General features: G+C 49.3%; 1 pseudogene; it reads left to right on the top strand.

Moving 5' to 3' along the window:
* Positions 1-49,253: 49,253 nt before the first annotated feature.
* LOC134433901 (serine/threonine-protein kinase pim-1-like) lies at positions 49,254-68,191 on the top strand (annotated as a pseudogene).
* Positions 68,192-72,089: the final 3,898 nt, after the last annotated feature.

The raw sequence follows: 72,089 nt of genomic DNA, 5'->3' as shown, positions 1-72,089 counted from the left end.
GCTGGCTTGCTCCTACCCCCACCATCCGACCCGCCTGAAGCTGGTGGCGGAGGCAAAGCTGGCTTGCTCCTACCCCCACCATCCGACTCGCCCTCCCCCTCTGACAGGAAAGGTGCAGACGGTTCCACTGTGCCTATAGAAAAATCCTCCACACCACTTTGCTGGGGACTCTTAGGCATAAGTACCTTAGTTACAGAAGGTGCCAGGGGATCATCTTCACGACCATACCCTATATTCCTCTTATGAGCTTCTGTCGCCCTTTCTGCTGCCTTTCTCTCAGAGACCTGCTGAAGTAACGTGTTATACACCACCCGCCATAACTTCCCGAATTTCTTTGCTGACTTATCATCGTCTAGTACTGTATCCCACAATATTTCCCCAAACTTTCTCCACTCTGATAACTCATGAACTGTATGAGGATTAGAAAAGATACCCTTAGCATGGCCATAAGCTAATAACCCTGGTAACTCCTTTTTAAATCTATCCCTTTTATCCCACGCCGCTCTAAATAGGCGGTAAATAAATCATATGCCGCTTGCCTATCCATACCTATTAATCAGCGCGCGCTGTTGCAGCTCTCCAGGCTCCTGCGACACGTATTGGCTTAAGTCAGGGTTGTGAACCTTAAGGGTGCTTCAAATTCCGGCACCGTCCCAGCTGCAAGGACCCAAACCCAACTTCCTCGGCCGTGGTGTAATCCCTGTTTCTTTTAATCCGAGAAAAAGGGCAGAGATTCGGTTATGCCCGCATTCTCCACCATTTGTCGGCGGAAGGGAACCAGGACATCAGTTTGATCATCACAGGCTCAATTTTATTGATCAGTACGGCGGGTTAAATACAGTTAATAATGAGCTTCATACATATTGCAAAAGTTGAGCTCAGGATTGGTCAGCTTACATATCAGCACCTACGCCTACTTCTACATTCCTATGGTTCTACTTTTGATACTTTCTACATATTCTTAGGATATATTCAGGACTAATCTCTACTCCCTATCCTCATGTTGCAGCAAGGTCGCTGCTGACTCTTCCTTTTAGCTTGCTGACTGCTGACTTTTCTCCTTCAGCTTAACCAGTGGCATTATATCAGTGTGGCCTTTCTCAGCTAACCAATTATTAATAATACTCTCCACAAGAGTGTCTGAGGGAGCTGGGGTTGTTTATCCTGGAGAAGGGGAGGCTCTAGAGAGACAAGGTGGTGTCAGGGCACAGGTTAGACTTGATGATTTCCAAGGTCTTTTCCAACCTTTCTGATTCTGTGACTCTCTGGAACTACCCTTGGAGCAGTTGCAGGAGGAGGCCTGGGCCTCCTCTTCAGAAGCTCCAGCAGCCCAGGTCCCTCGGCTTCTCCTGCCAGCCCCAAAGCCCATCCTGTCAGTCCTGCAGAGCCTCTGCAGCTCCTCCTCACTGCCCAGAACAGGGAGCCCCAGAGCCAGACACAGCAGCCCAGATGTGCCCTCCTGGCCTGGGGTGCCTCTGGCAAGGGAGCAGCACCAGGCACTGCAGGAGCCTGCAGACAATACCTGCAGCACTTGCAGGATGATCCTGCTCCCCAAGGGACGTTCCCATGGTGCAAAGTCAGGAACTGCAATGGGGAGTGGGGCCAGAGAAGAAAGGGCCAACAGGGATGGGCTGTTTGCAGGGGAGGGAGCAAGGTTGGGCAATAGGAAGAAATCCGGATCAGGAAAGAGGAAAGAAAGCAAAGGTGAAGCCAAGGAAATGCTCAGGGCTGTTTGGGGGTGGCTGCCAGGCAGCCTTGGCTCTGAACAACAGCATCTACAGTGGGACAGGAAACTCCCAGCTGATAGGAACAAACTTTCTGGCTGTCTGCAGAGGCCAGGACAAAGCTGAGTGGTTTCCCTGGTGTCCCCCAGCCCTTGCTGGCCCCAGGGGCTGATGGCATTTGTGCTCCCTCAGGTTCATGTCCCCACAGCAACAGCATGGGGGTGCTCCCCCTGCTCTATGCAATGCAAACAGGGGCTGCTGAGCCAGTGCTGCCGTGTCTGTGCCTGCAAGGATGGAGCACCTGTGTGAGCTGGGGGAGAGGCCAGGGCTGCAGAGGAGGGATGTTGTTGGCAGCTCCATCAGGACGCTCTGGGACGCTGCCCTGGGCTGTGCAGCACACTGGGGATGGATCAGCCCCTGCTCTGCTGCTCCTTCCCATCTCCCCCAGGGCCCTTGCAGAGCCCCAGCCATGCTGGTTGCCCCCAGCTTCCCACGGCCAGCCTGGGGCTGCTTACGGGGCTTTTCTGTGCTGAGCATTGGCCTGGGTGTGTTCTTGGGAGAGTCTGGGCAAGGAGCCTGGAGCCGCCAGGCCCTGGCCTGAGGGGTCAGCGCTGCCCCAGCAGCGCCCATGGCCTGTCCCTGCTGCAGCCCAGTCACTGCCACCCCCAGGGCTGTGCCCAGCCCCGAGAGCACTCGGGCCCTACAGCAACACCAGGGCCACCAGGGCAGTGGAGCAGGGCCACGGCAGCAGCACTGGCAGCACCAAGTGCTGCTGCTGCTGGGCACAGCTGCTGGGCCAGCACTGATCTGCCCCCAGCTCTGCACACAGACATTGCTGCTGAACCTCCTAAGAGGGCAACAAGAGGGGGATCTTTGGTGAAAACTCTGCTGGGAGATCCTTTATTTTATTTAAAGCAACTGAGAGCACAGCTCCTCATTGACATAGTCTGTGAGCTACAGCAAATTTGGAGGTAAACAAAATGAAATGAAGCACAAATAATGTCTTTTCTTTGTGGACAGTATTAAAAAACTGAAACAAAGGAAAAAAAAGAAGAAAGAAATCACAAAATCAAGCAACAACTATCAAAGATATGTTTTATTACAAGTGATATGCAGAAACTAGCCAGCAGTTTAATTCTTCTGAAACCATCCAGTCGTTAGTCTCCACCCTGCAGCCTTGAGCTCCTGGTTTCTCAGACTGTAGATAAGGGGATTCAGGGCTGGAGGCACCACCGAGTACAAAACTGACACTGCCAGATCCAGGGATGGGGAGGAGATGGAGGGGGGCTTCAGGTTGGCAAAAATAGCAGTGCTGAGTGGAAAAGGCTTTGTGCCGTCCCTGCTCAGAGGGGATCCTCAGCACAGCCCTGAAGATCTGCACATAGGAAAAAACATTGAAAACAAAACATCCAGAAGCTAAACAGGCGATAATAGCAAGAAGCCCAAGCTCCCTGAGGTTTGAGTCTGAGCAGGAGAGCTTGAGGATGTGTGGGATTTCACAGAAGAACTGGCCCAGGGCATTGCCCTAGCACAGGGGCAGGGAAAATGTATTGGCCGTGTGTAGCAGAGCATTGAGAAAGGCACTGGCCCAGGCAGCTGCTGCCATGTGGGCACAAGCTCTGCTGCCCAGGAGGGTCCCATAGTGCAGGGGTTTGCAGATGGACACGTAGCGGTCGTAGCACATGACGGTCAGGAGAGAATATTCTGCTGACATAAAGAAGAGAAAGAAGAATACCTGAGTAGCACATCCGGAGTAGGAGATGATCCTGGTGTCCCAGAGGGAATTGTGCATGGCTTTGGGGACAGTGGTGCAGATGGAGCCCAGGTCGCTGAGGGCCAGGTTGAGCAGGAAGAAGAACATGGGTGTGTGCAGGTGGTGGCCGCAGGCTACGGCGCTGATGATGAGGCCGTTGCCCAGGAGGGCAGCCAGGGAGATGCCCAGCAAGAGGCAGAAGTGCAGGAGCTGCAGCTGCCGCGTGTCTGCCAATGCCAGCAGGAGGAAGTGCCTGATGGAGCTGCTGTTGGACATTTGCTGCCTCTGGACATTGGCACCTTTTGAAGAAGGAATGACAGTGATAATCGAGCGGAGATTTCTCATAGAAATGTCAAAGCCCTTTCTCATAGACCCTTTCCTACCACTAAACACCTCTCTCTTGTGTATGTCTAGGAGATCTTCCTTCACCTTTGTTGCTGGAGCCCTGGTTGCTGCTGTCCAATGTTGTGTGAGGAGATGGACCTTGACCTGCAGGACACCTGGGAGTGAGACCTGACCCCCAGTCAGTGCAGTGGCACAGTAAGGGCAGGGGCCAGTCCTGGTTTTGGGATTTGTATAAAGAATGTTGAGCCCAGGCAGAGGAGCTGCCTGGGTGAAGGGATGGGGATTGTAGGAGGCAGAACGAGAGATTCTGCTGCACAGACTGGAGAAGAGAGTGTCCAGAGAGGCAGGAGCATTGTCTGAGGCTTAGTGCAGACTGAGGGGAGCTGCTCTGTCCCTCTCTCCTGTTCCATCTGCCCTGGACTTGCACCTTTCGGAAATCCACTCCCGTGTTACCCTGGACAGCCAGGAGACACAGCTGAGAGCAGAGGGATCCCTGGCACACAAAGTGGCTCCTGCCTCTCCCAGAGTCAGGAGAGTGGGCTCTTTGCCAGCCTCCCAGGCTGCCCTACCCAGAGCTGCCCGGGCACAGGGAGCTGGGACACCCCATTGTTGTGCTCAGCCTGCACAGGAGGAGCCCAAGGGCTGGGCCTGGCCCTGCAGCTGGAACTGCCATGGCAGAGAGCCCCTCAGCAATGCCAGCAGCACCTGCGAAAGGCAAGGAGAGAGAGAGAGCCAGGCCTGAGGAAAAGCCTTTCCCTGGCCAGCCCTGCCTAGCCCCTGCCAGGCAGCAGCAGGGCACGACAGTGGCCCTCAGGCCCTGGTCAGCAGGGAATGGGCACATGGCCGCAGAGATACCCTTCATCTCTGGGGCTGCTCTGCCAGCCCAGGAGGGACTGAGGGCCCCGAGCCCTGGGCTGAGGGCTGTGCTGGCTGCGAGGGGACACAAGAGCTGTGCTGCTCAGGGCAGTGTGTGCCCTGCAGGGCAGGCCTGGCAGGTGCCACATCTGCCCTGCAGCAGGGCTTCCCTCAGCACTGCCTCCCTCCCTCCCTGCCCATGGCTCTGCTGCTGGAGCTGTCCCAACCCCAGCTGCTCCTGTGGTCCCGGGCTCCTTCCCTGCCAGAGCTGCCAGAGCCCAGCCCAGCCCCTAGGCCAACCCTGCCCTGCAGCTGCTGGGCCCTGTAGGAATTAAAGAACAGTTCCCCCAGTCTGGGCACCATGGAAAGGTGATGCTGCATGGATCTGGAGGCTGGGCAGGTGCAGGCACTTCCTGAGGTGCCCAGGAATCCTCGGGGTGATGGTTTAAGGGCCTCAGCCCCTGCTGTGCCCTGCACAGTTGAGTTTGCATTGCCACCAAGCTGAGCCCTTGGAAAAGTAGGAGCACAAATTCAGGAAAGCAGAGACCCAAGCAGGAAACCCCAGCCCTGAATGAGTTCATGACAAGTCCCCTCAGAAATGAGCTGGGTATGAACTGGAGCTCTGAGCAGCCCTGGCTGCAGCCCCAGATTCACCCCCTGCAGCCGTCACTGGCAGCAGGAGCCGTCCTGCCCTCTGACAGGGCAGGATGGCTCTGACAGTGCCCAGGGCATCCCCACTCTGCAGCACATCCTCCTCCTCCTCCTCCTCCTCCTCCTGTGCCACAGAGAAACTGGGAGAGTCCTCCTGGCACATCCCCCAGGCTGTGTGGTGTGCTGGCTTCAGGAGATCCCTCCAGGAGCACAGGGGACATTGCCCTGCATCCACACACTCACCATGCACAGGGCTGTGAAGATTTTTCCCCAAGTGAAGTCTCAGCTCAATGTCTTCCCAATCCTGATTGCCTTCAGCCTGTCTCTGCCTGGCTCCTGTTCCCTCAGTGCCTGCAGGCAGAGCCCTCAGCCCTGCTGGGCTGGGAGGGGAGCTGGTCCTGGGAAGAGCTGTTCCTTTAAAGCTCAGCAGCACAGACACAGCACAAGGAATTTAATGAGCCTCTTTGGGATTTGGTGTTGTTTACATCAGAATCAGTGCCTAAGAGGGTGTTCAAAAAACTTCTCAAGAACTCAAAATTAAATTGAAACTCTGAAGTTTCCTGAAGTTTTAATGGGTCCCACTGAGGAACACAACTGAGAAAGTGTCTCTAGGTTGCAGTTAGAGCTGAACACTGGAGGCAGTGATGGCAGCTGGGGACAAGCAAGGCAAAGGTGTCTCTGATGCTGAGCACACCTGGATGTGTTTCAGGAATGCAAAGGGCCAAGGCCTGAGCCCCAGCCCCTGGCCAGGCAGATCCTGTCCCTCCCTCCTTGCTCAGGGCTCTTCTTGGGATGGGCACTGGCATGTGGGGCTGGGCAATGGCAAGGGCAGGAGCACGGGGCGGCCCCTGCCAGGCTGCTGAGCAGGGACAAGGAGGCAATGAGGCCCCAGGCCTGCAAGGGTCACTTGTCTCCTGCTCCTGCATCAGTGCTTTCCTTTTTATGGAAAGGAACCCTCCCTCCTTCCCAGGCACCCATTGTGGGAAAACAGGACTCCCATACAACTAACCAATATCATTAAGCAGAAGCTATTAATTGTTTTCATTATGCACTTATTTATACATTTATATATATATACATTTGTATAAATATACTTATTCATTCATTTTAACCCTTCTGCATACACCGATCACGCTCTTCTTCATTGGTGCCTCTGCGTTGTCCACGTGTCCTGCACTCACTTCTCAGAGTATGTGACTGGTTACAGTCCAGGTGGTTCACAGCCCTCTGTTATCAAGTTCTTGTGGTCTTGGTATTCTGTTTCTCAGCCTTTTCTTTCTTCATTTAGCACAGTTTATGTCTTAGTAACCTTGGTGATTTCTAGAGGGCTCTGATAAGAATAACTGATAAGTGGTATGGCTGGTGCACAGTGTGCCCCAAGTTGTTTAGATACATTGCTACAATTCCCTCTTCTTCATCTTGCACCAGCCAAATACTTTTCACTGTATTTTCTACCAAGCGGGTCACCAATTTCACTATGCGTGGAATAGCACAAAGCAATATAATAATAACTACTAGTAATAACAAAGCTCCCTTTAAGATATCTTTCAATCATCCAGTTATTCCCCATTCCTCAAACCATTCATCCAAGCCCAAATCATTCAGAGTCAATTTCTTCATGTTGTCTTGTAGTTATTTGAGTTTCCTGTGAATGGAAGAGAGGAGGTTCATAAAACACATTCCTTCAAAGTTCTCACACCTGTGCCCATGTGCTAATAGCAAAAAATCTATAGCAGCTCTATTTTGCAGTGTGCCGTGTCTAATACTATCTACATCAGTGAGCATTTGGTTCAAAATAGCTGAACTTGTGTTCAGTGTGGGAATTCACAAAATCAGAGGGTTTTGGGAAAGCTTCAAAAGGCAGGCCTCAGAGACAGCAGAACTGTGGTTAGAGCTAAGCAGTAGCCATGAGATAGGTCAGCAGCAAAATTATTTGAAAAGTAGAAAAGCAAGGACAAATAGAACAATGGTCTGTGCATTAACACTTGTCTAGAATAACTTTCTAAGCTACAGAAAAGTTTATCTAGCAAGATATTGGGAAGTTTGAAGCTTAATAATGGAGCTCTGTGCATTGTGTTTTAAGGCTCACAAGCAGGTATTGTATTCGAAATAGGCAAGGATTGTTTTAACCAAAGGTGCTTGTGCTTATAGTGGTTGGATAGAACTGCTGTCAATGTGCTTTTGCTTTGTGTGATTGGTCAAAAAACTTATAAAGTAAGTTATAACATTAAGTTCTTGGTCTGCTTGGGATGTGAGCTGCTGGCATCTTCCCATTGTCATAACCATGTAATGAGACTGATGCTGAAAAATAAAACAGCTCAAGGCACGTTCCACAGCAGTCCCATCTCATCTGTGATTTCTACATAGCCCCCAGCTGGCGATATCATCCACATCATCAATAGAGATTTCTCTGACCTGGCCCCAATCCTGAGCCCTGGGGACACCCCTGGATGTGGCTCCATTCCTCAGCTGCTCTGAGTGCCAGGGGTTGGATGGGGGAAATGCTGGGGAGGGGTATGGACAAAGTGTGATTGATTGTCAGCCATGAAGGGTCTTGATTTTCATATCTGTTCAGACTGCATGAGGAGGTGCTGGAGATCAATATCAGCTGGAGATTGCTGGTATCTCTCTATAAACAGGAAAACTAAACAGAACAAAACAATTCTCTCTTCATTGTTTTCTATAAAGTAGGTTCACTTTGAAAACACTTCTGAAATCTGTCTAACCACCAAAGAACTGAAGATTTGAATTATTCTAATGAGCTTTTCTTGCTTGGGTGTTTTGAACAAACGTTAATCAGCTTTTCTCGCTGAATTTCTGAACTGAAGAGATCAAGAAAGAAGAGGCCTCTGGAAAAGTAAAATTCATCACCAACTGTTGGGAAGGATGAAAGTTTGACAAGAAAGTCTCACACGTGTGTATGTTTAGCAGAAAGATTTTTAAATGTAGAATTTGAAGAAGGAATAGAAATGAAAGCAAGTTTTGATATGGAAGAAAAGAATTTTTGAACCAGTCTTACTGGCTAACCAAGGAGGCAAAGGGTATGTTAGTTAGAAGTGGTTTTTATGGCTTAGAGCAAAGGATAAACCCACCTCAATATCCCTGGACACTGGAAATTTTGGAGGAGGAATCATGTTTTGGCCATGGATGCTTGAATGAGAAGAGCAGTTCTTTTCCATTTGAAGGAAAGCCCAGAGCCCCAGGGTTTCAGGGGTACATGAGAAGAGACCCTCGACATGCCAAGGGCAGTTGGACCAGTCAGGCCAAGCCAACCAGACCTGTTCCCTGTTCCCTTGTTTCCATGGGGCCCTGCAGTGTGACCGTAGTGGTGTCATATTGGATCCTTGGTTCCATCTGGCCCAGATGTGTCACACTGGCCTCTTGTTTCCATGGGGCTCCAGAGTGTCACAATGGTCCCTTGCTTCCATGAGGCCTGGCAGTGTCACAGGGGTCTCCTTGGTGCTGCAGTGTCACAATGGACCCTTGGTTCCATGGGGACTCACAATGTCAGAAGGGTCTCCTTGGTTCCATGAGGCCCTGCAGAGTCCCTTGATTCAACGAACCCTCCAAGTGTCATCATGGCTGCCAGGATTCCATGAGGCCCTGCAATGTCACAGTGGACCTTTGGTTCCATGGGGTCCTGCACTGTTCCATGAATTCTTAGTTCCATGGGGCCATGCAGTGTCACAACGGCCTCGTTGGTTCCATGGTGCCACACAGTGTGACAACTGCCCCTTGGCCTGTCAAGACCCCACAGTGTCACAATGGTCTCCATGATTCCATGTGGTCTTGCAGTGTCACTGGAGATTCAACATTGATTTCACGGAGCCCCACAGTGTCACTACGATTCCCTTGTGTGGTGGCAGCTCTCTGGTCAGAAATAGAGAAAGCTAGATAAACTTCCCCATGAATTAGTCAGGGAAACTTTAGGGAACTAGAGAGAAAGAAATCTAAACAATCTGCCCCTGGTGTTTTATAATAAGCTGTTTTGTCCATAAAGTTGTTTAGAAATGGGTGTCTTCTTAATTAACTCAAGATGACAGTGTTTTTATTAAGTTACCAATCAGGTCAACCTGTATAGGGACGAATATAAAAGATTAGGTTTCCAAAAAAAAGAGTGTCATTTTAGCCTTATGATAGCCTTGGGAGTCTATGTTGGTCATTACTCAGCAGCAACACCCTTGGCTCCACAAGGCTCTGAAGTGACAGAATGTCTCTTTGGTTCCACAAGGCCTCCAAGTGTAAAAATGGCCTCCAGGTTCCATGAGGCCCCGCTGTGTCACAATGGACCTTTGGTTCCATGATGTCCCAGAGTGTCACAATGGAGTTGTTGGTCCAACAGTGTCAGAATGGGCCCTTCATCCCATGGACACCCACAGTGTTCACTGCAGCCCCCTTGATTCCACCAGACCCTGTCATGGCCTAATGGCCCCTTGGTTCCAGTGGGTCCCAAAGTGTCAGAACAGTCTCCACTGTTCCATGAGGCCCCACAATGTCACTGTGTTCCCCTTGGTTCCACAGGGCCCCACATGGAACAATGGACTCTTGGTTCCATGCGGTTCCTCAGTCCCAATGGTCTCCTTGGATCCGCAGTGTCACAGTGGCCCCTTGGCTCCACGTGGCCACACTGTGTCACAGTGGCTCATGGTTCCATGAGGCCACACAGTTTAACAACAGACCCATGGTTCCATCGGACCTTGCTGTGTCACAGTGGACTTCTGATTCCATGAGCTCTCACACTGCCAGCAGCAGTCTCCTTGGTTCTGCAGTGTCACCATGGACCCTTTGTTCCATGAGGTTCCACAGTAGAACACGGTCACCTTGGTTCCGTGAGGTTCTGCACTGTCACCATGGACCCATGGATCCACCAGGCCTTGCTGTGTCACAATGGCCCCATGGTTCCAAGAGGTTTCTCAGGGTCACAATGGTCTCCTTGGATCTGCAGTGTCACAATGGACCATTGGTTCAATGTGGCCCCAATGTGCCAAAATGGATTCTGGTTCCATGGGGTTCTGCTGTGCCACAATGGACCCTTTGTTTCATGAGTTTGCACAGTATCACAGCTGACTCCTTGGTTCTGTGAGGCCCCACTGTCACCAAATCTCTGAAATATCAGAATAAGGCTCCTCAACATTCATTTGCTATTTCAGAGGGTGTCATTATTCAGGCCTGAGGTATGGTGAGGGATAACTCCTAATCTCACACAGACATGTAATTCTACCAGTGTGTTGCTTATACACAGTCCCTATATGTGAATTACAATTTACCCATTTCCATAAAACCCACACCAAGTTCCCAGATTCACACCTTGTTTTCTCTATCCCTGCACCCTTGCCCCAGATGTCTTCTTCTTTTCCACCCATCCTTGCTGGGAAAGCAGCCCCTGCATGCCTTTTCCTGTGCTGTAAGTTCACAGGCAGGGTACAAATGGAATGAACACTTTTGGTATCAGCCCCAGGCTCTGTGTGGGCAGGCAGAGGCAGGCAGGAGGCAGAGCTGTCAGCAAAGGAAGGGCCCAGCCAGGTGGGGCAGCCGGGGGATGCCGACAGCCTGCAGGGACAGAGGCGCAGGGCAGGGACACCGTGGGACAGCCTGGGCTGCACAGGGCACAGGGATGGGCAGCAGCTGCAAGACAGCCCTGCCAGAGCCAACTTGGGCAGCACTTCGGCCATGGCTGCTGGACCTGGGCCTGAGGCCACGATGGGACAAGTGACCCTTGCAGGCCTGGGGCCTCATTGCCTCCTCGTCCCTGCTCAGACGCCTGGCAGGGGCTGCCCCATGCTCCTGCCCTTGGCATTGTACATGCCCACATGCCAGTGCCCATCCCAAAAAGAGCCCTGAGCAAGGAGGGAGGGACAGGATCTGCCTGGCCAGGGGCTGGGGCCCAGGCCTCGGCCCTTTGCATTCCTGAAACACATCCAGGTGTGCTCAGCATCAGAGACACCTTTGCCTTGTTTGTCCCCAGCTGCCATCACTGCCTCCAGTGTTCAGCTCTAACTGCAGCCTGGGGATACTTTCTCAGTTGTGTTCCTCAGTGGGACCCATTAAAACTTCAGGAAACTTCAGAGTTTCAATTAAATTTTGAGTTCTTGAGAAGTTTTCTGAAGACACTTTCAGGGACTGAGTCTGATGTAAACAACACCAAAATTCTGAGAGGCTCATTAAACTCTTCCTAGTCCAGTTTTGGAGAAAGATTTCAAAGAACTTGTAAAAATACAGATTCCTATTTTAAATGAAGTATTTTATTTTATTTCTCTTTAGAGCAGAGGTGATTGCAGCATTCTGTGATTGATATTGACCCAGGGTCTCTCCTCAGCAGCTCTGGCCTGCTCAAAGAAGCCGTGCCTGGAGCTCTGACCCAGTGTGCACAACCTTGCTCCACATTGCCCAGCCCCATCCTGTCTGTCCTCACTGCCCTGGGCCCTGCTGTGCTTGCAGAGCTGGCTGCACCCAGCCTGAGAGGGGTTTTCCCTTTTTGTACTTTTTGCAGCAATCTGAAACTCCTGAGTTTCCCCACTGCAAACAGACACAGTGCTCAGGTGTGTGCCAGCCCCAGGTGCCACCAAAGGCACTGCAGAGCTGCCCTGGGCCAGCTGTGAGGGTGGATCATCAGCCCAAGCTGCACTGGGCCCCTGCAAGGGGCTGTGGCCATGGGCACTGCACTGACCCCACTGCTGGGTTTGGCTGCCACGGCCACCGTGAGAAATGAAACTGTCCTTGGAAACACTGGGGAGGACTGGGACATACTGGGGAACACTGGGAACACTGTGGGAGACACTGGGACATACTGGGAGTGACACTGGGGAGGACTGGGACATACTGGGGACAGTGGGAACGTTATGGGAGACACTGGGACATACTGGGAGTGACACTGGGGGGGACTGGGACATACTGGGGAACACTGGGAATGCTGTGGGAGACACTGGGACATACTGGGAGTGACACTGGGCGGGACTGGGACATACTGGGGAACACTGGGAATGCTGTGGGAGACACTGCGTGGACTGGGATGGACTGTAGGGTACACTGAGACAGACTGGGACATACCAGGACATACTGGGAGTGATACTGGGACAAACTGGTGACAGGGAGGACATTGCAGGGAAGAATGGAGACACAGGGACATACTGTAGATGACATTGGGATGAACTGGGCTGTACTGGAAAAGAACTCAGGTGTATTGGGAGGGACAGGGCTGTACTGGGAGGGATTGGAGGAGCACTGGGGTTGTACTGGTCTGTACTGGAAATAAAGTGGTCTGTATTGGCAGGGACTACAAAGGTTGAATGGGCTTTTCCCGCCTCCCATTTGCTGATGCTCCCGCCCATCACGGCCTGCAGCCAATCAGCGTAGGGACCGGAGACTTCGAGGCTGTGCCTAGGGTGGGCGCCATCTTTTCTTTTTGCCTACAACTCCCGTCATGCCCCGCGGCCCGATTGAGCTCAATTGCAACCAGGATTATAACACCCGTCATGCCCCGCGCTCCACAGAATCCCAGGATCGGCCCCCATCTGTTCCATAAGTGTTCCCCAGACCCTCCAGGATCCCTCAGTGTCCCCTCAGCGCCCATTTGGGACCCCTCAAAGCATCCCCGGACCCCCTGGGTGCTCCCAACCCCACAGATGCCCGGTACAGCCGCTTCTGGGAATTCATCTCCTCTCATGCCCCGCGGCCCCAGAGCCCCTCAGAACACAGTCCCACGTCTAAAACTCCTGCCGTGACCCGCGCCCTAAGGAGCCCGGTTGGAGCTCCCCGAGGTCCCCCCAAGGGCTCCCGAGCTGTTTAAGTTCCCCCGAGGACCTCAAGTCGCGGCTCGGATGCAAAAGTATCCCCCAAGTGCCTCCCCGAACCTCCAAACATCTCGTTCAAACCACTTCCGGGACTACAGCTCCCATCATGCTATGCGGCGCACGTCCAGTGCTATTCCAGCCGGTACTTCATCTCCCGTCATGCCCCGCGCCCCATCAGAGCCATTGCAGCTGCCGCCCGAACTCCCGTGATGGTCTGCGGCCCCGTTAAACAGTATGATACCTGCGCCTACAACTCCCATCACCCCCCGCACCCCGTTCAAGCCCCCCCCAAGGGCCCGCCCGGACCCCGAAGGGCCCCAAATTCCCCTCCCTGACCTCAAAGGGCCCCCTGGACCCCCAAGTGCTGCCCCGGACCCCGAATTGTCCCTCAGAATCCCTGAGTGCCCCTCCAAGTGCCCACCCGGCTCCCCCAAGTGTCCTCTAGACCCTCAAGTTCTCTCTGAATTCCCTCCCCAGACCCCAAACTGCCCCAAATGTGCCCCAGAAATGTCTCAATGGACCCCAGAGTGCCGTCCCTTGACCCTATTAGAGAAAAAGATTATAAAAATGGTGCCAAAAGGACTACAAATATTAGTAGTTACCATAAGGAGGAAGAAATAAATAGCCAATAAAGCTTAATTAATTAATGAACGGTATTGTGTTTTCTTTGAGCTAATGAGAAATAATTTTTTTGGTTGCTAAAATTGTATTGATTTTTAAATATAAATATAAAAATTAGGTAGTAAAATATTGAATAATACTATCATAATTAGAATAATATAAATATGATTTTGTTACTTAATTAAATTTTATTTAGAAGCAAAATGCTTAAATTTTTTTCATGTTTTGTGATGTGAGATATGGTGAGGTTTGGGATGAGGAGCAGCTTCTCCAAACAGGCTCAACCTGCAAGGGGCTTTTTCTTCTCCCTGCCCAGACCTCCTAAGGAGACATTCAGCATCAAGATCACCTGGGAAATGCGTCTATCCACTCTTCTCTGAAATAAAAATAAAAAAATATTTCCCTGACTAAAACCAAAAATCCTGATGTGCACTTTGGAATCTCCCTCCTGAAGAGAACTCCAAACTGACTCCAAGCACTGCACAAGCCCCGGAGACTCAAAGACAATGGAAGGGAGACCAAGAGCTCCTGAGGGCTTTCTGTATTTTAATCAGCCCCACGCTGGATTTGGGGCTGGGTCCAGGAGCCTCAGGCACGCAGAGAAGGATGGAGAAGCTGCTCAAGGAGTCAGCAGCAAAACTCCAAGTGCCTTGGAGCATGGCTGGGCCCCAGTGAGGGCAGGGAGTGCCCAAGGCTGCCCAGGGCCTGGTGAGAGCAGATCCTTGAGGCCAGGATTGCAGGGAGCCACAGGCTCTGAGCAGGGAACTGCAATGCTGAGTAAGGCCTGGCAGAGCTGGGTTTTCTCTCCTTTCAAGAGTCTCTGGGTAGACACTGTTGGTTTCAGGTCCATGGTCCCTGTGCTGCTCTTGGCCTGTTCTGGTTAGGGTGACAAAGGCAGAAAGCTCTGACCATTGCCCTGATGTTGTCTTATGTTTTCTCTGGTTTGAGGTGTTATTTTAATTCTTCATTTGCATGGTGGCTTGTTGTTCTAGGGGTTTGTGTTTGGTCATTCTTTTCTGCTAGGTCTTATGGCATTTTCATATTTGGTTATTATGACATAATCCTCTTCTTTATGGTGTTGGGTGGTTCGCCATCTTAGATGAGAGAGGGAGTGATAGTAAAAGGTTTTAAAACCATGAAATTCGGGGAATTAGAAAGAAGCTAGACTTAGTGGGGCCCTGGAAAAATGTTAAAAATAGACTCTGAAAATGTCAGGCTTTGTGTTTGCCAGATCATGTGAAATTGCACCTGCATAAGGAGTATATCATAAAGGATATAATTGTTCAATGTGATGATTGTTTAGTCATTAAGTATAATTAATATACAACCATAAGAAGAATCATGAGAAACTATGTTAGAAGCTTGAGAGGAGGGGGAGGTCACGAGTAGCCCATGCTTCGATGAAACCTATGTATACAATAGAACAATATAAGTTTAATAATTAACATGAAAGTTATATAACTATAGAATATAAAAACATGTTCATCCCGAATGCATGTCAGAGACAGATTTGGGTTTGTACCCCTGACACCCAGAGCTCTTCAATAAAAGCACCTGCATAGAATTATTCTTGTGATTATGTGCTTCTGAACACTAACAGGAGCAGTGGGGGGAACACCTGACAGTGAGGGGATTTACATAATTATAAATCCTTTAACTAGCATTGGAACTTGACATAACTATAAAACATTCAACAAACAATCTATGACTAACATTGGAACTTTATATTAACTCCTTTAACAATGAACTTTATATCAACTCCTTTAACAATGTATTCTCTACAATTTCCCCCTCTAATTCTTCGTTAGGATTAAGCCTGCATAAATTAGCAATTACTTCTTCTTGAAAGTACAATTTTCTTACAATTTTTAATATTGGTTTTAAATTTGCTTGGCATCTGGATGTTCTTGATCATTCATTATCATGATTACTTTTACTTCTTTTTTATTAAGCTCTTTTGGTATCATTAAACTTGCTTGTACAGCAGTTGTTACTAGTCGGATTATACAGGGGAGCATGCAAGGTAGGAGGATCAAACCAGCAATTTCACATATGATGAAAAAGGCTGGTTTTTTTCCACCAGTTTCCTTTTAATGACCAGAAATTGTCCCACCAGCTGGCATCAAATGTCGGGATTCACTCTTGTGTTCCAACACAGACTAACTTCTGGATTTCCCTTGAGATATTTCTAATGACTTCACTGTGGTCATCTATTTCTAAGCACCACTCAGAGGAGTTAAATTTTTCACATGTGCTTCCTTCATGGGCTAGTAAATAATCTACTGCTAGTCTGATTTGATACACCACAGTTCTAGTCTGGGATAGTTGGTCATTTATGTGGTCTAAAGCTAGAGAGGCTCGGTTCAATACCATCTCAAGTGCTTCTTGTAATCTCAGAATCCGATTTAACCCCGTATAAATTGGGGTCCGGTGTCCCCAGGACCCATCTTGAGCCCAGGTCGCCGGTCCCTAAGTGCAAACTATTTCCTGGGGGTCTGTACTGTGTTTTTCCATGTCTGTGTTCCTCCAATTTCAATTAAGTTTCTTTTTGGTCAGCTAGATCTGTTCAAATCATCATATACTGGGACCCCTAAGTTCGATCCAGACTCTTTTGGGAGTAAGAAAAATGCTGGTTTAATAATTCCCATAGTGCAAGTGCTGCTCCACTCCCCGGGTAATTTAGTGTAAGCCATATTCCCACATATCCAAACCAGGTTTTCTGGAGCTTTCCAGGAAGAATAACTGATAGTGATTGGAAATTCCCGTTACTTGGATATTGCTCTCACTCCCCAGAATGGGTTTATTCCTTTTCCAGTACACTCATGGAATTTAGATCCTTCTTGGTAGATACACCCCGTTTCTTTCTTTCCAATGGACCAGTATGTATTGGGCTTTCTAGGGATCTGTCTAGCTAATGGATGTTTCACTTTTAAATATCTTTTTCAGAACATTTCTCCTACTGGGGTTTTATATATTTTCACTTTCCTAGATATACACTACTCTTCTCCAAATATGTTAGACTTAAATCCCCACCATTCTTTTCCCCTTTGTCCAATAGTTGGTACTTTTTGTCTTGTTTGTGTCCATTTTAAGATTTCTATTGGTCTTAAGCTGATCCCTTCCCAAGGCCAGACTTTGGCCATTTGTGTATTTCCACAGATCCAGCAATTAGTTAAATGTAACTCTTTACTGATCTTTTCCACTAAATCTATGAACAAGTTTTTCCCACGAGATGTTTCTAGGTCTTCTTTCTCATTTACTGATGTTGTTACTTCTTTCTCTTTTATTAAGTCTGCTCTGCCTTTTTGATTGGACTTATGCTCAAAGCAAAGCCAAGCATCTCCTATAGGACACTCCCCAGGCAGTCCTTGCTGGTAAGTGGCTATATTTTGTGAAATCCAATAAGTCTTCCCATGCCCTTGGCAGGTTGCTAACAGAGAGAGGTAGGCACAGTTTAAGTTTAAATTTGTATGTACTTGTATTAAAGATCCGGCTTCTTCCCCTCTGTAAAGGGGGGTAGTAACATTTAGCACATGGGCTCTTCTAAACTTCCCAGTGTGTTGTTAACAAGTTAGATCAGTAAGAACATTCCCAGGAGTCTGGTATGAGGCATTCCCCTAAACTCTACAACTACCGAGCTGCACCCAGTGATTGGAGTCGCTGTTTTTAGGCGGACTGTAGACTCACCCAGCCTTGCCTCCTGGTTACGCTTTTCTGCTACAGAGGAGCTCATTGGTTTTAGTACAGAGTTTTTTACTCTCTCAGTGTCAACACATTTGACTTTTCTTTACTAATTTATTTTTGCCCTGAGGGATGTTTTATAGGAGATTGCTTTGTACACTAAGATTGGAGTTAACTGGGGTATTTAAACTTTTTAACACCAAAACATGCACCTAAAAACCTTGAATTCAATGGTCAGATCACTTTAAGAATTTTTGGTATCCAAAATGAGAGATAAAATACTCCAAATAAATAATGAGGTATTTACTCTTATGCCTAATCCTACAAAATCACAATATACACCGAAACAAACAAAGGCCCCAACACAAACTAAAAACTATGCATTCATTAATAAACACTAGGTAATAATAAATGCAACAGGAAAGTATCTACTTTTAAAAATCAGAAGTAAAATATAAATAACATTAACTGCAATTTTTAACAGTTCTTAACAAGTTTTGATTATTTAAACAGTTCTTAACAAGTTTTTGACTATAGACAGTCTCCAATAGTCTTTAGGTCTCCTCTGGAGGGTTAGCTTTAGATTGTCTGAGTGATTAGTCACAATCCATTCATTAGAAGACTTAGTAGGAGATGTGTTTGGTTTTGACTCTTCAGTGGGAGGTGGAACAGGTCCTTTAATCTGGGTTATATGTGTTCACCCCTTCTCTTGGGTCTGTATGGCTGTATTGGTGGTGAGTAGGACCTGAAAAGGGCCTTCAAACTCAGAGGTTAAGGGTGCAGAGTTCCATGATTTAACTAGCACCCAGTCTCCTGGATTGATGTTATATCCCTTAGTGTCTAAGGGAGAGGTTTGAGGGAGATAGCCCTTTCTCCTATGATCTAATATACTTCCTATAGCCTTTAGATATTTTTGGGTGGCTGTCTCTCCTTCTGGATAAGTTCTCGTGCTATACGGGGCTGTCAAGAAGGGGAGTCCAAACATCATTTCATAAGGTGAAAGTCTTATACTTGATCAAGGCCTTGTTCTAATTTATAACAGTGCTAAGGGTAGTAATTTAAGCCAACTCATCTGGGTTTCCGTAACTAATTTAGTTAACACGTTTTGGATGGTTTTATTCATTCTTTCTACTCCTCTGGAGCTCCAGGGATGCCAATGGGTTGTGCAACCTCCATTTCATTCCCAGGGCTTCAATAACTTGTTGTAAGACATGGGCCGTAAAATGTGGACCTCGGTCAGAATCGACATTATTTATCAACCCATGTCGGGGAATGATTTTTTCTAGGGTTGCTTTTGTGGCTGCTTGGGCTGTCTCTGTTTTGGTCGGGAACACCTCTACCCAATGGGTGAGGTGATCCACGGTCACTAATAAGTGTCTGTATCCCTGTACAGGGGGCATTTCTGTGATGTCTACCTGCACACTTTGGAACGGCTGCAAGGCCAACTCTCTTCCCCCAGATCAGACAGTACTCTTGTCATTACTTTCTGATTAATTTGTTGGCAAGTTAAACATCCCTTAGTAACTGCCTTTGCTATGGTACGTACTCCGATCCCCTGGAAAGGGGTCACATAATCCTTGTATTCCCCAATGGGTCAACTCATGTAACTCTGCCATCACCTTTCGTGCTGGAGCTTTATTTAAAATTTGTTGTCCATCAGGGGTCCACCATTCTCTATTTTCTTTTTGCTGTCCTCTCATCTTTTCTAACTCTCTTAATTCTTTCTTGTCAAAGTTTGATTTTCCCTCTTTTCTTTCCCTACTAGGTGTTCCCTCTATCTTAAGAATTTTAACTGGACTTTCTTGTTCCAAAGCTACTTCTTTCACTACTTGATCAGCTAATCGATTTCCTTTTATTTCCAGGGTGTCCCCTTTTTGATGTCCTTCTATGTAAACTATGGCTATCTCTATTGGTTTCCTCAGGGACTCTAGTACTAATTTTATTAACTTTTCATGTATTAAATTTTTGCCTTTAGAATTTAGGTACCCCCATTCTTCCCATATTTTTCCGAAGGTATGGACAATTCCGAATGCGTACTGGGAGTCAGTATAGATTGTTCCTTTATCTTTTTCTAGTAAATCTAGCTCTCTCTTCAGGGCACAGATTTCACAGCACTGGGCAGACCAATTTGTGGGTAGCTTTCCCATTTCCTGAACTTGCATGTTCTGCCCATCTATGGTTGCATACCCTGAGACCTGTTTACTGGCTACCATTCATGATTATCCATCTGTAAATAAAATTCTCCCATATGGGAGGGGCCCATCTTCTAAATCTTTCTCACTTTAGTCTGCATTTCAATAATTTCTAAACAATCGTGCTCCAGGTCTGTTAACAGCTCTCCCATGAGGAACTGGGCTGGATTTAAACATTTTGAAGTGACTAATTCGAGGTCCTTGGTACTTATTAGAATGACTTCATACTTTAGTATTTGGGCGTCGGTTAGCCACTGAGGGGCCTTGTGACTTAAAACAGCTTTTACATTGTGTGGGGTATGAACCCGGATTTCCACTTTCAGGTTAAATTCTGTGTGTCTTCTATTGGGATGGCTGTTGCTGCTATCACTTGCTCACAAGCTGGCCACCATCTGGCTACTGGACCTGGTAGCTTAGAGAGAGATGCGACCGGCTTCCTACATCCTCCCCTATCCTGTGTAAGGACTCCGCAAGCTATCCCCTCTTCCACGTTTACAAATAGGTCAAAGTTCTTTATTAGGTCTGGTAGGCTCAGTATAGGGGCAGAGGACAATTTCGTTTTCAGATTCCGAAGCTGTTCCTCATCATTTGAGGTCCAGGTTACAGGCTCTGAGTCTATCAGTTTGTCATATGGAAATTTAACGCTTTTAGTGATTTAATACTGATCAAGCCATAATCTGCAATACTCAAACAAACCTAATAATTTTCTACAATCCCTTTGGTCTTTGGGGCAGGGATGGACAGAATTCCCAAAATTCAGGAGGCCATGAAAGGCTTAGACAAAATGAAAATGATTCACTATTGTATGGAAGTCTGGCCTAAGTTAAACCTGCAGGGGGAGTGGCCATAGTATGGGACAAGAGATCCATGGATGTGTTCCCAATTAAACCAACACCTGAAAACCTGAGAAAGTCCCAATCTTGAGCAGTTAACATATGCTGCATGTTGGCAGAGGGATACCACCGGCAATGTTATAAAAGTCTGTAAACTACAAAAACAGGAGGAAAAGAATGAGGGGAGAGGAGAGGTTAGTGTTTAGTGCGACCCCCTTGATTACTTACCTCCTTCTCCATTCCCTCCTATTTACCTGGCAATGCCCCAGGCTCCTCTCCCAGATCCCCCCCTTTTACCTCTGGCGTCTCCATCCCCAGAATCAGCAGCTGCTCTGATCCCATTACCACCTCCAATTAACCCTCCTATGGTCAATATTCCTACCCTAACCTCAACTCCCTTACCTGCTCCAAACACTACTGTCCCGCCTCCCTCTAATCCAGTTATTTCTCTGGTCTCCCCCTCAGCCTCTTCAACTGTCTCTCTGGCCCCACCCCCAGTGTCTCTTTCTACGGGTTCAGTTTCCTCCCCCTTACCTACTGCTATACCATTACCCCTCCTAACTGGGAGGCTATGGTTATTACTCCTACCTTAACCCCAAGTCCCTCATCTGCTCCAAATACTACTGTCCCACCTCCCTCTAATTCAGGTATTTCTCCAGTCTCCCCCTCAACCTCTTCAACTGTCTCTCCAGCCTCACCCCCAGTGTCCTTTCCTACAGCTTCAGTTCCTACCCCCTTACCCACTGCTGTACCATTACCTCCCTCCTAACTGGGAGGTGAGCACCTGCATCTCTAACCCAGTTAGTATAAGTCAACTAGCTCCACTCCTCCTGTTTCTTCCCAGAAGGGTAACCTCACGGAGGGACCTTACTGTAATACACAATCTAAAACATCTAAAGTGGCAAAGCTTTTTCCTCTTAGAGAAGTCCCCATGGGTGGGATACGTGGGGGACTTGGGTTTGTGAAGGCCCCATTAACAGCCACTGAAATTCGAGGCTTTGAAAAGGAGTTAGGGAAGTTAGTGGAGGATCCAGTAGGAATATCGAACCAAGAAGACTAATTTCTAGGCCCCAACATTTACACCTGGGGAGAGCTGAATTCTATTTTTAAAATTTGGTTCAGCGCTGAAGAAGTGAGGATGATCAGGGACACAGGAATGCAGATCTGGGAGTGAGAAAATCATTCAGGAGATCCCAGTGACCAGAAATTAACCTTACATGGCCCTGAGTGGGACCCTAATGAAGAGAAAGATAGAATGAACATGGAAGAATATACGTCCCTGATGGTTAGAGGAATAAAGAAATCAGTTCCCTGAAGTATTAACACAAAACTAGCTTTTGATAACATGCAAGAAAAGGATGAAACCCCAGCTACTAGGCTTAAGAGATTAAAGAGGAACTTCCAATCATATTCCAATATAGATCCTGATAGCTCTTAAGGCCAAGTACTTCTAAAAGTGCAATTTGTTACAAAATCGTGGCTGGACATATGGAGAAAGTTAGAGAAAATGGATGACTGGCAGGAGAAGGGAATAAATGAACTGTTAAAGGAAGCTTTAAGGATATATTTAAGGAGAGAAGAAGAGAAAACTAAAGCTAAAGCTAGAATCATGGTAGCTGTAGCCAGGGAAAGTCTAGGGGTAAAGAGATCAGCAGGGACAACCATCGAGAATCAATGAAAGTGGACGAAAGTCCTCCTTTGAAACACCCAAAGATAAACCTATACTACCTCCATGGGTGGATACAAACAAGAGACCAGGGGCACCACTGAGCAACAGGAAATGTTATTCTTGTGGAGAGATAGGACACATAAGAAGGGATTGCAATAAACTCTCTTTGGATGAGGCAATGGTAAAAGAACAAGAGGCTCTTGAGAGTCCCCTGAGGGTTGACAACAAGGGGTGTCAGGGGCTTTACATGCTAGGGGACCCAATATACCATCAAGAAGAGCCTCTGGTAAACTTTGAGGTGGGTCCCCAAAGTGAGGAATTTGAATTTTTAGTTGATACCGGAGCAGATAGATCAAGTATAAAGGAATTACCCCCAGGAGTGACAACTGGGAGAAAGGTCTGTGAGGTGATGGGAGCAGAGGGAAAACCATTTAGAGCCTCCATAGCTGAAAACGTAGAAATTAAAGGAAACGGAAGGCAGTGTGTGGCTGACTTTATCTATTTACCTAATCTAGAAAGTAATTTACTACGAAGGGACCTACAAGTCTCATTAGGAGTGGGGATTATCCCAAAGGATGTGAGAATGATAGTCCAGATCATGAAATTGACATCAGGAGACACAGAACAGATAAACCCAGAGGTTTGGGCAGGAGAAGGAAAGGGGAGCTATCTAGACATCCCACCAATAAGAATTGAAATGCAAAAAGGAATTCCTCCCGTTCGGGTAAAGCAATACCCAATGTCTATTGAGGGAAAAAAGGGACTGACCCCTGTGATTGAGCAGCTATTAGAGGAAGGTATCCTGGAGCCATGTATGTCTCCCCACAACACCCCTATTTTAGCAATCAAGAAGGCAGATGGAAAAATACCAATTGGTCCAAGACTTAAGGAAGAAAAATAAGAGAACTATAACCAGGCATCCAGTGGTCCCAAATCCCTACACCCTCTTAAGTCAGATCCAAAGGGAGCATGCCTGGTTTACTATTATAGATTTAAAAGATGCATTTTGGGCATGTCCTCTTGCTGAGGAATGTAGGGATTGTTTCGTGTTTGAGTGGGAACATCCAGAGAAGAGGAGGAAACAACAATTAAGGTGGACGTGCCTACCCCAAGGATTTACCGAGTCCCCAGATCTCTTCAAGCAAGCCTTAGAAGGGCTTTTAGAACAATTCAACCCTGAGAGCGAAGTACAAATTCTACAATATGTAAATGACTTATTAATATCTGGAGAGGAACAGAATAATGTCAAGCCAACGTATACGCCTTTTAAATTTCCTAAGAGCAAAGGGTTTAAAAGTATCTCAGAATAAATTACAATTTGTGGAAGCGGAAGTTACTTATCTGGGACACATAATTGGGAAAGGATATAAGAAATTAAGTCCTGAAAGAATTTCAGGCATACTATCCATACCAGCACCAAAAACTAAGACAGATGTCAGAAAACTATTAGGCTTGTTTGGGTACTGTAAGTTACGGTTAGACCAATATACCCAAAATGTAAAATTTTTATATGACAAATTAGTAAACGCTGACCCAATAGAATGGAGAAATGAGGATGACAAAAAACTAAATAATTTGAAAGATATACAATCCTCAGCACCTGTCCTAAGTTTGCCCAATCTGGAAAAAGAATTTGACCTATTTGTAAATACCAAAAAAGGAATTGCATATGGGGTGGTAGCCCAAGAGTGGGGAGGGTGTAAGAAACCAATTGCTTACATCTCCAAACTGCTAGACCCGGTAGCTAGGAGGTGGCCCACCTGTATTCAAGCAGTTGCTGCAGCAACCACCTTAATTGAAGAGACTCAAAAACTCACCCTGAGATGTAGAATAAGAATCCATACACCACATGACCTAAAAACAATTTTAAGGCCAAAGGCCCCAGAAGTGGCTTACTGACTCCAGAGTATTAAAGTATGAAATAATCTTAATAGATGCTAATAACCTAGAGCTGGTAACCTCTAAAACTCTAAATCCAGTGCAGTTTCTCTCTGGAGAGCCATTATTAGAACTAGAGCATAACTGCTTGGAACTAGTGGACTTTCAGACAAAAGTTAGGGAAGATCTAGAAAAGATACCTCTACCTTATGGAATAAAATTATTTACTAATGGGTCTTGGAGAGTAGTGGAGGGAAAAAGGATGTCTGGATATGCAATAATTGAAACTACAGAAAAGGAAGACATGAGATTTACTGAGAAGGGCAAACTGCCTTCTAATTGGTCAGCTCAGTGTTGTGAAATCTATGCCTTAAAGAGGGGACTTGACTTATTGGAAGGGGGCCAAGGGACAATTTACACTGACTCACGGTATGCCTTTGGAATCATTCATACATTTGGAAACATTTGGGAGGAACGTGGGTATCTGAACTCCAAAGGAAAAAACTTGGTGCACACAGAACTGATAAGATCAATATTAGAATCTCTACCTAAACCTGCAGAGATTACAGTGGTACATGTTAAGGGATATCAGAAAGGGGATACCATCGAGGAAAAAGGGAATCAGTTAGCTGACCAAGTGGCTAAGGAGGCAGCGTTAAACCCAGGGGAGCCAGTGAAATTACTCAGGTTAAACAAAGTGTTAGGTGAAGAAAGGAAAGGAAAACTAGTATTCAGTGAGAAAGAACTAAAAGCAATAAAAAAATTAAAAATGCATCAGGGGAACCAAGGGGAGTGGTTGACACCAGATGGGCATAAATTTTTAAATAAAGCCCTAGCCCAGAAAATGTTAACAGAGATACAGGAATTAACCCATTGGGGGAGTCCAAGGGTTATGTGATCACTATTTAAGAGAAAACTTATGTATCGGAATACATGAGGTAGCAAAAGCAGTAACTGAGAGGTGCTTAATTTGCCAAAAACTAAATCAAAAAGTGATGAGGCAGACCATGTGAGGGGGAAAAGAATTAGCCCAAAGACTATTCCAAAACATTCAAATAGACTTTACTGAAATGCCCCCTGTACAGAGTTGCAAACACTTATTGGTAATAGTTGACCACCTTTCTCATTGGGTAGAAGCCTTTCCAACAAGAAAAGAGACCGGAAAAGTGGAAATAGTAGCCAAGATTATCTTAGAATTCTAACATCAATCCCCGATACGGGTTGGTGAACAATATTGATTCAGATAGGGGACCACACTTTATCGCACAAGTATTACATAAAATAATTGAGGCTTTAGGAATAAAACGGAGATTACATACCCCATGGCATCCCCAGAGCTCTGGGAGGGTAGAAAGAATGAATAAAGCCCTCACAAATATATTACCAAAATTAATTGCAGAAATGTAGATGAACTGGCTCAAATGTCTACCCCTTTCCCTTTTAAGGATCAGGACAAGACCCTGATCAGATATAGGGGTTCCGCCCTATGAAATGATGTTTGCACTCCCATTTTTAATGACTCCATATAGTAGTGGGGACTATTTTGAAGGGGAAACAGCTACCTGAAAGTAAATAGAAACCATTGGAAAGACCCTAGAGAGTCTGAGAAAAAGAGGATATCTTCCCCAAACTTCCCCCCTTGATACAGATGTGCACCAAATAAGTCTGGGAAATTGGGTACTAATGAAGTCACGGAGCAATACCCCATTAACTCCAAAATCTGAAGGATCCTTCCAGGTATTACTCATGACACACACTGCAGGAAGGACACGAGAAAGAGGCTGGACTCACATCACTCCAGTCAAAGGACCGGTACCACCCCCACCAAACAGCAGACTGGATCCAACAGCACCAGCTACAGACGCTTCCACGTGGGTTGCAATCCTGAACTCGGACAATCTCAAAGTTACCTTTAGAAAGAGACCAAAGGTTGCTTAGAAAGACTGATAAAAGTAAAAGAGACTAATATATTAAAATTGTTATACTTTTTATTCAAGTCATTATTATTTATTGTTTTTGTTGTTGACTTATGAATGTAGAATTTTTAGTTTGTGTTGGAGCCTTCATTTGTTTTGGAGTATATTATGATATTATTGGATTAGAGATTAGAGTGAACATTTTGTTAACTGTTTGGTGTAAAGATTTCATATATTATCATGAATATAGAGAATGGGTTCCTCCATCTCTTTTAAACTGTTCAAGGTTACAAGTTGAAGAGTTATAAGAATTAAATGTTAGTATGATAGTTAAGTTCAAAAGGTTATATCACCAATAGAGTTCTAATAATCTATTTTTCTCCAAGGAAAACCCTGGGGGTTTCAAACATACTCTCCTACAGAACATTCCTCGGGAGCTATTAAATTGATAGAAAGTGGGAGGAAAGAGAAGGGAGAAAGTTCCCCAGTCCTAAGAGGCAAGGCTGGATGAGATCATGGCAATGGTTCATACTGGACTCTTGGGAGGACTGGTGTTATTCCTGTTTATGGAAAGTATAGGAAGTAAGGAAAATCCATGTACTATCACTCCCTACACGATCGGGAGAACTTTGGGTCACTGATAAGGGTTCACACCAATGTAAATCCTTATTTTTTAACTACTCCCAGTTATTTACCTGTCAAGAGGACGGGAAAGTCTATTGGATTGCGAGAAGCACTGCCTCGTTTAGGCAACGCTTACTTGGAGAATGCCCTGTAGGAAAAACTTGGTTTTGTTTTGAGCATGAAAGTAATCAGGAAGGACTGAAAGATCTAATAAAGGAAAGACAATTAACAGTAACCACCAAAAAGGATGAAATAGAAATGCCCTTAAGGAAGAACCTATTCCTAGACCTAGTTGAAAGAATTAGTAAGGAACTAAATCTAACCAACTGCTGGGTCTGTAGGAGTACTAAAATGACAGAAATTTGGCCATGGGAGGGAATTAGTTTAGGACCATTAGAAGTTCTAAGGTGGGAACAATCAGGACAGAAACCTCACATTTTAGGACAAAGAAGGAAAGAACAATGGGACTTAAAATCTAAAGTAATTGGGGAAGAATGCATAATAAGGGCAGGGAAGAGATATAATACCCCAGTGGGAAAGGTGGCATGCAAGAGGTATCTAAAGATTGAAGACTTAAATGCTAGATGGATTCCCCAAGAGCCAAATCAATAATGGTCCACTGGGAAAAAGGAAAAGGGGTGCATTTATCCTGAAGGTTATAGGCTGCACAAATGAGCAGAAAAAGGGGTAAATCCCTATTGGGGAATAAGACAAATATGTAAATATTGAGAATACCCTTGGGAAGTCTGAGACATCTTTTGGAAAGCCCCCGATCATCTATTTTGGATTTGTGGCAACACAGCCCATACTACTCTTCCAGGAGACTGGATGGGAAGCTGCACTATAGGTGTCATCAAACCTGCTTTCTTTCTATTGCCAAAGGAATCAGGGTCAAGTTTAGGGGTTCCATTGTATAACAATTTGAGAAAGACTAACTGGAAAAAGAGGAATATAATTGACCTGGGGGGAAAACAAACCTGGAAGGGAACAATCTGGACACCAGAAGAGATAATTAACACATATGGACCTGCAACTTTGGCCCAGGATGGGTCCTGGGGACATCGTACTCCAACTTACATGCTCAGTAGGATCATTTGACTCCAGGCAGTACTAGAAGTAGTGCCCAACAGAACATCACTTGTCCTTGACCATATTAATTACCAATTGGCCCAAACTAGAACTGTCATCTACCAAATTTTACTTGCAGTTGATTACTTAGTAACCGATGAAAGAGGGATATGTGGAAAATTTAATTCATCAGAGTGCTGCATGAAAATCGTTGATAGAAGTGAGGTAATAAGAAACATCTCAACAGAAATACGAAAAATAGCATATGTGGGAAATCAGGAGTGGACTCCCCTAATAGGCACCAGTTGGTGGGAAATGGTGGAAGAAAGTAATCTTTATAGTAGTGGCAGCATTAAAAAGTTTAATAGTCTTACCTTGCCTACTCCCATGTTTAATTAAGATTATATCATCTACAATTCAAGCTAGTACAGAGGTTTCAGAAACAACTGCTCAAGTGAAAACCAAAATAATGATGATTGAAAGTCAAGAAGGAGAACATAAAACAGCTAAAAGAGTTTATGATCAGTATCAGAAGTTACAGAAGTTTTATATCCACAAAACAGAAATTACAAGTTGATGCGGGCTTAAACTCTATCAAAAAGAAAGAGGGGATATATTGTGAGGAATGAAAATCCTGGAGATGAGAGCTCTTTTCCAGAGTAGTAATTGGTAGTTGATGTTAATGAAGTTGATAAGGTCTTAATTTGAAATGTTGGTCTGTTGTTAAACATTGAATGTTAGAGTTCTAGGACTTGACTTTAGTTGCCGTTGTTAAATGTTGCTATATTACCCTCTATTTGTATCCCTCCTCGTCATGCTCTCTATTTGTACCCCATATTAGTCTGCTGCTAAACATTGAATGTTAGAATTCTAAGACTTGCCTTTAGTTGCCGCTGTTAGATGTTGCTATTTTACCTTGTATTTGTATCTCTCCCCGTCACACTCTGTATTTGTACCCCTTTCCCTCTCACCCAGGATTTGTATCCATTCCCATCGGGAACCACTTCCCTGCTCCCCTGCTCCGAGGAGGCCTTGTGCCCGGACTGAATTCAAATGAGGGGCTGTGGGAACTATATGAACCCTCTCAAAACAACAAACCAGCACATAAACTTTGACTTTAACCCACCAGAACCACACTAAGTCACCCACTCTTGACCAGAGCTGGATTCCGTCCTGTCACCATAATTTTGATAGTACCCAGCTTGAAAGATACCCCTGGATTACGAGCCAACATCACCTTCCTAAGGATGAAGCCCCAGCTGCGCTAAAAGACAAAGCTGCACTCCTCCTCCTCAGCGTCGTCCAGTGGGAGCAGTGGCGGTGTGCGCAACCCCTCGGGTTCCCCACCCAGAGCTGTCTTTAATAAAGGCCTTTTAAAGGAGCTGCTCTCCTGGCCCTATTTATCACAGCTGGCAGGGGTTGCAGGTTGATGCCATTTGTCTTTGCTGCCCCTCACATCCCCCTGGCCCACCAAGAGCCAATATCAATCACAGAATGCTGCAATCACCTCTGATCTAAAGAAAAATGAAATAAAATACTGAATTTGGAACAGGAATATGTATTTCTTACGAGCTCTTTGAAATCTTTCTCCATAACTGGACTAGTAAAACTTTAATGACGCTCTCACGGCTTTGGTATTGTTTACATCAGACTCAGTCCCTGAGAGTGTCTTCAAAAAACTTCTCAACAACTCAAAGTGAAAATGAAACTACGAAGTTTCTTAAAGTACTAATGGGTCCCACTGTGGGACATGACTGAGAAAGTGTCCCCAGGTTCCAGTCTGAGCAGAACACTGGAGGCAGTGAGGACAGCTGGGGACAAACAAGGCAAAGGTGTCTGTGGTGCTGAGCAAAGCTGGATGTGTTTCAGGAATGCCAAGGGCCAAGGTCTGAGCCCCAGCCCCTGGCCAGGCAGATCCTGTCCCTCCCACCATGCTCAGGGCTCTTCCTGGGATGGGCACTGGCATGTGGGGATGTGCAATGGCAAGGGCAGGAGCATGGGGCGGCCCCTGCCAGGCTGCTGAGCAGGGACAAGGAGGCAATGAGGCCCCAGCCCTGTAAGGGTCACTTGTCTCCTGCTCCTGCCTCAGGCCCAGGCCCAGCAGCCATGGCCAAAGTGCTGCCCAAGTTGGCTCTGGCAGGGCTGTCTTGCAGCTGCTGCCCATCCCTGTGCCCTGTGCAGCCCAGGCTGTCCCACGGTGTCCCTGCCCTGCGCCTCTGTCCCTGCAGGCTGTCGGCATCCCCCGGCTGCCCCACCTGGCTGGGCCCTTCCTTTGCTGACAGCTCTGCCTCCTGCCTGCCTCTGCCTGCCCACACAAAGCCTGGGGCTGATACCAAAAGGGTTCATTCCATTTTTACCCTGACTGTGAACTTTCAGCACAGGAACAAGGCATGCAGGGGCTGCTTTCCCAGCAAGGATGGTTGGAAGTGAAGACATCGGGCTCAAGGGTGCAGGGATAGAGAAAACAAGGAGTGAATCTGGGAACTTGGGGTGGGTTTTATGGAAATGGGTAAATTGTAATTCACATTTAGTGACTGTGTATAAGCAACACACTGGTAGAATTACATGTCCATGTAGGGTTGGGAGTTATCCCTCACCTGACCTCGGACCTGAATAAATTACTCCCTCTGAAATAGCAAATTAGTGTTATGGAGTCTTGTTCTGATATTTCAGAGATTTGGTGACAGTAGTTCCTCACAGACCTAAGGAGTCAGCTGTGACACTGTGGAACCCCTTGGAACAAAGGGTCCATGGTGACACAGCAGAACCAAGGAGAGTGCTGCTGGCAGTGTGAGAGCTCATGGAACCACAAGTCCATTGTGACACGGCGTGGCCACATGGAGCCAAGGGGCCACTGTGACACTGTGGATCCAAGGAGACCATTGGGACTGAGGAACCTCATGGAACCAAGCATCCACTGTCCCACTGTGGGGCCCTGTGGAACCAAGGGGAGCACAGTGACATTGTGGGGCCTCATAGAACAATGGAGACTGTTCTGACACTTTGGGACCCACTGGAACCAAGGGGCCATTATAACATGGCAGGGCCTGGTGGAATCAAGGGGACTGCAGTGAACACTGTGGGCGTCCATAGGGTGAAGGGTCCATTCTGACACCGTGGAACCAAAGATTCCATTGTGACATTCTGGGGCATCATGTAACCAAAGGTCCATTGTGACACAGCAGGGCCTCATGGAAGCATGGAGGCCATTTTTACACTCGGAGGCCTTGTGAAACCAAAGGGCCATTGTGGCACTTCAGAGCCTTGTGGAGCCAAGGGGACCATAGTGACACTGTGGGGCTCAGTGAAACCAATGGTCTGTTGTGACACTGGAAGGCCTTAGGGGATCATGGACACCACTGTGACACTACAAGGCCTCATGGAACAAAGGATCCACTGTGACACTCTGGAGTGTTGGCAGGCCAAGGGGCAGTTGTCACACTGTGTGGCACCATGGAACCAAGGAGTGAGTCCATTGTGACACTACAGGGCCCCATGGAACTAAGGATTCATGGAACAGTGCAGGACCCCATGGAACCAAAATTCCATTGTGACATTGTGGGGCCTCATGGAATCCTGGAGGCCATTGTGACACTTGGAGGCCTCGTTGAATCAAGGGGCTCTGCAGGGCCTCATGGAACCAAGGAGACCTTTCTGACATTGTAAGTCCCCATGGAACCAAGAGGCCATTGTGACACTGTGGCACCAAGGAGACCCCTGTGACACTGCCGGGCCTCATGGAAGCAAGGGACCATTGTGACACTCTGGAGCCACATGGAAACAAGAGGCCAGTGTGACACATCTGGGCCTGATGGAACCAAGGATCCAATATGACACCACCACTGTGACACTGCAGGGCCCCATGGAATCAAGGGAACAGGTTTGGCTTGGCCTGACTGGTCCAACTGCCCTTGGCATGTCGAGGGCCTCTTCTCATGTACCCCTGAAACCCTGGGGCTCTGGGCTTTCCTTCAAATGGAAAAGAACTGCCCTTCTCATTCAAGCATCCATGGCCAAAATGGGATTCCCCTCTAACCTTCCCCCCCTTGTCAGGGATTGCTCCCAGACAAAAGCTGCCATTACCAACAAATCTGGCTGCCTTTGGCTTCCTGAGAGCTGGGTCTCACCTACCTTCAAACTGGGGCTCAGTGCTTTCCTTCCTATGGAAAAGAAACATCCTTCTCAACGTGCCCATGGCTGGAATTGGGATTCCACCTCCAAAAGTCCTATATCCAATGATTGCTCCTATACAAAAGCAGCCCTTACAGATGGGTCTGGCTGGCCTTGGCCTGCTGAGGGCCAGCTCTCACCTGCCTTCCAAACAAAGGGGCTCTGTGCTTTCCTTCCTGTGGAGAAGGACTGGCCTTCTCCTCCAGGAGAGAAGTGGCTGAAGTTGGGATTCCACATACATAATTTCAAATAACAAAGGGTTGCTCCCAGACAAAGCTGCCAGGAGAGACAGATCTGTGTGTCCTTGCCCTCTGATCACTGCAGTTCATCAGCCCCTGAAACACCGAGGCTCCGTGGTTTCCTTCTTGTGGGGACCACTGTGACACTGTGGGGCCCTATGAAACCAAAGGGTCACTGCGACCCTGAAGGGCCTCGTGGAAGCACGGGGCCATTGTGACACTGCAGAAGCAAAGAGAACATTGTGACACTGCAGGGCCTTGTGGAACCAAGGGGACATGGAACAGGTCTGGCTTGTTTGGCCTCCCAGGGCCACCTGACAGGTCCAGCTGATCTTGAGATGTTGGAGGCTGCCTCTCATCAGTCCCTGGAGAGCTGGGGCTCTGTGCTTGCCTTCCTATGGAAAAGAACCATCCCTCTGTCCAGGTGTCCACTGTCAAAATTGATACTCCCCCAAAAAATTCCCTATATGCACAGGGTGTCCCAGACAAAAGCTGCCAGGACAGAGAGCTCTGGCTGGCCTTGGCCTCTGCTGGTCACCTCCCATCTCAAGGAAGCCCTGAGGAAAGTATTTGAACGGGTTTGGCTACTAGAACATCAATGAGTCTCTCTTCCTCTGAAAAACTCAGATGCTCTTCTGATCATACATATGTCTTTTGTTTCTCACTGTGCATTATGCATGAAATATTAATTTAAGTCAGGAAACATTATTCTTCTCACTCTACCAGTCTTATCTGACACACAAAACCTCCTCTATATATGGATCCAGGTCACCTGTACAAGCAAACACAAGAAAGAATGCAGCAGGAATGATTTGTCTCTGCTCCCATCTGTCCCATCTCCTCTGGAGCTGGAGGCGCAGCCCCAGCACTTGGCAGGGCTCAAGGGCTCCCAAGCTCAGCTCCCACCCAGAGAACTTGCAGACCCTGGGCTGCTCTTCTTGGCCCCTGCACGCTCAGCCAGGCTGAGATGGACACTGATGGTTTCTGGGCCAGGCTCTCTGAGCCCAGCCCAGCTCCCTGCAAGCTCTGCCAGCTGCCCTGAGCTCTGAGCAGTACCAAGGGCCTCTCCCCAGCCTAGCCAGTTCTGGCCCCACAGCTCTGCTCAGGCCAGGCTGCTCTGGGCACTGCCCCACGGCCTCAGCCCCTGGCAAGGGCACAGCAGCAGCTGCAGCTGCCACAGGACTCAGCCCCAGCCATGGGGGAAGGTGCTTGGCCAAGACCAAAGGAGGCTCCCTGGATGCCCTGCTCCCCTTGGGCTGAGGTGCTGAGAGCTCTGCAGCCCCTGCTGCCATCCCATCTGCCCAGGGCAGCACAAGAGCCATGGCCTTGGGGCCCTCAAGAGCTGCTCCTGCTCCAGGCCCAGGGCCCATGCCAAAGCTGGGGCAGCCACAAAGCTATGCCCATTTCTGCTCATTGCTGCTCTGATCAGGATGGATCCTCAGCATCTTGGAGTTCCCCATATGAATTTTACTTCTTCAGAGGCTTGTTCCACCTTTAGCTTTTCACTTCAAGAATTCTGAGCTGGAGGACTCATTAACATTTTAAAACCCTCTGACAAGACAAGCCCTTGGGAATAATTTCATTTAGGGTCTACAAATTTTTTTGGTTAATTAGAGGGATTTCAAAATAGTTTTTGAACTGAATCTACTATACTGAAAACAATGCAAAGATAGTATTTTTTCCTGTTAATTTTCTTTTCCTGTTTGTAGATTGATACCAGCAATTTCCTGTTGATAGTGATCTTAGCACATCCTAATGCAGTGTGAATAGACATGAACATCAGTACCCTTTGTGGCTGACATCAATCAGACTTTTTCCCGACCCACTCCCCACCATTTCCCTCATCCAACCCCTGGGGCCCTGAGCGGCCTTGTGCAAATCTGAGCTTCCTCCACTGCAGGCTGCACCTGCAGCTTTCAACTCCTTGGCATCAACTCCCACCAACTTTTTTGCAGAAGAAGCTGCCTGAGGCACACCGGGGCTCTGTGCTCTCCATCCCCTCCTTGGTGGCACTGCCAGGCTGGCATGAGGAGCCCCTCAGCCTTCCCTGCACCAGGCTGGACAAGCCCAGCTCCCTCAGCCTCTGCTCACAGCCCAAGGGCTCCAGCCCCACCTTGGAGGCCCTTCCCAGACCCTGCTCCAGCTGCCAGACATCTTTCCTGCCTTGGAGAACCCAAACCAGGCCCCAGTGACCTGGATAATTCATGTCCTTGCTGTCCTGGTCACACAGCCCTGGCCTCTTGTTCCCATGTCAGGATCTGGGGTGGATCCTGTGGAACATCCTTTGGTGGAGGCTGTGGCTCCAGGTGGGTCAGGGGGATACCAGGGGAAACAGACCCTGCTGGGCATGAGCTGCTCTGGACTTTGGGGGTAAACTGTGAGGGGGGGCTGGGGCAGAGTGACCAACTCAGTGACCTCACACAGCCCTGCTGGGATGTCACAGCCTTCTCTGTGATGTCACAACCCATTACTATTGTCATACATATAGTTGTGTCTGATGTCACTACCAACTCTCTGATGTCATAGTCCGCTCTGTGATGTCAGACCTCTGCCCTGTGATGTCACAGAGACAGTCTATGATGCTGTAGTTGCTCGATGACCTCACATAACCCACTCTGTGATGTCGTAGCCCCCTCTGTGACCTCATGTTACCAGATGATAAATTGTCTCCACCAGGTGAGCACACACAATGCTGGTTCTCTAAAACCCCAGGCCTATGGAAACCACACAATGCCCATTGTGTGAGAAGGGGAACTGAAATTCACCAGCCTCAGTGTCCTGCCAGCTCAGCCAGGCTGACTGGAACATTGGGGTCCAGGAGCACCAGGGACCACCAGAGAGACCCCCAGGACGGGAGAATGCATGGGTAAAGGGGAGGGGAAATATGTTAATGAATTTGGGGAAATGATTATCATATGTGTGTTTAGTCCAGGACAATCAATGTATATGTATGCAAAATACAGAATATAAACAGGAGCTTTCCTGTACTCAGCATGCACAGCTTTGGGAGGAGCTATTCCCTGTGCATGCAGCCAAATAAAGAATGCTGCCTCTTAATGCTACATTGGGGTTATGGAGTTTTATTATTTTGCTAAATTTTTGGTAACAATCCCACTCCCAAGGAAAGCTCTGTCTCCTTCTGTTCACAAAGAGAAGGGCTGGTGAGAGATATGGTGGTTGAAAGCTGCCAGAGGCAAAGTCACCGTGAAATAACAGAGTTTCCAATATTCTATGAAAGAAAGAGGGGCTGCAACAAAACTTCAACACTGGAATCTGGAGGGCAGATGTTGGCTTATTCAGGGTGCAGATTTGGAGAGTACCAAATCAGATACTGACTTTTTAAGGGAAACAGTCCTTAAAAACAAAGGTGTCCAGGAATGATGGTGTTGCCTTCTAGATCAAGGCAGGCGACCTGGTTCTGAGGTACAGCTCGACAGCTCTCTCTCTAGGGCCGTTCGGGCCAATGACATACGCAGACACCAATGTGGTGGACGGTCAAAAGGCGTTTATTACTTCTTCTCACGGGGTCTTATAGTCTTAGGGGTCTCTACGTCAAAAAAGGGGTTTGTCCTTCTTACCTATGGTTAGTAGGGAATGGAAAAGTACTGGGTAAGGGATGGAAAGTTACTGGCTTCTGTGGGGCAACATTCCTATTGTTAGTGGGACCACATTCCTATGTTAATTTCTTATCTATGAGTACCTGAGGGTCTTATCTATGGGGAACCGAGGGTCCTGGCTTTCCGTGACATCGCGAAATCTTCTGCCGCGCCTCTTCCCTAGCTACCACATCTCCCCCTCCCTTTTCACAAATGAATGAGGTAGTCGTGTACATAGATACTGAATTGAGGTATAAAGTAACTTGACAAGGGAAAGAGATTTTGGGAAACCTGAGTAAGCTTTTGCCAGACAAGTTTGGAAAATCTTGTGACTGGCAGTGTTCTTTGGTTGAATTCCCTGGTTGAATTCACAGCAATTGTCGTCGCCCTATGAACAGGATGTTGGCCCGTTCCAGGCGGCTCTGAACGAACGAGACCAACTTGTTCAGCAGGCATGGTCCGAAGGTGACTGTTAGAAACAGCATCGCCAATGGACCTATCAGGGCAGAAATCAGAGTGGTTAGCCAAGGTGATTGATTGAACCAGGACTCGTACCAGCTTTGTTGGGCTTCCCTGTCTTTCTGCCTCTGGGCCAGTCTGTTCCGGAGTTCTGCCATGGAGTCTCTCACGACTCCCGTGTGGTCTGCATAGAAACAGCACTCTTCTTTCAAGGCGGCACACAGGCCCCCTTGCTGCATGAACAGGAGGTCCAGGCCCCGCCTGTTCTGCAAGACCACTTCTGAGAGTGAGGAGACTGACTTCTCTAGATAGGAGATGGATTTCTCGATCCTCTGCAGGTCCTCATCAATCGTTGCCTGCAGTTGGGACAGTCCTTGGTGCTGTCTTGCTAGGGCTGAGACACCCGTGGCCGTTCCTGCTGCTCCCAGGCCGAGCAGCATTGCGATAGTTATACCTGTCATTATTTCTCTTTTGTGGATCCGGCTGCGTCCCTCAAGAAGATGGTACATCTCTTCATCTGAGTGGTACAAGACCCTAGGAACAATCAGAACTTGGACACAGAAGTCGTTCGAGTCATTGAATTTGGGAAGGAACACACAAGGACTCACTCCGGATCGCTGGCAAACCCACATCCCTGATGCGGATGGGACTGCCCACTTATTGTTTTTCCTGTTCAGCCTGCCAATTTTGGTGCAGATGTTACCTCCCCGCTTAGCTAGGGTTGAATTGCCAAAGCATCTGCCTCGGCCTGTGACTTGACTCAGGGTGATTCCTTTGCGAGGGGTGTCCCATCTGCACTGGTGAGGGGCGTCGGCTGTGGAATAACTGAAGGGAGTGTCTAAAGCGACTCCTTCGTAAAAGGGGGGTTTGACATCGTAACAAAGCCAGCAGGATTCGGTTAGGTTAGGGTTGGATTCGTTCAGGGATACAAAGGTAGCTTCTAACATACGAAGGATTGGGTCTGCGTCTGACCCGGTTAAGCGACTCATCTGAAAGGTTTCCGCTTGACTGGTCAGGACATTGCTGACCCCTGTGGGTAAGGTTTTGGGGTAGGTTATGTTTCTCCCTTTCGGCACGCTTTTAATCACTTTGTTGGGTCCGACTGCTCGGGGTGCTGACGGCTGGAGCCTGATAATTTGCACGTTCACCCTCTCTTTTGACCCTTGAAGGACCACTGTCCACGTTCTGCCTGTGGCCCAGCTAGGGTGGTCTGGCTGCAAGACCGTCATGTTGTAATCAGTGCATGCCCGAAAGTTAGGGATTTTAATTTGGTTTCGATGGTGGTTTTCGCGAAAGAAGAAGGGTATTCTGCAGCCGATGGGTGCCCAGGTGAACTGTAAGAATTTGTCTGGCTCTTGTGGATCCCACCCAGGCCCCGACGGTCTGGCATCTGTGACTATGGTTTCGCAGCCCCAGTGCCCACAATATCCCCACCCTGGGTGATTGCAGTAGCTTTTCCCAGGGTTTGAAGCTGGGCACCAGTAGGATAGGTACGAGTGTTTGGCGTGTAGGGAATAGGGGTTTGCCCTTGGCTGTCCTGGAAACAGGTCGGTGATGCGGAGCACGAAGGATGGAGTGTTCGGTGTGGTGATTTCTCTGAGTGCTTTGCCACTACTAAGGTGTCGCATGACCCACCTGAAGGGCTGATGGGGGTAGTGATCTGGGCTGGCTTGCCCTCTGGCGACAAGCCCCAACAGCAAAATCACACAGAAACACCCTTGGTGCGTGGGTCTCACCCGTGCGGGTCTCTCGGGTGCTGCCTGACGGCTTGGTGGTCTGTCGCTTTCGTCTGGAACCGGAATGTACGCATCACGAGGGCGTCCCACGAGCAGGTCCTGTAAACAAAGACTCGCAATTCTCGTCAGTCTCATTCTGCTCGCTATGAAGGTCCGGTTTAATCGACTTAAGTGGACACCACCTGATTTTGCCGTCCTTTTTGACAGCTGCGTACCCTCTCCCCGTGAGCATCAGCCTCCAACCCCGTCCCCACTCGCCTAGCTCGTTTCTGATTACCACCTGTGGGCCCTCTTCTAGCGTTCGAGTGGCCCAGTGTTTTTGGACGGGACTGTTTGTTTCGTCCCCCCTAGGGAATTGATTCAGTGCCAGCAAAGCAGTTGCCAGCATACATGCCTGATCTCCTGGGGGAATGGCATTGGCAAAGCCCTCTGCTTTTGCCAACACTTCTATCTTGGTTTTCAGGGTCTGGTTTGCTCTCTCAACTATGGCCTGCCCGGTACTGTTGTGTGGGATGCCTTGCACTAACGTGATGCCCCATTTCGCAGCGAATTCCTGTACTTGTTTAGAGATGAAATTGGAGCCATTGTCCGTTTTGATCTGCTTGGGGATACTAAGCCAAGCCATGGCTGTCAGCCAGTGCTGAATTGTGTTTTTGGAGTTGGTTTTGGGGTGCTGTGTGGCTATGATCGTCCCGCTATAAGTGTCTACTGTCACTGCAAGCCATGCTCGGGGCTTCATCAGGTCGCACCAGGTGAAGTCCGACTGCCAGATTTCTGAGGGCTTGAGAACTCTCGGGTTGACCCCACAGGTCCATAGGGGTGACTTCTGGCAATGAGGGCAGGTGGCTACCACATGTTTCGCGTCCGCCGTCGGGATTCCGCATCTCTTTGCCAGTGCTTTGACTCCGATGTGGAGCGACTCGTGCAGTTGACGAGCTCTTTGCAAGGTCCAAACGCCTTTTGCTGCGGTGTCCGCTTTGTCGTTGCCGGTCTGGAAGTAACCTTTGACTGGGTCATGGCTGTTGATGTGGATGACTGACACGGTGCCCTGTCGCGAGGAAAGTGCTTCTTCCAGCATTAGGGCTGCTGCTGATGTCGACACTCCTGGTCCTGCCATGGCTAGGCAGAGCCTTGCCACGAATATAGAGTCCATTACGATGTTGAGGTGTTCGTCTTGGAAGAGTCCGCACGCCAAAACCACTGCTGCTGCCTCCAGCTGTTGCACTGACAGTGTGGGGTCACACGCTTTGACGCAGTGCCATTGCTCTCCTGCCTACCACACTGCTGCTGCGGTTGAAGTCGTGGAGGAAGCGTCTGTGAAGACCGTTGGTCCTGGCTGCGGTCTGTCCTTGACCTTCGGTGGCACGTCCATGTCGACTACGGTCAGCAGCTTTGTCTAGGGTGGCTTGGAGGAGTAGGAGATTTCTCCTCCGAAACCGGAGAGAGCAAGGGCCAGGTACTCTGATATTGTGGCTGACTCCGAGGTCGGCTGCTTGCGAAACGGAAGGTGGATGCTTGTCGGCTCTGTCCCTAGGTGTTTCAAGGCGAGTCTCCTGCCTTTCATGATGAGACTGGCGATGCATTCGATTCCTGGGGAAAATGCACATGCGGGTCTTCCGAGGACCACCCATTGGATCGGTCGGGCCTTTTCAGCGAGTCCTTGAGCCAGTGCTCCCACTCCCCCCTTCGGTGTAAAGTGGACGTACAGGTCCAGTGGCATGGCTGGGTTCCATCTGGCAAGCGTGCCAGTGGACATCTGGTTTTCGATGAAGTCGAGGGAGCTCGTTGCTTGCGGCGTCAGCTCCTTGGGATCCCAGGGGTTCTTCCTTTTCAGGAGGTCGTATAGAGGGTCATTGACCTCGGGAGGAATCAGGACGACGTTGCGAAGCCACTGCAGTGATCCCACCAGGCGTTGCACGTCGTGGAGCGTCTCGACTTCTCGGTTGATCTTCATCTCAGGGGGTGTCACGTAGGAGCTTGTGATTCCTACTCCCAGGAAGGTCACACAGGGTCCTCTCTTGATCTTTGCACTCGCGATCTCGAAGCCGTTGGCCTGAAGGGTCTCTGTGATTGTGGTCACCAGGTCATCTACTTGGCTTGTTGATGGTGCTGCAACCAGGATGTTGTCCATGTACTGGATGATGGTTGCGGTGGGATTGGAGTGTCTGACTGGCGTCAGTGCTTTGTCCACGGTGATCTGGCATATGGTCGGACTGTCGACTAGGCCTTGTGGAAGCACTCTCCATTGGAAGCGAAGGTTGGGCCGCTCGCCGTTCCGAAACGCCACGGAAAAGGCAAATCGTTCTCTGTCCTCAGGGTGCAGGGGTATTGAAAAGAAGCAGTCCTTGATGTCCAGTACTGCGCACGGCTGCCCTTCGGGGATGACTGAGTTCGCGGGTAGCAGTGTCTGGACTGGACCCATGGGTCAGATTGTCTTGTTGACCTCTCTCAGGTCGTGGACGAGACGATAGCCTTGTCCGGACCTCTTGGGGATCACGAATACAGGGGTGTTCCATGGGCTGGTGGAGGGTTCTATGTGACCCTTTTGCAATTCGCGGTCGACCAGTTCCAGCAAGGCTGCCATTCGAGGCTCTGTCAGGGGCCACTGCTCAACCCATACAGGGTCTGATGATTTCCAAGTCAATTTGATTGGCAGCGGGGGGTGCACGGCAGTGGCCCTCAGGATAAATTTGTAATCCGAAATCCTAGCAAGGAAAGAACATCCCTTCCCAACAGGGGTGGAGAATTTTGCAAAATGTAGGGGTAGATTGCTACTTTCTTTTCTGGTCCCTTTTTCGTGTGAAGTGTTATAGCCACCAGCTGGGCACTTTTCCATGCCCGGGACTGCCCCCCCACTCCATTCACTGGAGGGACTTCTTTGATTTGCCAATGTCCGGGCCAGTGTGCTTGGGGAATAATCGTGCAGTCTGATCCCGTGTCCGCCCAGAACTGAAACCCTATGACATGTGGATCTTGACTACCATAAAGGTGGCATGTCCCCCACACCATCAGGGGTTCCTTCCCTATTTTCATGACCAAGGCCACCCAGGGATCCCACTCTGGGACGTCCCCTGCTGTTCCTGTGACTCCGGCGCGGCTTGTGGCGGTGGGGGGTGAGAGGGTATTGAGGGCGGTGCTGCGCAACTCTGCCATTGTATTTCTGGAGGGGATGCAAAGTTGACTGCTCCCTGTGGGGGGATAGGGTATGAGGGTCCCCTGCCCCACTGGGGGTTGCTGTAGCTGGGCCGCTGCATGTTCCAGGTGGGAGGGGGCTGGATACGGCCTGGTTGCCCCCTCCCTCTCCCGTTTCCCTGAAACCTGGATCTGCATTCCTTAGCTAAATGCCCCTTCCTTCCGCACACCCAGCATGGCCCCCTACCTCCCCCTTGGCGTGGTGGAGCATCTGCTGATAGGCGCCTTGGCTGGGGGCAGTTTACTGCCAAGTGGCCTGCCTGGCCGCACTTAAGGCACGCCATCACACTGGTTATTGCGGTGTGAACTGCTGCTTGAATGGGAACTAGATGTTCCTCCTTTGCAACGTGTCTGATCATGGCAGCTATATTGGACCCCTGCGGCAGTGACCTTAAAATATCTTTGGTGGCTGAGTTACATTGCTGGCGTAGGCAGTCTGCCAGCATGGGACCATTCGCCTCTGGGGGTAACGCAGAGGAATCTAATGCGGCCTGAAGTTTGTCCACAAAATGAGTGAAACTCTCACTCTCACCCTGTTTTATGAGAGACCACGGGGATGGTTTAGCTACCACTTTAGAGGTGTCACGGATGGCTTCTCGAGCAGCACGGGTTGTTGTCATAACCTCATGGGCACGCAAGCCCTCAGCCTGCGCCTGAGGGGTGATCATGGTGGGGTCTGTGCCCATCAGCCTCTGTATGCTGGAACCGTGCAGTGGGTGGTCTGGCCCCGTTACCAAGGCTAGCTGTTTGAGGCAATTGTCCTCCCATTCTTGTTTAAAAACGATCATTCCCGCACCATCAAATATCATTCTACACGTCTGCTTAATATCAAAGGGAAGCATATCGTCCCCACCAAAAAGGCCGTCAATAAGGGTGCGAACCATGGCAGAATTAATTCCCTTATCCGCAATCGCTTTAACAATTGCCTGCACATCTTTTGGATTAACCGGTGAATAAATCCTTTGGTTTCCGCCTGCCCCCCCCACACGAACCGGGAACACCAGAGTGGCAGACGGAGCCCATTCCGCGCAAGCCAATTTTATTTTCCGCCAGTTTGTAAGCGGGATTCGGTTTTTCTCTGGTAACCCCTTCACCCATGCAGGAGCGCTGTGGCTAGTGACCTTACATGCCGCTGCTCTCTCTCTGTTTGAGCTAGAATCTGAGTCGGAATCCTCTGACCCTGTCTCGGGCTCCGAGCTCGAGTCCGAGTCCGAGCCGGAAGTCGAGTAAAGAAGCGCTTCCGGGCTGCTCTGCCTTTTCCTCGGGCTCTGACCCTGCCCCTTTCTGCGGGGGTCGGGCCGTTCCCTCCCCCTGGGGTCCCCCCGCCTCCTGCTGGGGGAGGTCCTTGCCCTCCAAGGACTTAATTTGAATAAAGCGCTCTGATTGGTCTTACGCGCCTCGGCGGGGGCCGCCCCGTCTCCCCGCTCGCCCGCACATGCGTTGTTCAGCGGGCTGACTGCGTTTCCGCCCCCCGCCTCCTCCTTTCCACCCTGACCATGCGGTCCGGCGCCATTTTCAAACGCATATGGTGGGGGGGCGTTTCTATCGGTCCTTATGGGGTCCGACATTCTGGCCGCGTTCCGCGCCTCCTTCGCGAGCGCCTGCCAGAACGCCCGCGTGTGCTCCCCCCCCCCGATGGTGAGTCCGCTCCCTGAGGGGGATCCAGCGTTCGCGCCTCCGCGGGCCGGCCCGGGTCAAGCACCTCCGCGGTTTGTGTCGCCGCGCCCACCCACAACTGCGGCACGGCTAATAAACAAGCTCGTGCAGCTTTCCAGGTTTCTTGCTCTTGTCGAGCTTTTTTCAGAGCCTGGACAACTCTGCCCCACGATTTTAGGGCTTTCCCTGAGCCCAAGGACATAGCGTCCTCCGCCAGGGCTTTTGTACAGTTATCCCACACGTCCGAATGTAGGACGTCCACGGGGCTTTCAATAGCCCCAAGATTAATCGATCTCGTCAATGCGAGAGTTAAATCCTTAAGTTTACATTCTATACCCCATTGCGCATGCATCTCTGTTACGACCTTCGCTGTGGCTTCCATCGTCCAAGCTGGTCCGGGAGGCGTCCCCCCCCAGCTGCGATCAGTCCCGCTGTCGCAGCCGCCGTCCTCGTTCCAGGAGTGTCCCCGTTGGCCGGGCGCAAGCCGCTGTCCCGGGTTCCGGCACCAAATGTTGCCTTCTAGATCAAGGCAGGCGACCTGGTTCTGAGGTACAGCTCGACAGCCCTCTCTCTAGGGCTGTTCGGGCCAATGACACACACAGACACCAATGTGGTGGACGGTCAAAAGGCGTTTATTACTTCTTCTCATGGGGTCTTATAGTCTTAGGGGTCTCTACGTCAAAAAAGGGGTTTGTCCTTCTTACCTATGGTTAGTAGGGAATGGAAAAGTACTGGGTAAGGGATGGAAAGTTACTGGCTTCTGTGGGGCAACATTCCTATTGTTAGTGGGACCACATTCCTATGTTAATTTCTTATCTATGAGTACCTGAGGGTCTTATCTATGGGGAACCGTGGGTCCTGGCTTTCCGTGATATCGCGAAATCTTCCGCCGCGCCTCTTCCCTAGCTACCAGATGATGGACACACCTCAAGAAAGAAATCTTGAGGGAGAAGGAGCAGCCTGTGCCTCTGTGCTAAAGTTGAGCCAGCTAATTCTTGTCCTGGCTGGCCATGGAGCTTTTGTGGGAACTGAGGGAAAAAAGAGGGTGCATCATCTTTGGACAGAAGATCAAGCATTTCAGGAAGTGTTTAAGGATGTTTTTAGGTCATGCAGAAAGAAAAGTAGAGTGGTAAAAGGTTAATTAAAACCTAACACAGCCACTTGTGTGAAAAATACTAAAAAATGTTTTAAAATGAACCAAATAGCAAAAGGAGGGATAAGTAGAACATCTACTCTTTATTGGAGGCAGTGGGGAATACAATAAGTAAGATAAGGAAAAGCTGAGCTGCTTAAAACCTTCTTTGCCGCAATATTCAAGAATGAGTCAGGTTGTCCTCAGGACGAGTGTTCTCCTGAGCTGGTGGATGGGCACAGGGAGCAGAACAGCCCCCCTGTAATCCAGGAGGAAGAAGCTGGGGACCTGCTGAGCCACTCAGATGCTCACAGGTGTCTCTGGGAGCAGATGGGATCCATCCCAGGGGGATGAGGGAGCTGTGGATGAGCTCCCCAAGCTGCTCTCCATCATTTACCATCAATGCTGGCTCAGCAGGGAGGTCCCAGGGGACTGCAGGTGCCACTGTGAGCCCATCCCCAAGAAGGGCTGGAAGGAGGATCTGGGGAACTCCAGGCCTGTCAGCCTGACCTGAGTGCATAGCAAGGTTATGGAACAGGTCACCTTGAGTGCCATCCCAGGGCACCCACAGGATGGCTGAGGAATCAGAGCCAGCCAGCGCGGATTCCAATGTCTGCACTGATGATCTGCATGAGGGGACTGAGTCCAGCATCAGCAAATCTGCAGATGACACCAAGCTGGGTGTGAGTGGGGATCTGCTGGCGGGTAGGAGGGCTCTGCAGAGGGCCCTGGACAGGATGCATCCAGGACCCAAACCAGACAAGGTGAGGTTGAACAAGTCCAAGTGCTGGGTCTTGCACTTTGGCCACAACAACACCTGCAGTGCTACAGGCTGGGGAAAGTGTGGCTGGAGAGCGGCCAGGCAGAACGGGACCTGGGGGAACTGATGGACAGCAGGCTGGACATGAGCCAGCAGTGTGCCCAGGTGGCCAAGAAGGCCAATGGCTCCTGGCCTGGATCAGGAATGGTGTGGCCAGCAGGACAGGGATTCTTCCCCTGTGCTGGGCACTGGTGAGGCCACACTTCGAGTGCTGTGTCCAGCTCTGGGCCCCATATTTCGGAAGGCCATGGAGGGGCTGAAGTGTGTCTAGAGAAAGGCAACAAGGCTGGGGAAGGGGTCAGGAACAGAAATCTGCCGAAAAGGACCTGAAGGTTTCCCAAATGTTTCCCAAATGGTGCACTCAGCAGTGTCCACACTGCAGCACTGAGCTCCTGATTCCTCAGGCTGTAGATCAGGGGGTTCAGGGCTGGAGGCACCACTGAGTACAGAACTGACACAGCCAGGTCCAGCAATGGGGAGGAGATGGGGGGGGGCTTCAGGTAGGCAAAAAAGCCAGTGCTGATGAACAGGGAGACCACAGCCAGGTGAGGGAGGCAGGTGGAAAAGGCTTTGTGCCGTCCCTGCTCAGAGGGGATCCTCAGCACAGCCCTGAAAATCTGCACATAGGAGAAAACAATGAACACAAAACAACCAAAACTTAAACAGACACCAAGCAACGAAATCCAAATATTTCAGAAGGTGGAGTGTGAGCAGGAGAGCTTGAGGATCTGGGGGATATCACAGAAGAACTGGCCCAGAGCATTGCCCTTGCACAGGGGCAGGGAAAATGTATTGGCTATATACAGCAGAGCAGTGAGAAAGGCACTGGCCCAGGCAGCTGCTGCCATGTGGGCACAAGCTCTGCTGCCCAGGAGGGTCCCGTAGTGCAGGGGTTTGCAGATGGACACGTAGCGGTCGTAGCACATGATGGTCAGGAGGGAAAATTCTGCTCCAATGAAGAAGAGAAAGAAAAAAACCTGTGCAGCACATCCTGCATAGGAGATGTCCCTAGTGTCCCACAGGGAATTGTGCATGGCTTTGGGGACAGTGGTGCAGATGGAGCCCAGGTCGCTGAGGGCCAGGTTGAGCAGGAAGAAGAACATGGGCGTGTGCAGGTGGTGGCCGCAGGCTATGGCGCTGATGATGAGGCCGTTGCCCAGGAGGGCAGCCAGGGAGATGCCCAGCAAGAGGCAGAAGTGCAGGAGCTGCAGCTGCCGCGTGTCTGCCAATGCCAGCAGGAGGAAGTGCCTGATGGAGCTGCTGTTGGACATTTGCTGTCTCCAGACATTGGAACCTTTTGAAGAAAGAATTACAGTGATAATTGAGGGGAGGTTTCTCCAGAAGATTCAAAGCCCTTTCTCATAGACCCTTTCTTGCCACTAAACACCTCCCCCTGTCCATATCTAGGAGATCTTCCTTCAGCTTTGTTGCTAGGGCCCTGATTGCTGCCGGCCAATGTTGTGTGAGGAGCTGGACCTTGGCCTGCAGGACACCTGGGAGTCACCCTTAACCCCCAGTCAGTGCAGGGGAACAGTGAGGGCAGGGGCCAGTCCTGGTGTTGGGACTTGGATAAAGAATGTTCCCCTATGGCAGAGGAGCTGCCTGGGTGAAGGGATGGGGGTAACAGAAGGCAGAATGAGAGATTCTGCTGCACCTGGGGAGAACAGAGAGTCCAGGAAGGCAGGAGGATTGTCTGAGGCCTAGTGCAGACTGAGGGGAGCTGCTCTGTCCCTCTCTCCTGTTCCAGCTGCCCTGCACTTACACCTTTGTGAGATCCACTCCCGTGTTACCCTGGACAGCCAGGAGACACTGCTGAGAGCAAAGGGATCCCTGGCTCACAAAGTTGCCTGAGGGCCACTGTCCTGCCCTGCTGCTGCCTGGCAGGGGCTGGGCAGGGCTGGGCAGGGAAAGGCTTTACCTCAGGCCCTTCTCTCTCCTTGCCTTTCCCAGGTGCTGCTGGCATTGCTGAGGGGCTCTCTGCCATGGCAGTTGCATCTGCAGGGCCAGGCCCAGCCCTTGGGCTCCTCCTGTGCAGGCTGAGCACAGCAATGGGGTGTCCCACCCTTTCCCAGAGTCAGGAAAGTGGGCTCATTGCCAGCCTCCCAGGCTGCCCTGCCCAGAGCTGCCCGGGCACAGGGAGCTGGGACACCCCATTGCTGTGCTCAGCCTGCACAGCAGGAGCCCAAGGGCTGGGCCTGGCCCTGCAGCTGCAACTGCCATGGCAGAGAGCCCCTCAGCAATGCCAGCAGCATCTGCGAAAGGCAAGGAGAGAGAGAGTGGGACCTGAGGAAAAGCCTTTCCCTGGCCAGCCCTGCCCAGCCCCTGCCAGGCAGCAGCAGGGCAGGACAGTGGCCCTCAGGCCCTGGTCAGCAGGGAATGGGCACATGGCCGCAGAGATGCCCTTCATCTCTGGGGCTGCTCTGCCCGCCCAGGAGGGACTGAGGGCCCTGAGCCCCCGGGCTGAGGGCTGTGCTGGCTGCGAGGGGACACAAGAGCTGTGCTGCTCAGGGCAATGTGTGCCCTGCAGGGCAGGCCCGGCAGGTGCCACATCTGCCCTGCAGCAGGGCTTCCCTCAGCACTACCTCCCTCCCTCTCTGCCCACGGCTCTGCTGCTGGAGCTGTTCCAGCCCCAGCTGCTCCTGTGGCCCCGGGCTCCTTCCCTGCCAGAGCTGCCAGAGCCCAGCCCAGCCCCTAGGCCAACCCTGCCCTGCAGCTGCTGGGCCCTGCAGGGATTAAAGAACAGTTACCCCAGCCTGGGCATCATGGAAAGGTGATGCTGCATGGATCTGGAGGCTGGGCAGGTGCAGGCACTTGCTGAGGTGCCCAGGAATCCTCAGGGTGACAGTTTAAGTGCCTCAGCCCCTGCTCTACCCTGCACAGTTAATTTTCTATTGCCGCCAAGCTGAGCCAGGGAAAAATGAGAGCACAGATTCAGGAAAGCAGAGACACAAGCAGGAAACTCCTACCCTGAATCAGCTCATGACAAGTCCCCTCAGAAATGAGCTGGACATGAGCTGGAGTTCTGAGCAGCCCTGGCTGCAGCCCCAGCTTCACCCCCTGCAGCCGTCCCTGGCAGCAGGAGCCGTCCTGCCCTGTCCCTCTGACAGTGCCCAGGGGAGCCCTGCTCTGCAGCACATCCACCCCAAAGCAGAGACAGCAGCAGAGCCATCCTTACAGTCACATCAGTCCTGTCCTAGGTCAGCTTCAGGGGATGCCTCCAGGAGCACAGGGGACATTGCCCTGCATCCACACACTCACCATGCACAGGGCTGTAAAGATCTTTCCCCAAGTGAAGTCTCAGCTCAATGTCTTCCCAATCCTGATTGCCTTCAGCCTGTCTCTGCCTGGCTCCTGTCCCTGCCGGCAGAGCCCTCAGCCCTGCTGGGCTGGGAGAGGAGCTGGCCCTGGGAAGAGCTGTTCCTTTAAAGCTCAGCAGCACAGACACAGCACAAGGATTTAATGAGCCTCTGGGGATTTGGTGTTGTTTACATCAGACTCAGTCCCTGAGAGTGTCTTCAAAAAACTTCTCAACAACTCAAACTTAAAATGGAACTTCAAATTTCATTCAAGTTTTAATGGGTCCCGCTGAGGAACATGACTGAGAAAGTGTCTCCAGGTTCCAGTTAGAGCAGAACATTGGAGGCAGTGATGACACCTGGGGACAAACAAGGCAAAGGTGTCTGTGGTGCTGAGCAAAGCTGGATGTGTTTCAGGAATGCCAAGGGCCAAGGCCTGAGCCCCAGCCCCTGGCCAGGCAGATGCTGTCCCTCCCTCCTTGCTCAGGGCTCTTGCCAGGATGGGCACTGGCATGTGGGAATGTGCAATGGCAAGGGCAGGAGCATGGGGCGGCCCCTGCCAGGCTGCTGAGCAGGGACAAGGAGGCAATGAGGCCCCAGGTCTGCAAGGGTCACTTGTCTCCTGCTCCTGCCTCAGGCCCGGGCCCAGCAGCCAAGGCCAAAGTGCTGCTCAAGTTGGCTCTGGCAGGGCTGTCTTGCAGCTGCTGCACATGCCTGTGCCCTGTGCATCCCAGGCTGTGCTACGGAGTCCCTGCCCTGCGCCTCTGTCCCTGCAGGCTGTAAGGAGCAGGTCTGTACCTGGTACCCTGTACCAGGTACCCTGTACCTTTTGGACATATGCCTTGGCATATTGGAACGTTGTCCACATGGACATGGATGGCTACAGAACACTAAAACATAAATTCTCATCCCTTTTTTTCTGAAAATATAGGATCATAAGTCCTTATACTATCCATTGGTGCTTTTCATTATAATGAAACTGTCCTTTCTGAATAGAAGGGTGTCCTTCTTATTGTATAATATCTCATACAAAGGTTAAAATAATTAGGAATCATTTTAGGCATTGGCATTCATGACCATAGCACTCTAGGAAGCGGCCAAGTTAGAATCCATGTGTTTTTCAATACAACTATTGTTCTGGAAGATTGAAACATAACTGAAGAGCACAACTGGGAGGTGACTTTGTCCTGCAGCCTTATGGTTCTTCTTTATTAAGAAATTCATGTGTAGAATTATAACTAACCTGATGTCACTTGTATTTTTAGAGGGAAAAAAGGGGTGATGAAGGGTAACTAAGGCCTATCCATAAGACAATCTATAAATCTCCAGATTAATGAGCGCCAAAGGATAAGTTATCATGGTATATCACGTTAAAGGGTACCTTTATCAACACCATATGGATCACCACTTGTCTGGCCTTTGGACACTCAACTTTTCAGCTACCTCATACAGACATGTTCATACACACAGACCAGTGTGCAAAAAGGTTTCTCATCTGACTCCACCAGATCCCACTGGCTCTGCAGAGCAGTCAGAAAATACACAGAGAGTCTAATGAGGAAACAGGGTACTGTGGAACAGTGCAGGGACCAGGTGCAAGACAGGACCTTACAAGCACACTGACCAGCATCTGCCAGCATGACAGACACCACTTATTGTATTATTCCTCTATTTTCCGATGTCTATTTCTCTTCAAACCACCTTGATCCCTCCCTTTTCCTTCTTTGTTTCTTTCCCTAACATTCTATATTTCGTGTAGTGAAATTCAAAAATGCTGCTTCCTTGCACCCCAATATTAACCCTGTAACACTAGGCAGTAATACCAGGCCATTCTGCAAAGCCATCTGGAGAGCCACTCTGCTGACTCATGGTGATAAGTTTTCTTCCCAGACCATGAGGCTTAGGCTGCCTTGGAACATCTGGGAATGTTTTTATTTATTTATTTATACATGTCTTTTTAAATTTAATGTATTTTATTTCTTTATTTAGCATCTTTTACCATGGTCCACATGTTCCATATGGTATACCATGTCCCCTGCTACAGAAGACTCCACCATCATTGCTCTTACTTTCAAAATGAAAACAATACTGAATAAACTTCTGTCCTTCAGTGGCACCAAACTACTGACAGAGTCTGATGTGAATCTCTGCTGGTCACCTTGTTCTAGTGATAGACAGGGGTGTTGGCCAAGTTATATCTCCCAAGGCCACAGCCATCTTTTGGTAATGTTGAACAGGTCTTGTACCACATAAGCCATGTTGTACAACTCATCCCCTGGCTGCCCCACCTGGCTGCCCCTTCCTTTGCTGACAGCAGGAGTCCAGGCTCTGGATCTTGGCTGAACACAGCAAGTTCCCATGTTTGGACAGGCTCAAAGGCTGCCCCAGGGGAGTGAAGGGCTTGGCACAGGGGCGAGCAGACAACGGACAAATGGGCACCAGGACAAATGGCCCCAGAGCTTCACTTGCAGTGGCAGCAGTGGCAGCATTGGCAGCGAAAGAAGTGCCTTTGTCGACTCCCTCTTGCTTTTCTTCTCCCTCTTCCGCAGTCCCGCACCCTCTCCCGCTCTCCATTTCTCGGTGCCCCCTCCTCTCCCAGTTTCTCTCTCCCCATACCTGGCCAGGCCATGCCCCCGGCCCACCCCTGGCCCTGGGCAGGGCTGACCAGTGCCCAGCCCTGGGTGTCCCGCCGTGGTCTCACCTCCGGCTGGCTCTGCCTGTGCTGGCAGTGGTGCTGCTGGGCGGGCATCAGTGCCTGGGGCTGGGGCGGCATCGCCTCCCTTTGGCTCCACCTGGCCCGAGCCCGGCCCCAGACCCGACCCCGGCCCCAGCCCCGGCCCCGGCCCTGGCGCAGGGCCCGGCCCTGGCTCCTCCCGGGGCTGGTGGAGGACACAGGTGGCACGGCTGCTCCTGCTGCCTCCGCTGCATCTTGCCTGGCTTGAGCTCCGCCGCTGTCCTGTTCCCAGGAGCGAATGCCTGGGCATGGCCGGCCTGTGGCACTTGAGGGGCGCTCGGGGGCCGTTGCTGGCTTCGGACCGAGTGCTGACAGCCGTGTCCTTCTGTCAAGGAAGGCACAGCAGGGTCTGAAGGAGCAGGACAGGCTGGGCTCGCTGCTGGGGCGCGGGGGCTTCGGCAGCATCTTCACAGCCACGCGGCTCTTGGATTGCAACCTGGTGAGCAGCAGGGCCGGCCGCAGCTGCAGGAGGAGGAGGAGGGTGGAGGATGGGTCTGGGCAGGGCGGGCGGCGAGCTGAGCCCGCTGCTACCCTTGGCTTGCAGGTGGCCATCAAAAGGGCGCCACAGAAGCGCGTCCAGCACTGGGGTGAGCTGGTGAGTTAGCAGGGCCAGTGGCAGAAGCTGGGCTGTGCCGGGCGGGGATGAGCCGAGGCCCGGCAGGGTGGGAGACGCCAGGACGCCCCGAGGGAGAACGGGCATGGGGCCAGAGCAGGGTGCAGAGCATCCCGGGCTGGCTGAGGTCTTCCCGAGCCCCAGCACGGCATCAGCCCCACTGACGGCATTGTGCTCCTTCCGCAGCCCAACAGCACCAGCGCCCCGCTGGAGATCGTGCTGCTGGCCAAGGTGTCCACTGGCTTCCCCGGTGTGGTCCAGCTGCTAAAGTGGCTCGAGCTCCCCAACACTATCGTGATGGTGCTGGAACGCCCAGAGCGCTCTCAGGATCTGCAGCATTTCATTGGGGCACGGGGGTTCCTGCCCAAGGAGGTAGCGCGGGAGCTTGTCTGCCAGGTGCTGGAGGCCATGCAGCACTGCACCAGCTGCGGGGTCTTGCACAGGGACATCAAACCAGAGAACAACCTGCTTGACCTGGCCACTGGGCAGGCCAAATTGATTGACTTTGGCTGTGGCACCCACCTGCAAGAGACAGCCCTGCTCACTTTGCAGGTGAGCCCATGCAGGGGTGTGCTCCCTGTCCCAGCATCTCATGGCACTGAGCTCTCACAGTCCAAGCTGGGTGTGGCATCAGGGATTCTCTCTTTTGCTGCCCTTCATGGCACTGACATATCAGCCGAATTGCTTTTGAGCTGGGCTGAGCGGGGAGCCTGCTTCCAGCTGTGGTGGCAGTCTTTGCCCACCACTCTGCCCAGGACTGGGGCTTGGGCTGGGGCAGCCAGCCCAACTAAAACACCTGTGGGTGGGGGTAGCAGAGAGGGAGGGACAGAATCTGTGCCCCAACCGGTTTGGTGTGCAGGTGAGAAAGGGCTTGGACTGCTCCACTCACCTGGTTTGTCTTGGGTTCGGAATGTTTTTTGGGGCATTGAAGCCAGGGAGGATGAAGGCATTGCTACAAATGGTGTTCAATTTGTGTTAAATTGTGGCAGGGTTGGGAAATGTTGTTTTGGGGTGAGTTGATGGATGTTTGTTGTGGGTCCTGGGGAGGGGAGGTCCAGGGATTGTTGGGAGCGATAGTCAAAAAAGGGCGGGAGGTTATTGGACAGGGGACTTGACCAATCATTCGAGGCCCCGAGAAAATGGTCCAGAATGAATATCCATAAGGACCAATGAGAATGCTGGAAATTGACCAATCAAGGGGCAAATCCAAAACCCACCAATTCTGGACCTGAGAGGGGTTATAAAATGAGGGTTTTGTTTGGGTTGGGGTTCTTCTCCTTCTGAGGGATGTACTAAATGGGGGAGAACACAGAGTGTTTGGGACTCATTTTCTTTGGGTTGCAGCATGGGAGTTTGGGCTTATCTCAAACTCCCCATCCTCTTTAGCTTGTTTTAATAAATGAGAGCCTTTTTCCTTTTCAAAATCTGGCCTCATTCTAATTCATAACAGCATGGCGTTTCACCACCACTGAGTGGGTTTTCCCTTGTTATGCTCTGGACTTGCAAGTATTTCCACTACCCTCTTCCATCACCAGTGGCTTCTTTTCCAACCTCAAGTCTATACACAAGTCCTAGGTGCTGGTCAGAGGGCAGTGGGTCACACCCAGTGTGCCACTGGGGCAGCCCCCACACACCCAGGGGTACTGGGGCCAGGCTCTGGGAGCAGCAGCATCCCCCTGATGAACTCCATCTGTATTCCACAGGAACACGGTCATACAGCCCCCCAGAATGTACCCACTTTGGCTGGTACTATGGCAAGCCAGCTACCATCTGGTCCCTGGGCATCCTGCTGCACCAGATGGTCTGTGGGAAGCACCCTTTCAGCAGGGGCCAGAACATCCACTGAGACCATCAGCTCTCTCTGCCACAAGGGCTCTCTCAAGGTGGATCCTCATCTCTGGGCACAGGGGGAATCCCAGTGCTGGAAGACAGCAGTGGGCTCATGGGCATCCCACTGTGGCAGCTGCTGAGGAGGTGGCACATGTACTGCTCTCCTCCAAAACAGGGAATTGATGGGAAAGTTTGGGCCCAGCTCTGAGCACATCCAGCATGGCTTGGGCCCAGGAATAGCAAGACAAAGCCAACAAGAACCTTCTCCAACTGCCCGGTGGTTCTGGTTTCTCTGCCCAGAGTGCCAAGATCTGATCAGGCAGTGTTTATCCATTGTTTTGAGGAGAAAAGAAGAAACCTCACAACTTTATAAAAGTTGTAAAGCCCGGTATGCCTTTATTACGATGAGCGCCAGATGCAAGCCTCCCCAAAAGGCATCCGTACCCCCGAAGACCTCAGGTCTCCTTTTATCCCCCTTCCAAATGCATATGCATACAGTTTCACAATAAGTTCATACATATTCATTCCGCGTGACATTTATCACCAGTTCTTCTTTATCAAAGGAATTCCTAGGTGGGGGGCAAATTGACCTTGTGGTCGTTTCTATTTTTCTTTCTCTGTCTCCTTGCTGTCTCCAGCATGTGACTTTTCCTTCAGCTTTGGCCTCACAGACTTTTCACCTCTCCTAGACACTTCACCTAATTCAGAATGGATCTCTACTCTGTCTCATTCCCCCCTTTCCTATGAAATAAGTAAATTCTTTTACTTAATGAAAACCCTCACGACAACAGTTGTCTTTTAATGCTCTACCATGTATGTTTGACAAAGAGGTTAGTACAGCTATTCGTTGTAGCATTCTCCAGTTCCAAATTAACAATGTAATAGATAATCCTAAGCTTATCCCAACTAATATTAGTAAAACTACAATGGGGTGGCACAACTTATTAAAGATTCCATTTGCAGTTGGTGACCACCCAAAGATCACATCCCACCAGTGGTGATCCATATTTTGTTTTATTCTTTGTAGAACTCTGGTTATCTCCTTTGTATCATGTTGGACAGTAATTAAGGTTTTCTTTCCACTTTCTTGGATTTCCTTCAAGATCTCCAATAGGTCTTGGTGCTTAATTAATTGTTTCACTAATGTAAGGTTCATCTCAATATGGGTAGGTGATAGTCTGTGATACATTGTGTAATTGGCTTTGACCAGCTGGTGGGATGTCACTGGAGCCAAGTATGAAAAATCACACCCGATAATCTTAACAAAATTACAAATACAGAAATTAGAATGATTTCTACTAGACAGAATAACATCATTGCTATCAATTTGTACAGCAGCACAGGCAGTTCTCAGACATACACACCCTTTTCCAGTATATACAAGCACAGTTTTCTGGTCAGTGACTGGATGAATTTCAAAGTGACAAATACTCTGTTCAGTGTCTAGATACACATCTTGGGCAATAATAGTATTGCTTTCACAAATGAATCCCATCTGTTCTCTAGTAATGCAGGATTCTAAGTTTACTGTCTGCCACTTTTCATTCATCTTTCATGCCCACACTCTATGTTATGAAGGATAGAGTATTGTTTTTTCAAGGTTTAATCCTAGGGCAAGGAGGGGATGGATAACATAAACAGTGGCATTACGTATGGTAAGCACAAAGGCAGTTGCCACATTAGAAACAGGATCATAGGTGAAATTCACCGTAGTCTGCCAGGATTGAAACTTCCTTTCAATATCAATTGCATTATCCCACACAATCTTCCGAATTTCAGCTGGAAAATTACCTTCACCCCCTTCCTGTATGATCAGAGCTGCTGTTGCCTGCACCCGTAACTGTGCTTGTATACAACTGAAAGCTAAAGACACATTATCTTAAACTGTACTAAGTGCTTCTACTATCAGCTTGTGGTCTTGGTCCCTGGCCTTTTCATACTTCCTTACTTTGGCAGTACTTTTGAAATCTGTCACTGGCTAGTTCCTAATGCCAATACAAATGACTGTAAAGACTGCTTCAATTTTGTTAGGCTACCTGCTGCAGTGGCCAGTTTATTCATCAGTATTTCTGAATCAATTCAATTTAAAACTCCTAATCCTGTCCCTAATATGCCAGTTAGATGTTTGTTATGGGGAATAGGAACTGCTTTCTGTCCATGACCATCCTGCCTGCCAGAGGGATGTGCTGGGCTCACACTGCAAATTCAGACACACTTCACAAGTGTATCTGACAGAGGTTTAGGTCATACTTGAGGCAGATGTTTGTTCTGAAATGCAGAGACCTCAAGGAATCTAACCTCTCCTTCCCCCTCCAAAGCACCTGATTTCCCAGATGTGTGGCAAGCAGGAATGTCTCTCCTGGTCTACAAAACTTCACCCACCTTGCCCCTAGCTAAGATCAAGCTGTGGACTGTGTTCAGGGCAGAAGATAACAGTATTTGTCCACCACCTGCAGTTCAGCAGCCTTTAGCAGCCATTGCCTGGGTATTCAGCCAACCTGCTTGGAAAATGACCTAAGGAAACTGATTTCTTGGTGTTCCTGGTTTTAGACACCAGGAGAGCTGGCTCCTTCCTTTCTTGTTCTGCTCCTGAGATATGCCTGTTTTTGTAACCATGTTGTCCAGCCCTCAAAGGAAGTTTTTAGGAAGGAGGAGCAGGCTGGTTGGATTTTTGAGATGTTAATTTGCATTATCAACTCCACACGTTTGAGAGACCATTCTGGATTGAATAATAGCTGTTGTTCACTCACATGCTTTACTACGTAGAGGCCTATTTCATACACTTTAGGTTCAAGTTTGGGTAGAGTCTGAACTAGTATGAGTTGTATAAGGCCCTGCTGTGGTAAAAGGCGCAGTGTCCACTTTGAATTCAAATGAAAATCTGATAGCAACTTGAGCTCAAAGGCAGGTCACTTCTACAGGCTGTATCTAGGTGAAATTACACCAACAGTCTGATTCACTTAGGTTATCACAGACTTGCTGGTGTTCATATACACCAGGGGAGGTTCAGACACTAATTACATCTGATCTCTCATAAGCTGTCCTATTGATGACCTGGCACTCTACTTTGATTTCTTCTCCTCTGATTCCTTGAAGTGTCCACAGTTCCTGTTACTGCCATTCTTGCTCCTCATATACCTGATTCTCGTGGATTACTACAGTAGATATGTTTAAATCTTTTATCTCAGAAGGTTTTCCCATGGATCCAGTATACTGATTAAACACCTGGGACCAAGGCCATTCAGCATTGCTTTGGATAGAGTTACTCTCTAGTTCTAAAACTTCAGTTACAAATACATACAAAACAATTCTGTAAACTAAAGTATGAACTACTCCCGACCGCAATGTACTCATTTTGCCCAAGTAAGTTTTAGTCTCAGTTCATTGTCTCCTGGTGTCACTCCTGAAGGGGCTTCTGGACCTTCTTCACCCGAGAGTGATGGATCCAGGCATTCTGCTCCTTGATTTTGATTGGAGTGAAGGTGGTGAGAAGTACTTGCAGTGGTCTCTCCCACTGTGGTTCCAAAGTCTTCTCTGTAAGAGACTTAACATATACATCATCCCCAGGCTATCTAACTCCCTGCTCCAAGTTCCAGCCACATGTTTCTCAATTTCTCTGAGCTGTTTGCTTAAAGCCACCATGTAGGTGGACATTCTGGATATTCCTTTTGTATTCTATATGGTCTTCTATAAGGCATTCCAAAAGGATTCAGCATTCCTTTAGCTCAAGGTTTAGTTCGAATTTGCAATAGTGCTAGTGGAAGAGCTTGGGCTAGGGTAGAATAACTTCTTGCCCCAGTCTTACAATCTGCTGCTTAATCAAATGATTCATTTTCCCTGCCTGGCTACTTGATTTGGGCAGTTTGAAGTGTGAAGTTCTTAATCTATGCCCAGGTGTCCACTAATCTGTTGCACTGCTTTGGAAATGAAATATGATTCTTTATCTGAGGACATCGTGGCTGGAACTCTGAAGCGTGGTATTATTTCTTGTAAAAATAATCTGGTCACATCTTGAGTTTTGACAGTTCTGGTGGGGAATATTTCTGGCCACCCTGAAAATGTATCTATTAATACCAGTAAATACTGATACCCCTCTTTCCTTGGGAGTTCTGAAAAGTCAATTTACCACTGCTGTATAGGCCCATGGCCTCTCCCAGTCTGACCGAGTTTTGGCCAGGGGGTGTTTTGGGGTTAGTCTGGAGGCAAGGATCACATTGTCAGCTTACCTGAGTGATAGTGGCATATAAATTCCTGACAATGATACAACGATTGTTTCAATCAGATGTGTGTTCTAGAAAGCCTGTGGAAATTACTACTTCAAAGTCAACACTTCATTTCAATGCACTCTGTATCACTGGCAGCCTTGGTCATTTTGAGAAAGGAGCCACACTCTATAAAAGGCTTCTAAGTAGTTAGGCCCTAGTGTGTTTTCTAGTGCCCTTCCTTCACTAGTAACCACGAAAATGGGAAGGGATTACTAGCTCTCTTTCAATGGTAGCCCACCCCTTGTAATTGTATGTTTCTTTTGATTAGTATTATTGTATTATGGCTTACATTCGAGGAAAATCTGTACCTTACCCTTTCCTGCTTTCTTTGCCTCTCCATCCGCCAACTCATTTCTTTCCTCCAATTTTAAGCTCACTCTCTGGTGTGCCTTAATATGCTTTTTCAGGTAGCTGAACTGCTTCCAGCAGCTGGATTGTCTCTTCTTTCCCTGTGAGGTCAGCAGTCCCCTCTCCTTCCAGATGGCTCCATGTGCATGTTATGACTCCAAATGCATACCTTGAGACTGTGTAGATGGTTATTCTCCTCCCTTTTGCCCTTTCCAGGGCACGGGTCAATGCATTTATCTCAGCCTTCTGCGCGGAGGTACCTGTTGGTAAGGGTCCAGACTCGATTACCTCTCTGCAGGTGGTCACTGCATACCCAGCAGGTCGCTTCCCATTGGCAACATAGCTGCTCCCGTCAGTGAACCAGGTCTCTGCATTGTCCAAAGGAGCGTCCTTTAAGTCTGGACGGCTGGAGTAGGTAGCTTCAATGGTCTCCAGGCAATCATGGTGTACTGCTTCTCCTTGATTTCCACTGAGAAAGGAAGCTGGGTTGACAATATTAGTCACCACTATCTCTACATCATCTTGCTCTGCCATGATAGCCTGGTATTTCAGAAACCTCTGTGGTGAGAGCCAATGGTCACCCTTTACTTCCAGCGCTGCGGACACTGTGTGGGACACTAGCACAGTCATTTTTGTCCCAGGGTAAACTTGGGTGCCTCTTGAATATTCAGCACAACTGCTGCTACAGCTCTGAGGCAACCTGGCCATCCTTTGGCTGTTGCATCTAGCTGCTTAGAGAAGTAAGCAACTACCCTCTGGTATGGACCCAAGTCCTGAGCCAATATTCCCTGGGCAATTCCTTGCATGGAAAAATAGAAAGAATGGTTTACTTACATCTGGAAGTTTCAAAGCTGGAGCATGCATGAGGGCACTCTCTAGCTGGTGAAAGGCCCGTGTGGCGTCTTTTGTCCACTGGAGATCTCTGTTTACATTGGCAATAAGAGCATAGAGGTGTCTGACGAACAGTCCATAATTATAAACCCACAGCTGGCACTACCCTGCCATGCCTAAGAAGGTTAGGAGTTCTTTCGTTGTCTGGGGTTTCAGGGTTTGGCATAGGGCTTCCCTGCCTTAAAGTCTGCTGCTCAGCACTCACTTCTTACCCCAGGTAGATTACCTTCTTAGATTACTTTCTGTTTCACTACCTGTGCCTTTTTCTTTGAGACTCTGCGTCCTTGGAGTCCTAGGAAATTCAAAAGGCTTACCGTCCAGGCTTCTCTCGCTTCCCTCGTCCAAGTGGCTACTAGAAGATCATCCACGTACTGCAACAGCCTCCTTTCCTCTTGTGGAGCTTCCCGGGACTTTGGGTCTTTGCAAGCTGTTCTCCAATCGGAGTGGGGAATCTTGAAGCCTTCAGGCACATGGACTATGTGAGCTTGTGTTTGAATGCAAAATTTTCTGGCTGGCTTCGTGGATGGGGAGGCAAAAGAAGGCATCTCTTAGGCCTAAAACAGTTAACCAGGTTAGGTCAGGTGTTAAACAAGTTAGTAAAGTCTATGGATTTGCTACCACAGGGTATAAATTCTGTGTTATCTTATTGACAGCCCTTAATCCAGTACTATCAGTTATTGGGCTGATTCCTTCTTTATCTTCCTTTTGAGGGTACCACTCAACTCTCACTGGTTGTGTTTTTTCCTTAAGCTTGATTACCATGGGGGGGCATCTTTCATTCTCCCTGGTACAGCAGAGGCCCATACCCTTGAATACACTTATTTACTTATTCTAATATCTCCCTACTAATGTCTTTCTTAATTTCAGTGTCTGTTAATGTTAAGCCTAACCTTTTTATATAATTTGCCTTCAGAGTAACCTTTCTCATTTGAGAATGTTTAGCAAATTGAGCGAATTGTACAAACTTTAAAGGTTTGCAAAAGTATGCCTTCTCAGACTGGCCAGTTGTTCAGTTGTTCCCCACACTACAACATAAACATTCTTCACAGGTAGTAACGCTTTATTTAAAACTGAATATATGGCCCTTGTGTTGACTAAAATTCTTCCCTTTTGGGGAGGTCATCTTTACCCTTCCTCCCTTACCTTGGGAGGAGCTTTTAACAAATCATATGTACTCATTTTGCGAACTGTGATTGTTTTGCATTTCAGCATGATAATCCTTGCCTGATTTCATACATTGCTATCTTATGCTGTATGCTGAACACGTTTGATTTGCTTTCTCTTTGCCTTGTTTTCCTTTTCAAGGGCCAAGACCAGAGGGTGGTCTGATCTCACAGTCTCTTTGCCATTCTGGGTGATTTCTTAAAACAAAAAGACATTTCAGCATACAAAAACTCTATCCCATTTATCTTCCTATTTTAAAACAGTACTAACAGCAATGAAGTATTATAAATCTTTTTATTTTCTGAGCTGCTCTTACTGGCAACCTTCGCCCAGTGAGCCCCTCCTAAAAGGGGCTAATTTAGGAACCTCTTTGCTCTGGTCAGTTCTCATTATTTATTTCTCCTTGCCCTATCTCGCTTCAACTCAAACCTTTTTACAGACCTTCACAGTACTTTCTCAGTTTTCCTCCTATACACACACAGCTCCAGGTGGCAGGTATCAGATGTGATTCCCACATACAAGCTCTAAGACCTTAGGTTCTGAATCGCTTGATCAGAAACCTCTAATTTACACTCGGGGCATGTGCCCTGACACTTATTAGAACAGCAAAACAGCAATACCAGTGTTTCTCATAAACACCGCACTGCAATAATAACTGCACATCCACCTTTTGCCCACAGGCCATTCCTGTGTTCCCTGGGGAGACAGGGCAGCCAGAGCTGTCCCTGTGCCCAGGGGACAGCCACTGTCACCTCACACAGCATGCTAGCCTCTTGATGCACCAAAGGCTCCCCGAAATTGCCCTCAAAGGCAGGCTATTCTGTTTGTTACAGAGAACTTTAAATCCCTGCAGCAGATTGTTTCCAGTCCAGACTTACTGCAGTACCAACTGAAGTCTCATAAATCTCATAAGTCTCATTAACTAATTCGTCTCATTCATCTCTTCTATATAAACTCTGTTTTACAAAATATCAGTCTTTTCTAGTTCTCTTCTTGCACAATCTAATTAAGCACTGTGTCTACTTACACTTGTTTTACTGCTTTGCAAAAAGGCTGTGCTAGTCACAGCCGAAACTCTGATATGCCCACAGACACAGACACATGCACCCCTCCCCCTTTTATCTCAAATTCACTACAGCCAAGGCTTGAATTGCTGTGAGGGGGAGAATTCTTGGAATTCCTTTAATTCGCTTTATTGTAGTTAAGCATAAATCACCATACCAGAGTCCTTCTGTGTAAAATGCTACTCTTGTTGCAACAAAATCTTATAATCTTCACAGACACCACTATACAATCTGAGAATCAAATTACCACAATGCAGCGGAAGAAAATCACCACACAAAGTCACTGGGAAAGGGAATATCTCTCAAAGTGCTCACTTTTCTCAACACAACACAGCATACCATAATTCGGCATTTACTCACATCAGTTTTCCTGGACACAATCAGAATAACAGCACAGAGTCTAGAGATCAAGTACAAACATCCAGGGCAAAGGAACTCTCTGAGCTCATACTCACGGTTAAAATGTACCAAATCTGCACAAATCACTACATTTAAACACAATAAATACCATCACTGACGTTCCTCCTGTCGCTTCTCCGTGGGGCACTTCTCTCCCTGCCCCCACAGCCTGCTGCAGCCTCAGGCCACACTCAGCTGCTTCAAACACGGGTAATACTCATTCCCCTCACACTGTAGAGCACTGTAGATCTACTCTCTTTCATACACCATACACTTATACACTTGCACAATTACAAACACAGTGCACTGACCACACAATGCATTAACCATACAGCAACACAGTGTCTGGACACCACACACATACACACACACAAACAAAACACACATGGGTTCAGCAGTTCTGCTCTATCAGAACAATGAACCCCCAACACACACACACATGTGTTCACCCGACCCACCCCCAGGATCACTAGTGGTCTGCTCTATCAGAACGATGAACCCCGTCTCTAATACAGCTGCTCCATCAGCATAACCCAGACATCTCTGAGTGATTTACTCCCTAGCTCTCCTTTCCCTCCCGTGGGGGCCCCTCAGTACATACCGCATCTTCCTGCACAGGCCAGCAGGTCGTTGTCTGTCCTCGCAGGTGGCAAGTTGAGATGAGCGGAGCCCCACTAGGAAAAAATCTTAGGGCACGCCTTGGAGGTCCATCTATCCCCCCTGCCCCTGCGGGGACAGAGAAACCCCTTGTCTGGCTCGCCATAATGTTTTGCGGAGAAAAGAAGAAACCTCAAAACTTTATAAAAGTTGTAAAGCTCAGTATGTTTATTTACGGCGCCGGACACATGCGGAGAAAACTCTTCTCAAAAGGCATGCATACCTCTGAGAACTTCAGGTCTCTTTTCATCCCCCTCTCAAATACATATGCATACAGTTTCACAATAGATTCATACATATTCATTTTTATGGGTTTCTTCTGACTTTTACCACTAGTTCCTTTTTATCAGAAAGAATTCTGAGGTCAGGATGACTTGCCCTTACAGCAGTCCCTGTCTCTCTCTATAATCTGTCTTCTCCCCTTTATCTCTGTCCTTCACTGAAGTAACTTCACTGAGCTTAGGCCTGGCAGCCTGGCTAAATAACTACAATTTCTAACCACAGACTCGACTCAAAAATGTACATTTCACCTAAATTAAAATGGATTTCTATCTTGTAAAATTTTCACTTTGCTTCACCGTGACAGGCTCTGTTTTCACAGGCATGGCCGGGCGGCACCTGAGGGGGCAGCAGCAAGAGCTCCAGCTGATCTGCAGTGGTGAGTGAGTGAGGGCAGCGGGCTGACTGCGGGGGCTGGCGGGGGCAGCTGCAAGCCCTGCCCCGGCTGCGGAGGGCTCTGCTCCCCTGAGATTTCAGGGCCACATGTGGCATTCATGGCCAGCACCTTCAGACTGATCCCCTTGCTCCCTGCTCCCTGCGGGCCATGGCAAGAGATGGCCAGGATGGCCCTGGCAGGGGGCTCTCCTCGTCTTTCTGCACATGTGGGATCTGACCTTGCCTCTGTTCCTCTCTCTTGCAGCCCTTGAAGAAATGGCATATGACAGCAGTCCTGCAATCAGAGATGCTGCAGTTGCATTTTGTTTAATTCTCCGGGTTGTACAGAGAGCTCCCTATTCCCCGTGGCGCAGGCTGCGAGATCGATTCCGCAGTGCATGGAGGAAACGGCCTCGTCTGTGCAGCACTGCCTTGCTGTTCTGCTGCAGCTCCCTGGAGAGATGATCTGAAAGACTGTCTGCTGGGGTCATTTGAGCCAGCAGAAATTTTCTTTTTCTTCTTCAAGATTTTTGTATTTTTATTTTCATTGTTTTTGAGTATGTAAATATAGAATGTCTTTCAATACACAGAGTCCCAGGATCTTTCTTTTCCTGCACAGGGTCTAGAAGGCAAAGGGGAAGAGGGGGAAAAGGGTGCTTGTACTCAGCCAGCTGCCCAGGTGTGCAGTGTTGCAGAGAAAATGGCCAGAAGCTCCTTGGCCTTTGGTGGTTCTGCTGAAGCCTTTGTGCTGCCCACAGAGCGACTGGACAGGGGCCGGAGCTGTGGGGATCCCTGCCAGAGCGGTGCCTGGAGATGGCCACAAGCCCTGTGCTGGACAGGAAGGGCCATCCATGTCCTCCTGCCCGTGTGCTGCTGGCTGCAGTGCTGAGGGCTCCCCAGTGCCTCTGGATGGGGCTCCTCTGCAGCTGCTCTGGGGCTGCGGCTCTGCTGCCGGGAAGCTTGGCCAGGCTGGGGGAGACCCTGAGAGGCTGAGGCACTGCTAAGCCTTGAGCAATTGGCTGGCAGAGGCCATAAGCAGCCCCCTGGCAGCCGCCTTGATCCCGACAGCCGGCTGCTCTGGCGCTTACAGGTGGGTCGCCCGTTGGAGGGACCCCCTGGAATCAGGCCTGGAACCCTGGTCCTGGCCTTTCAGGGCTGTGAGGCCAGCTGTTGTGGGGCTGGGCATGTGCCCTCCCTGTGCTCCAGACTGCAGCCTCCCACCCCTCAGCCTTAGGCATTGAGCTCCACTGCCTGATATCCAAATCTTGTTCCTCTTGCTGTGGGGGAGGCCGAGCTCTGTGGCTTTAGGCCCCATTGAGCCAGAAGAGCAGCAGCTTTGAGCCCACAGGGGCCACAGAAAGGCCCTCTTGGACCACGAGCGTTCCTGTCCTTCCCAGGCCAGGGACACATGAGAGTGCAGCAGGCACCTTCAGAGTGCCACGCTGGCTTTGCACTGGGCCACCTCCCTGTGCTGTGCACGGCTGGCTCTTTGCTTTGCTGCTTTCGGCCTTGTGTCGTCGTACTCCTCTGGCTGCCTGCAGCCAGGGGCAGCCCAATCAGGAGGCTGAAAGGCCCCGTCTCCAACATCTCAACGGGGGAAATGGAGCTCTCCCAGCCCTCAGCCCACACTGTAAGCAGAGCAGAGCCTTTTCCCCAGCCCCGTTGGCTTTCTGCCTGCTTCTGGCCCCTGGCCACCATGACCCACTGCACTCGCTCTGAGTCACCTACAGCATGCCTGGTGCCTCTTGATTTGCTGACCCTGGGATGTGAGGCTCACTGAGGGAAAGGTGGCTGTCCCAGTGCTGAGGGCACACGTGGCTCACTGAGCAGACTTGAGGCTTCCCCAGCAGCTTGCAGGTCCCTTAGGCGTCATGTTACAGTGCTTGTGCTCCTGCCTCTTCCTGTCCCTCTTCTCACCCTCACCCAACCTGCACCCTCTGACCTACCTTCAATAAATCCTGTTGCATCAGACATGGTGTCAAGAGCCCTCCCTCGGCTGCCGGTCGAGCGCACATTACAACCTCCGGGCCTGGGAGCAAGGTGGGCTGGGGGAGCTGCTCTCTCAGACCATGAGGGAACGGCTCTCGACAGCACCTGCCCATGGACCTTCCCCGCACCAAATAAAATCATCTCCAAGTTTAGCTAGTAAGCTAGTAAGGTATAACTCATTCATTGCCTGGAAATCTGGCACTAGTCTCTAAGTTCCATTAGGTTTCTTTATTGCTAATCTAGCAGTATTAAATTTTGACTCCCATTCTTCCAATAGTCCTGATGTCAGGAATTTATTGATTGTTGGCTCTTTTCCTTTCCTAGCTTCTAATCTTCAAGGGTATTGCTTTCTGACTACTGGCCTATCTCTTCTCTGTAGCTCAATTTTCACAGGGTCTGCTCGTTTTGATTTTCCTGGGCTATGAGTATCCCATACTCTTGGGTACACCTGATTCAATACTTGCTCTAAATAGTTCTTCTTGTTTGTTGGTCTTGTGTCAATTGTCAGTCCTACTGCTAAAACTGCTCATTTGTCTTCAGGTACCTTCCATTTAAGTTTTCTTTTTCTAAACAGAACTGTTGCTTCCAAATTTTCAAGCAAATGCCTGCCTAGGACAGATTTGGCTTAGTTGGGTAAATAAAGAAACTGATGTATTCCCATTTTCTTCTTGATTTTACATTGAAGTGGTTTCAGGAAGAAAACTTTTTCTGGCTGGCCTACAGTGTCTCCTATTTCTTGAGATAGTTTTCACTTTTGGGTATCAGGGCTTGATTCAAGAGTGAAAATATGTCTCCACAATTTCTTAAAAATTCAACTTCTTTATCATTCTTTAGCTGTATTTTAACCGGTGGCCTGCTAGGGTAAGAATTGCCAGTCTCAGTCATTTCTTATCATCCAGAGTGGCTGCAAGAGTTTTGTGTACTTTGTCTGCTAACTCTGGGCACTGGCGTTATTTCCAGTGTCCTGATTTCTTACAAGATGCACATTGATTTGGCCCCAGATTGCTCTATGGCTGCTTTGAACCTCCTCTGCCTCTGATATTGTTGCCCCTGCCTCTGCTTCATCCAGAGGCATGCCACGTCCTCTCCCTGGTGCCGATCCAGAGCTGCCACCATGGCTGCAGGGAGCTCTTTTCCTTTTTCTCTCTCTTGATTATCATCCACTTTCTATGCTTTTCTCATTCATGCCTTTAAGTCTCTCTTGACAGGCTCTTTCAGCTTCTCAAGTTTCTGCCTGACATCTGGGCTAGATTGCCCTGACATCAGGGAAACCCACTGCTGCTTTGCTATATCCGACCAGGGATGCAGGGCTGTGCCTTTACGTGCAGCTGCTCAGAGCCTGTCCACAATGTCAGTGGGTGACTCGTGCTGTCCCTGTGTAACGTTATCTCTTACTGACCAAGTCATTGCTTTTGGAAGGGCATTTTTTAATTCCAATGTGACTAGTTCCTGGTATCTGGTTAAGAGGGCACAGCTGCCTGCATCGTTCGCGTCCCACAAAGGGCTTACAATAGGACACAGCTGGTCCACTGTACCTTGCAAGGCTCCACTAGCAATTTGTGCCTGCACACGTGCTCTGGCTACCTTGATCACCAACTCTTCTGCTGGTTTTGTTAGCTCTGTCAACATGAAATCAGTATCACCTCACTCTGGCTCTTGATTCTTGACTATGAACTCCAGTCTTTTTGCTACTTTGCTAGGGTTTTCTCTATCCATTGTAACGTTTTCCCACCAATTGTTCAGGTCACTAGTAGAAAAGCAGATGTTCACCCCCATGGCTTCTCCTTGGGGGACTCAAGACTTGCCTTAAGGGGGTGACTAAAGGCAAAGCTTTCTTGGTTTTATTCCTTGGCTTGCTTGTCACTGGGGGTCTCTGAAATTGTCCCCTCACCTGGGGACAATTATTCATCTCATCCTCACTGCCATTTGGCTTTCATTCAGGGGCCAGAGTGGTTGCCTGAGGGGGAGTGTACCTGAGCTGGCCTGGACTAACTCGGCTCTAAGTCTTGGACACATAGAACACAATCTTCCTGGTGCATTGGAGCCAATTTCAAACATCTCTGCCCTATGCTGAATGCTGAACGACATCTCTTTCTTTTCTGCTTCTTATCTGTTTCCAAAGTAAGGACTAAAGGTCCTGTGGGGCCAAATCAAAGCCACATTCTTTCTGACAAAGCTTTATTCTTCAGGGTAAAAAAACATGTCTGCATATATCACAGGATCTCATTTTTTCTCTTGTCTTAAAAATAACATCAACTGTAACAGTGAATGGTAAAGTTCCATTAGGGGGTGACTTCTCACCACTTTCTAATGGATACCAAGCCTACCACTGAGAAGAGTATTTCATCTAATTACCTTTCCTTGAAAAATTACCCTCTGGGATTCCTCCCAAATCTTTCTCATCTTCTAAATTAATTCTATTGGACTTTTTTTAATACCATCTTTACTTCTTGTGCTATTCATTCTTCATGCTATCTAAATTTCCAAACTTATCAGGATGTATTAGTACTTCTCTTTTCCTTCTCTTTATACCCTGTAGACTACCCTTAACCCACACGGGTTGTCTCTGAGTCACCCTGCACCAATATTTTGTTTTACATTCCTAGCAAGCAGTGAAAACAAAAGGATTCCACATGTTATAAATAGGTATGATTCGTGCCGATAAAATTGAAACAGTAATCAATATTGATACAGTAATATTATTAAATAATTAAGCAGTTAGAGTTTAATGCCAAAAAGGAAAGGGATGGGAGGGCTTTCAACCCCCCTCTCCCTGCTGATGTTCAAGGACAGGAGGAAAAAGCAAATTATAAGTTACTAAAAATTAACAAAAAGAAGGGAAAATCTGGTTGGGTTCCAGGAAAATGCCAGTTATAAGTGATTTATTGCTTTGATGCTTAAATGCAGTAATATGTTCGTTTTGGCTTACATTGTACTGGCTTGGTGCTCATGTGTAACCCAAAGGTGAATTAAAGGACATAGGTGAAGAGTAGAGGCCTTCATCAGTCACGACCTCCAACGACTTGTGTGACCACCAAAAGAAGTGGTGGCGCAGGCATGGTAAAGGTGGTGATGAGGGCGGAGGTAGAAGTGTGATGAATCGAAAATGGGAGGAGATGGCATTGACACATGGCATATAGGGGGGAGTCTTCACTTGGCAAGCTCGTACGTGAGGTGGCAAGGGTCCAAGAGCCCTGCACTCCATACCCCGTGGTTATCTTTTTCTCATGCACTATTATTGGAACCGAATTATCCCTTATTTTTAATCAAATTATATTGTTAATATTTCAAGTCTATCCAATTTTATATATTTTCTAAACTATTAAATTAAAATTGCTGCTAGTTCTAATATTGTTTGGTTTTTTGATGATGGGATAATTGGGCAAACATAACAATATGGAAAAACACACCTGGGAGCCTCCCTCACGACTGCTTACCACACAGCTCATCTTTGAGATGGGTGCTTCACCTTTTATACCTCTGGGGGTTGCATCAGCCAACCCTGGCCCCTCCCAAAGTCTGTCAGTCAACTCTCCTTTGCCGTTTATTGGTGGAGATTGCTTTCCTGCAACTTGATTGGTGGGTCAGGTGTTGTCATGCTGTGCCCTCCAGTAGCAACGAGCTTTTTCATTCTCAACTGCCCTGTAGGAGGGGCACATGTACACGCCTTCCTTTTACCTGTCCTAAATAAACCAGGCTGTCCGGTGGCAACAATACAGAGGATGGGGAAAGGGGACTGTGAGGAGAACAGAGGGCATCTAAACAATAAACTACAATAACATAACTATACATCAATAAAGCTTCTCTTAATATTCACACAATATTCATTCCTTAATTGTTAGAGCCAGTCATCTCACTATTCATCTATAAGAATTTTTATTTTTATTTTTACATTTTCCTATTAAAGGACTGTTATTCCTACTCCCATATCTTTACCTGAGAGACCCTTAATTCCAAAATTTTAATAATTCAGAGGGAAGTGGTTTATATTTTCCATTTCCAGAGAAGCTCCTTCCTTCCTTTACAGACACCTGTCTTTCAAACCAAGACAGAGCCCCAAAAATGCTGCAAATCCCACAAAGATCTGTACAACCTGACCGAGACCATCCTTCCTGAGCCAAACAGGGCAGACCTGAACAAACAAAAAACCATTTCTCCTGGTTTAATGAAAAGGTGTGTTTTGGGTCCCATAAGAGGAACAGAGATGCTGTCCCCCCTGGTACTGGGGGAGGGAATGAGGAGCTTCTGGGGGTACTGGGAGCACTGGGAGCACTGTAACGGGGAGCTCTGGGCACCCCACATGGGACCCCACACTCGTGGCCACCCCTCCATGGCACGATGGGAACCCACGGGAGCTGTGGGGTGGACACACAGTTGGAGGGGCCCTCAGGCAGGAACCTCCAGTGCCCCCAGTGCCCCCAGTGTCACAGCATGTTCTCGTAGATGTCACTGGAGTCCTGCTGTTGCCTGTGGGGTCCTGGCAGCTCTGCATTGGTCACCTGGGGGTTGTGGCACAGGGGCGCACTGCAAGAGACACCGGGTGGGGGAAGCTGGATGGGAGGTGACACCCCTAGGGGGCCATGTCCCTGTCCCCCCACCTGTACTCACCCCCTGCCTTCTTGTTTCGCACGACCTGGCTGTACAGCACCTCCTCTGCCTCTGGAGGGGCCGAGGGCCCTGGGGAGCCCCTGCAAGGATAAGAGGGTGTCTGTGGGGGTGTGGGGGGTCGTTATGAACATAAAATGGGGTTCAGGCCTGGACCCCCCACTCACCTTTCCTGCTGTTTCCTGATGGCTGCAAGGGAAAGGGGGCAGGGGTGACTGTGGAGTCCTCAGGGCCCCTGACACCCTTGAGATCTCTGACTGCCCCCGGGAGCCTCGTGCATCCCTGAAGCCCCTAATGAGCCTTGAATCACCCACTGAATCCACTGAGATCCCAAACTCCTCCAAACCCCTGACAGAGCCCCCAACCTCCCTGCACGACCCTGCAGGACCTCCCCAAATTCCCCAGGACCCCCAGGTGAGATCACTAGGGATTCAGCTTCACCCAAGTCAGGAGCTGTTGGTGCTGCCCTCTGGACCTCAAACTCTGTGGGGGTTTCACCCCAATCCCTGGGACCCCCATTCCCCCTCATTGTCACCCACCCAGGTGGTGCCACCAGTGCCAGCCCCTGATGACAGCCAGGAGCAGAAGTAGGAACAGGAGGGACCCGCAGACCCCTGCGGTCACTGCTGGGGACAGAGAGAGACACATCAGGATCACCCAGAACCCCGGGGGTCCTGCACCCCCCCATGTGACCCCAAGTGACCCTACCTGTGCCCTGTTCCTGTGTTGTCACCTCCAGGGCCAGCTCAGGGCAGAGTGCCTGGTGCCCGTCCTGTCCCAGCTGGTTGGTGGCCATTCGGGTAGGTGCCCAAATGTCCCACATCGACAGCCCTGAGCTCCAGGAGGGGACCTTGGGCCACCTCCTGCCCATTGTGCAGCCAGGTGAAGGTGACAGGGGCTGAGCCCACCTGCACTGAGCAGCGCAGGGTCACGGTGTCTCCTGAGTGCACCAAGTGTGACAGGGGACTGAGAGTGATGGTGGCATTGGCCACAGGCACTGTGGGGACACAGACAGGGCTGGCACCTGGTGAGGTGGATGAGAGTGCCATGGTGGGGTCACCCCCAGTTGAGGGTCCCGCTCATAAAGGACAGTGACATTCAGGGGGACACTCTCAGCCATGCTCTCCCCGCACTGGCAGTGGCCGCTGCCATTCTCCCCAGTGTGGTGCAGCTCCAGGCGGGGCCAGTGCCAAGCGGTGTCCTCGAGGCCTCCTGGGTACCAGGAAATGGACAGGTGACCTGTCCCTGTGGCCACCGTGCACAAGGCTGTGCTGACAGGGACACCCCTGAGGGCAGAACCCCTGCGGGAGGGGGAGACACCAGGGGACATTGAGGGACTTGGGGGGAGGTCAGGGAGGGGCAGGGAGAGACCAGTGAGGGAAAGGAGGTGCAGAGTTGGGGCTGGGGGGGCTTGGATAGGTACCCCAAGGAAGGATGGGAGGTTTAATGAGGGGACACGTGGAGGGGGAGATGGGAGGACCCCAGTGCGGATATGGAGACCCAGAGAGGGTATTGTGGGACTTGGAGACTGCGGGGAAACAGCAGAGAGGGGTGGGGTTGACTTGGAGATGGATGAATGGACCCAGTGAGGGATGGGGGGAATGGGGCAGTAATGGAGGTACCCAGGCAGGGGACCCAAGGAGGCCGTGGGGGCTCCCCATGCCCATCTCTGCACTCACTGGGCACGGTGACACGGAGCAGGGCACTGCTGTTCTGCACAGCCCCCGCCTCGGAGTGCACCTGGCAGCTGTAATTCCCTGAGTGGGAGACCCCCATGGTGGGCATCAGCAGCTGCAGGGACCCCTGCGGGCCCCCCACCACCTGCCTGTCCTGGTAGAACACGTGCAGGAGCGGGGCTCAGGGCCGCAGGGGGCTGGGGGTGCTGAGGCAGCTGAGAGTCAGGGGGGACCCCTCAATGGGCTCGTGTTGGAATCCATAAGGTTAGAGGATTTTTAGAAAATGGTAAAAAAAAGGATGTAGGCCTTAGATTTGAGTTCTGTTAGCATAGCAGAAAACTTTCCCATGAAAGCAGAAAAGTTTCCCATGCAAGCAGAAAAGTTTCCCAAGCAGTAGACGTGACAAACAACAATAGGCCTCTGTAGAATTGGCTTTAGGATGGCAACAAGGTTATTTAATGTATATCTTTAGAGGTTAGAATGAATAGAACTTTGTTCTCTGTCTCTTCTGAATCAGTCTTTGTTTTAACTATCATTGCTTGTGTTTTATGAGATTGGATAGAATGCTTGTCAATATGTGTTTTCTGTGTGTGATTGGCTGAAATCTAGACTGAGATGACTTTATGTATTTCTGTATCAGCCCTACCGGAGGAGACTTTTTTGGTGTGGATCAGTGAGCTGTCATGTCTCCATTTTGTATTTTGAGACTGATGTGCTAGAAATAAAAGCAAAAATCTCTTCACTGGTGTGATTACACTGTTGTCCATATTTGGACGTTTTGCCGTGGCATAGTGGGTTCCTTTTTTAAGACGTGGGTTCCTGACACAATTGGACTTATATCTACCCTTCCCCTGCAGGCTCGGAGGGACCGTCCAGCACTGGCACCATGAAAAGCTCTGGAAAGGAGAGGAGAGGGAGATTTGTGAGCCCGAGTCACTAGGAAGGGGCTGTGGGGGGGTTGAAGTGGCAGCTGTGGGGTGCTCACCATGCACTGTCACTGTCACTGATTCCGACTTCTCCCATCCCCATGATACCCTGGATTTCACCATGCTCCCACAGATGTAGCGGCCGCTGTGTTGCAGCTGCAGAGGGGACAGGAACAGCTTGGTCCCATCGCAGAGCTCCTGCAGTTTCTTCTCCTCATGGTAAAAGTACACTGAGCTGACTGGGTTGTCCCGCCAGCGCTGGCAGCACAGTGTCACCATGTCCCCCTCCAGCAGCGCCCACACCAGCACCTGCAGCACCAATGGGGCTGTGGGACACGGGGGTCCTGTTATACCAAGGGGACCTGGCCAGTCCGAATG

This window comes from Melospiza melodia, unplaced genomic scaffold (assembly GCF_035770615.1).
Source record: "Melospiza melodia melodia isolate bMelMel2 unplaced genomic scaffold, bMelMel2.pri scaffold_28, whole genome shotgun sequence".
Taxonomy (NCBI): Eukaryota; Metazoa; Chordata; class Aves; order Passeriformes; family Passerellidae; genus Melospiza; species Melospiza melodia.
Note: the sequence above shows the minus strand (reverse complement) of the source record. Positions and strands in the feature narration are given on the sequence as shown.